The sequence below is a fragment of the Lissotriton helveticus genome, chromosome 8 (assembly GCF_964261635.1).
Source record: "Lissotriton helveticus chromosome 8, aLisHel1.1, whole genome shotgun sequence".
Taxonomy (NCBI): domain Eukaryota; kingdom Metazoa; phylum Chordata; class Amphibia; order Caudata; family Salamandridae; genus Lissotriton; species Lissotriton helveticus.
Window position 1 is genome coordinate 589,514,233 of NC_136069.1, and position 72,089 is coordinate 589,586,321.

A 72,089-nucleotide genomic window follows, 5' to 3' on the forward strand; every position below is an offset into this window, starting at 1 on the left:
GTGTCTTTGCTAGTTTGCATGGCAGCCAGCTAAATAGTACGTGTTTTTGGCCGAGTAAACAGTGCATTTCTTTTTTTTGTACAGCCACTAACGAAATAACCCATCATCTCTGCTATTCGGTCAGTTGCCATGAATATGTAGGTTAAATATTGTGTAACTCTCATCTTTGGACGTTAGGATGGAAAATTGTAAAGTGTCTTTGCCTGCCCCCCCCCCGACAATTATTGTATATTCTCTTCTAGTTACCCGATAGGAAAGTAAATAGAAAAGAAAAGTCACTATTTATCTGTTAGCCGGGTAAATAGCCTCCGCCACATTTAAAGCATGAGGCTGAGAACCTCTTACATCTGTATCCAAGCTCTCTGTGCAACAATTTACTCCTTGTCCAGAAACTCTTTGCTTAGCAAAAATTCAATTATTTTGTTATAGAAATCGAAAAAAAGCACTTACGATGGCTATAAAACTATGGTAGCATAATCCACTATTTTTCTTCGACAGATGGCTAACAGTGAAAATATTGTCATCTGTAACTCGCTTTGCCAGTCACATAAAAAATTGCACTTTTATAAGACCCTCTTCTCTCTTCCGCTGCAAACTGCACTTTACTCCAACAAATCGTTTTGGCTGCTGTGCAAGTCAGTCTACTTTGTATGCAACACACGAAAGTCCTGCTACAATAAAATGCTTGCTACAATGTACAAGCTCTCTTTTTATCCGTTCTATCATGCCCCAAATCTTCTATTCAATGACCATGAAGAAGCAGATAAACTGCTGAATCCTTAGTTGACACACAAATCTGATTTAGGCACCTTTATGAGAGAAAAATGACTTGAAAGGTTACTTTCAGAACATAACACATCTTGGAAAATATTGAAGGATTTAAAAGCTGTTGTTGTTTGGTAATCAATTAGGAAATTATTTTCTTATAAGGTAGATGGTTTGCAAATATGGGATGTGGATCGTTAGGAAAAAGTTTGAAGCCCATTTTGACAATTGTATTATGTGTACTGACCTTAGTTGTTGTCTTTAAGGTCTGGTTTGATTCGCCATCAAATGGGAAATTGATGAAGCAGATAAACTGCTGAATCCCTAGTTGATATACAAATCTGATGTTGACACCTTTTTGAGAGAAAAATGACAAAAGTGCACAATTTGTGCTCATTATGCATTGCGGAAGAATGAGAATTAGAACATGAAAAGACTTAGGGCCCGATGTAGGTAGCCCTTTACCGATCGGAATCGGCCGAAAATACCGATTTTCGGCCGTTTCCGATCGGTAAAGGGCCATGGAGATGTAGGGGCACATTTTCGGTAATTTTACCGATTCGTTATCATTACCGAATAGGTAAATTTACCGAGTCGGTAATATTTACCGATTCGGTAATGATAACGAATCGGTAAAATTACCGAAAATGTGATGTAGGTAGCCTATGTTCCGGCTGCACATGGCTTACAGAATCGGTATTTTACCATGGAATACAAATCCATGGTAAAAAACCGATTCCTGTGTACATGCACATCTGTGCATGTACACATGTGCCATGTGACAGACAGACGTGCCCTTAGGGCATGTCTGTGTGCCACATTGCACACATGGCCGTTTTGGGGGTGCTAGAGGGTGTCAAAGTGACACCCCCTGCACCCTTGTGAATTCCTTAAATACCGATTGGGTAAATACCGAATCGGTAATGCCTAATCATTCCTATGGGCTTCAAAGCCCATAGGAAAGAATGGGCATTACCGATTCGGTATTTACCCAATCGGTAATTAATGAATTGTTAAGGATTCGGTAACGAATCCAGATGTTGGGACCTACATCCCATTTACCGATTTTAAAATACCGATTCGGTAAGATTCGGTATTTCAAAATCGGTAAATGGGATTTACCTACATCGGGCCCTAAGATACTGAATCGTAAAAGCTTGCAGAAGAGTGTACAGTAGAAGAAATTACACGTTGACTAACAAGGGTTTATGGTTAATAAATGCCAATGGTGGTTTCTTTTAAAGTGAAATAGAAATGTGATTGTGATGACTTATGAGCTGTAGAGATTATGCTAACCATTTTCTCCTGTAAGCAATGATGAAAGTGATAAATTAATAAAAGTGATGTAATTTATATGAAATTGTGTATTTTAGTAGTCTCATATTTGAACCCCATATTTTGTAGACGTGAACATGTTCAGCAAGTGGTGAAGGAGAAGAGGGTGCTGCACGTTTAAAGTATTTCCAAATTCTTTGAAACTTCTACGGAATAATCTTCATACAAATACTAAAAGTTACTAGAAACGCTTTTGTTTCTTTAGATTTTAAATTCATTTTACATGTTGGTACCTTGGCGATGTAGTAATGTGTCATAGTTACACATGTTAATTGCAAAGACTCTAAGATGCTTCATGAGTGCAATGAATTAGAAAACAATATGTAAATGATCTAAAGACATGAAATGCATATTTCCAATATTTTGTATTGTGTATTTCCTGAAAAAAATTCAATTTAGGTCTGCATTTTCATTCTATTGCTAATTACGTTCACATTGAAAGATTTTGCTAATTTGAAATGTGAAGTAAAATTATGTGTTGCAGGAAGAGTTCCCATGATCATACTAGTCCTACTTGTTATTAAAGGCCAGATGTAGGTAGCCCAATACCGGTCGGTAACGGTGGAAATTACCGAATTTCGGCCGTTACCGACCGGTATTGGGCATTTGGGATGTAGGTGGCCTAAATTGCAAATTCGGTAATTTTGGTATTTGGGTTTTCACATGTAGGGGCCATTATTTTACAGAATCGGTAAATTTACCGAATCGGTAAATTTACAGATTCTGTAAAATACCGAATCGGTAATTTTACCGATTCGGTAAATCCAAATGTAGGTGACACTCCTGAGAGTGCCACAGGCCCTTAAGAGTCGGTATTTTACCACACAATCCTATTGTGTGGTAAAATACTGAATCCAGGTGTGCATGCACATCTGTGCATGCACACTGTGCAATGTGACACACAGACATGCCCTTAGGGCATGTATGTGTGCCACATGTCACACATGCCTTTACTTGGGGTGCTAGAGGGTGTCAAAGTGACACCCCCTGCACCCTTGCAACATTCGGTATTTACCGATTCGGTAAATACCGAATCGGTATTTCCCATTGTATCCTATGGGCTTCACAGCCCATAGGAATCAATGGGAAATACCGATTCGGTATTTACCGAATCGGTAAATACCAAATGTTACCGATTTGGTAAATCAAATTTAGAAAATACCTACATCTCCCTCCTTCATATTTACCGATTCATAAATACCGAATCGGTAAAATTCGGTATTTATGAGTCGGTAAATTGAAGTTACCTACATCTGGCCCTAGGTATTTTAAGGAATCGGTAAATTACCGATTCCTTAAAATACTGAATCGGTAAATTACCAAATTTGCAATGTAGGGAGCACTCAAATGAGTGTTTTTCCCATTTCAGGATTCGTTATTTACCACCAACTATAAGTTGGTGGTAAATAAGGAATACCTTTGAAAATGCAAATCAGTGCATTTTCAACTGTGCCATGTGGCAGACATACATGCCCTTAGGGCATGTATGTGTGCCACATCTGCACACAGGCACGATTCAGGGGCGCAACAGGGTGTCAAAGTGACACCCTGGCACCCTTAAATGTGTCCTCCATTTTACCGAATCAGTATTTACTGATTCAGTAATTGTCATTCATTCCTATGGGCCTCCAGGCCCATAGGAATGAATGGCAATTACCGAATCGGTAAATACCGATTCGATAAATACCAATTCGGTAAATACAGAATCTTACCGATTCTGTAATGTTAACCAAATTTTTTGCTACATAGCATTTACCGATTCTAAAATACCGAATCGGAAACATTCGGTATTTTAGAATCGGTAAATACTATTTACCTATATCTGGCCCAATATTTGTTACATTAGGAACACTTGCTGAGCGAAACTGTCCTCTTGAACTCACTCTTGAGCCGTTGTTAAAGGACTATTGTTTTATATATTTCATTTTTTTAATGGTTCCACAGCTTACATGATGATCACCACCTAAGTAATTATCATAAAATGTGTCTTCTTGCTGCATAATGATGATCCTATGTAAACTGACTAATGGACTGAGTGGTCTGACCAGATGAGGTGACCCAGGAGGTGTCACCCCGGAAGTTTAGAACTTGTTGAATTCGTTGGAGTGATGAGAACTGTGCCATTCTGCCATTTTGCCATTTTACTGCCACTCTCGCCATTTTGCTACCTCCAACTGAAGACTGTGGTTCTCTTAGGACTTGCAGACAATCTTGGTTGACACATAGGCTGTGTGGACTATTTCCGCACTTCTTTCCCTTTTGGGAGAGAGCCTTTCATCTAGGATGATTCATGCCCTTTCCTGATCACTTCAGCTAGATCCTTGGTAATTAATGGGCTGAAAGATATTAATTTGATTATTGTGCACTGCAATCCTAAATTTAAACATCTGAAATTGATGTATTTACTTCTCAATTTACTGATAACATTGAACCATCTTAAAAATTAGTTTCAGTCTCTCTATGATTTGTCTCCAATTATTGATTGTGCATACCAAATCTGAGCATTAATGAGGGGTGGGAATTCGATTAGAGAGATCTCTGGTCAGCAAATACTAATGTTAGTATTTTGCATAGCTTTAGCACAACTATTGGTTTGCATGATTCTAGTCTGACTTAATTTTTTCAGGAGATTTGGTCTAGCTGTGATAATTCTGTTTTTGTACCGCCTAGTCTTAAGAGCCATATACATGAATTAAATTACCAGTTTGTAGGTTAGGTACCCAATTCCTGGTCCTCATTGGATAGCTGGATTTGGATACCCTATATCCAACCTATCTCAGCATGGCTAAAAAATCCATTGGTGGAACAAGTAAATGTCTCTGAGGTGTAGTGTAAAGAGACTAAGGGCCCGATGTAGGTAAATCTAATTTACCACTTCTAAAATACCGAATCATACCGAATCGGTATTTAAGAAGTGGTAAATACAGAATCTGTAAGATCCGCTATTTACCGATTCTGTAAATACCGAATCGGTATCCCCCATTGATTCCTATGGGCCTTGAAGCCCATAGGAATCAATGTGGAATACCGAATCGGTATTTACCGATTCGGTAATTACCTATTCTTGCAAGGGTGCAGGGGTTGTCACTTTGACACCCTCTAGCACCCCAATTACAGGCTTGTGTGCCATGTGGCACACATACATGCCCTAAGGACATGTCTGTGTGTCACATGGCACAGGTGTGTATGCACAGATGTGCCTGCACACCTGGATTCGGTATTTTACCACCCAATTGGATTGGGTGGTAAAATACCGACTCTTGAAGGCCTGTGGCACTCTTCAAAGTGCCACCTACATCTCTATTTACCGATTCTGTACATTTACCGATTCGGTATTTTACCGAATCGGTAAATGTACAGAATCGATAAAATTACCGATTCTGTACCTATGTAGCCCCCTACATAAGAAAACCGTAATACCGGTCGGTAACGGCCGAATTCGTCCGTTTCCAACCGGTATTAGGGCTCCTATATCGGGCCCCTAAGTGAGTTAGGTAAATGGGCACAGTGGCGGTACAGCAGAGTGAGGTTTTTCCCATAAGAATGGGACTCAGTGCATAAAAGGATTCTTTATATATGTGTTATTAAGCACTTTAACAACTCTTTTAAATGTATTTTCCTTTTATTGTCTCCTTTTCCATAGGGTCTTCTGGGCAGTCCCTTCGAGAAGTCTTCCTGGCCACCATTGTCCCTAGGACAAAAGAAAGTCTCAGGTCAGTGTTTTGTTTTAATGACTTATTTCTTCTTAGTTTGAGCAAGTAAGGGAGTGAGGGATATAAAAAGAAGAAAGTTTATCACACCCAATTTCACTGTGTCAAGACGTGAAGAGAGAGAGAGAGAGAGAGAGAGAGAGAACCGAAATGAGTAAATAAAAAAGAAAATGACAAACAAAAGAACAAATCAACAAATTGCTCTTCCCGGATTTCTTTTTGTTAGTTGTGTTTTTTCCTACTCCAGCCTCCCTATCCCCCTCAATTACTTTCTGTCTACTTTCCCTTTAAATACCCCCATAATCCTCCACGCACATGGGAGGGCCAGGGTGCTTCTAGTATATTCTGTTGTACCGTGCCTCCGGTTACTTCAGATTTCTCTACCATGGCAGGAATCACTGTATTTCCCCTGTCGAGGTTGCTCAGATCCCTGGGCTTTGTCGGGTCTCCGGTTACTGGCGTTGACTCTTCCTTGGGTCCCTGATACCCCGAACGGTCTTCTAGCCACGCTGCTGCTTCTGCCGAAGTTTTTTTCCCACAATGCACCCTCTGGCATCCATAGACGACCCTCATATACCATTTGACCCCTGACGTCAGCGTTCTTGGTTCCACTTAGATTCAGCTTAAAGGGCCCACTTCTTAGTAAATCCTCCTCGGTCTCCAGCTGATGGGTGTCATGCCACGTAACGAATAGGGCTGTAAATAAAGGAGGGGAGATATGCATGAAGGGAATAGGTCATCCTTCTCATCCTCTTCTATTCCCTCGGTTGGTTCAGGTACTACCTTACAAGCAGTTATATCTGGTAGTGTTTCAGATAGTGTATTTGTCCAGTGAAGTTAGGATATAGGGGGGTCCCTGCTGAGATTCCATTCCAAAGATTGCCCACCTCCCTCAGCCCAGGTTCAAAGCTCATGTCTGGTTGAAGGAAATTGATTGCAGGTACCAATGGAGAAGTGCGCCAAAGACGGTTTGAAGCAGTGGTGTGAGTATCAATAGGGTTGCACATTTTAAATGCTTAAAGCTTAGATTGAGTTATCGCGAAATGATTGTGTGAGGTCAAGGGAAGTGGTTAGGGTTTATGCTTGATTGACGAACTTTGTGCAGAGGAGTTGAAGTTGTTATCGGTTCCATCATGGCATACGATCCCAAGATGCAGTCCTTTGGGTAGTCTCAGTGCAGCATACATTGAGTAAGTTGTCTGCTGTGTTTCGAAGGTGCTGTTCATTAGACGTCGTCAGCAGGACCACCAAGAGAAGAGAAATGTCTTTGTGTGAGTGAGGGTCTTGTTTTTTTTTAAGGTAAGGTAATACTTTATTGTGCAGTTAATTAAAAATAATTACAAACCATCATCAATTAAAACAGTTTCATGTTTCGAAGCAGCCATAACAAATTACGATAATACTATGGTAAACTGTGAGTAAAAAACTTCTATCAAAATAATAAAGCTAAGACTATTTAAATTTAGGTAGAGTATAAGATTGGCCTAAGTACTGACGTGTTTCTGTTCTGCCAATAAAAAAGTTGCGGGGGTGGCCCTCTACCTTGATTGGGCTAACTGGCGTTCCCATTCAATCCAATTCATTCTTAAAGCCCTTAATGTGGCTGTGGATCAAGAAATGATCCACCTCATAAACTTGTGCTTGCTTAATCCAGCCCAGGAGAGAATTACCACATGTACTACAAAGTGAGCGAACAGTAGAGTAGGAAGAAGAAGGGAAATCCCACTAATGCACTTGAAACAACATAAACAATTGATTGCTTGAAGAACAAAAAGTTTTAGATAGGCATCTAAGCCGTAATTACTCGGTTCTTGAACTCTGACCATTAATTAATCAACCAATCAATCAGAACATTTATAGAGCACGCTACTCACCCGCGAGGGTCTCAAGGCGCTGAAGGGGGGGGGGGCGCTGCTACTGCTCGAAAAGCCAGGTCTTGAGGTGTTTCCTGAAGGTGAGATGGTCCTGGGTCATTCGTAGGTGTGAGGGGAGGGAGTTCCATGTTTTGGCTGCCAGGAGGGAGAACGATCTTTCTCCGGTGGTGGTTCTGCGAATCCGTGGGATGGTGGCGAGGGCGAGGCTGGCGGAGCGGAGCTGGCGGGTGGGTGTGTAGAATGAGAGGCAGTTGTTGAGGTATTCGGGCCCATGTTGTGGAGCGCTTTATGTGAGTGGGTGAGGCGCCTGAACGTGATCCTCTTGTTGACGGGGAGCCAGTGCAGGTTTCTCAGGTGGGCGGATATGTGGCTGTGGCAAAGGATGTCGAGGATGAGTCGGGCGGAGGCGTTCTGTATGCGTTGAAATCGTTTCTGAAGTTTGGCGGTGGTTCCTGCGTATAGGGTGTTTCCGTAGCCCAGTCGGCTAGTGACGAGGGCCTGGGTGACGGTCTTTCTGGTTTCGGTGGGGATCAACCTGAAGATTTTCCGGAGCATGCGCAGGGTGTTGAAGCAAGAGGACGAGACGGCGTTGACTTGCTTGGTCATCATGAGGGAGGAGTCTAGGATGAATCCCAGGTTGCATGCGTGGTCCGAGGGTGTTGGCGCGGAGCCCAGTGCTGTGGTCCACCAGGAGTCGTTCCAGGCGGATGGGACTGTCCGAGGATGAGGACCTCCGTCTTGTCTGAATTCAGCTTCAGGCGACTGAGCTTCATCCATTCTGCGACGTCTTTCATTCCTTCCTGGAGGTTGGTTTTGGCGGTGGCTGGGTCTTTGGTGAGGGAGAGTATCAGTTGGGTATCATCCGCGTAGAAGATGATGTTGATGTCGTGCCTGCGTGCGATGGCGTTGAGGGGGCTCATGTAGATAATTAATACGGTTGGGCTAAGCGAGGAGCCTTGGGGTACGCCGCAGATGAGCTTGGTGGCCTCTGAGCAGAAGGGAGAGAGGCGGACTCTCTGGGTTCTGTTGGAGAGGAACGAGGTGATCCAGTCCAGGGCCCTTCCTTGGATACCAGTGTGGGAGAGGCGGGTTATTAGGGTGCGATGGCAGATGGTATCGAAAGCTGCCGAGAGGTCTAGGAGGATGAGGACGGTTGTTTCTCCGTTGTCCATCAGGGTCCTGATGTCATCGGTGACTGTGATGAGGGCAGTCTCGGTGCTGTGGTTGGCTTGAAATCCTGACTGGGACGGGTCTAGTGAGTTGTTTGTCTCGAGGAAAGCAGTCAGCTGTTTATTGACGGTCTTCTCGATGACTTTAGCCGGGAAGGGAAGAAGTGAGATGGGGCAGAAGTTTTTGAGGTCTTTGGGGTCCGCTGTGGGTTTTTTCAGAAGGGCGTTGATTTCCACGTGCTTCCAGCTCTCGGGGAAGGTGGCTGACGTGAACGAGATGTTTATGACGTTCCACAGATGGGGTGCGATGATGGTGTCGGCTTTGTTGAAGATATGATGGGGGCATGGGTCAGAGGGGGAGCCGGAGTGGATGCAGTTCATGACGTTGGTGGTGTCTTCAGTGCTGATGGGGGTCCAGGTGCTGAGGGTGGTGGTGGGGGTCGCTGGTTCGGTGACTGGAGGCGGAGTCTGGGGTCCGAAGCTGTCGTGTATATCTGCGATCTTTCGGTGGAAGAACGTGGCGAGGGAGTTGCAGAGTTCTTGTGATGGTGTGATGTCGTTGTTGCTGGCGCTGGGTTTGGAGAGCTCATCGACGATGTTGAAGAGTTCCTTGCTGTTGTGAGTGTTGTTGTCTAGTCGCTCATTAAATGATGTCCTTTTGGTTGTGCGGATCAGCTGGTGGTGTTCGCGGGTGGCGTTTTTGAGGGCTGTCATGTTCTCTGTAGTTCGTTTGTGGCGCCAGGTTTTTTTGAGGGTTCGACAGGATTTCTTTGATTCTTTGAGGGCGTCTGTGAACCATGAGGTTTTCCTGTTGCCGGTCGTGCCTGGGGGGCTCCTCAGTGGTGCGAGGTCATTGGCGCAGTTGGTGATCAACTGTGCGAGGCTTTGGGCTGCATCTTTGGTGTCGGCGGTGTTGGCTGGCGGGTTCTGGCTCAGCGATGAGAGGAGCTGGTCTGTGGTGATTTTGCTCCAGCATCTGCGGGGGATCTGTTGCGTGCGGTGGTGGGATGTATTCTTTTTGAAGGTGAAGTGGATGCATCTGTGGTCCGTCCAGTGTAGTCCGGTGGAGTGGCTGAAGGAGACGTGGCTGCTGGCGGAGAAGATGGGGTCGAGCGTGTGGCCAGTGAGGTGGGTGGGGGTGTTCACCAGTTGCTTGAGTCCGAGGTTGGCGAGATTGTCGAGCAGGGTGGTGGTGTTGTTGTCGCTGTTTTTCTCCAGGTGGAAGTTCAGGTCTCCTAGGAGGATGTATTCTGGGGAGGCTAGGGCGTGCGGGCTGATGAAGTCGGCGATGTTTTCACTGAATTGTGTGCGTGGGCCCAGGGGTCTGTAGATGAGCGCTCCTCTAAGGGTGGTCTTGGGGTCGGTGTGAATCTGGAAGTGTAGGTGTTCGGCGGCGGATGGTGTGTCTTCGGTGACGGTCGTGATGTTGATGGTGTTCCTGTAGACGATGGCGATTCCTCCTCCGGTTTGGTTGACACGGTCTTTCCGGGTGATCTTGTAGCCATCCGGGATGGCTATGGCGATATCGGGAGCCGAGGATGCATTCATCCAGGTTTCCGTGAGGAAGGCGACCTCTGGTGCTGTTGTGTTGAGGAGGTCCCACAATTCGACGGCGTGTTTGTGGAAGGAGCGGGTGTTGAGGAGGATGCACTTGAGGTGGCTGTTGTTGTTGCAAGGTTCGGGGGGTGGGGTGCAGATTTGGAGGCAGGTGAATTTGCAGGCTTGACAGGTAAAGGGTCCGTGGGTGCGCTTCGGGGTGGCTCGGTAGCAGGCGGGTGGTCGTCCGGTGTTGAGTGCATGGAGGGCGGCGGAGTTGTATCTCAGTCGACTCCCCTGGTTCCGGCGGGGGCTATGAGTTCTGGCACTGGGTGCGGTCCAGGCGCGGACGGGCGCAGACGGGCTTGCCTTAGGTGCGCCAGCGGCGCGCCAGCGGTGCACCCGCTACGCGCGTCCGCTGCGCTGCAGCTGCGCGGCCTCCATATGAGGGGCTGCGGGAGGGAGGAGCAGCTGGGAGGCGGGAGCGTGGTGGCGAATGGGACAGCGGGGGGCTGGGCTGCAGGGACGCAGCGGCGGGACAATGGCACGGAGGGAGAGCGGGAAAAGGGACACAGAAGGCAAAAACGGGGGAGGGGGGCACAGAGGGTGAGAAGTACGGCGGGATACAATGGAAATTAACAAACAGGCAACAGTGAAGGGGCACAGTCCAGAAACGGGGGAGGGGGCACAGAAAGCAAAAACGAGGGAAGGGGGGCACAAAAGGGCACAACAGTAAAGTGGAAATGGGCACAAGGGCACAAAGGGCACAACAGTAGTAGCGGACGTAAGCACAGGCTAAGAAAGGACTAGGAGGGCACAGAAGTAGTGACGGAAATGAGCACAGACAAGAGACTAGGAGAACTCACGTAGCACCAGTAAGCAGGAGCAGAATACAGCGGGGGCAGCTACACAGGGGGACCGTGTGGCGGCTGGGGGGCGATCTACCTGCAGGCAGGGTCAAAGGTCGCTCCCTTCAGCGCTGCGCGGCCTCCATATGAGGGGCTGTGGGAGGGAGGAGCAGCTGGGAGGCGGGAGCGGGGTGGCGAATGGGACAGCGGGGGGCGGGGCTGCAGGGACGCAGCGGCGGGACAATGGCACGAAGGGAGAGCGGGAAAAGGGACACAGAAGGCAAAAACGGGGGAGGGGGGCACCGAGGGTGAGAAGTACGGCGGGATACAATGGAAATTAAAAACAGGCAATAGTGAGGGGCACAGTCCAGAAACGGGGGAAAGGGCACAGAAAGCAAAAACGAGGGAGGGGGGCACAGGCTGATAAGTACGGCGGAAATACAATTGAAATTAACAAACAGGCAACAGTGAAGAAGCACAGTCCAGAAACAGGGGAGGGGGCACAGAAAGCAAAAACGAGGGAGGGGGGCACAACTGTTCAAGGTTTTAGAGTTCATAGCTGTAAGGTTAAATGAACACCAAGATACCAACAAGTCCCTTGTTGCCGTCCGGTTACTTTGGCTCTTAGGGTAAAAAGAATGTGCTGGGTTCCGTCACTGTCCTTCCTGCTTATCCGCTGATGCAAGGCAGAACCTTCTTCATGAGGATTTTAGCAATAGATTCTACTCTGCAACCAGACCAATTTGACATTTTCTGTTTACTTTTTTACTTTATTAATGTGCGCTTCTGCAGCTTCAAGATATTTTACCAACCGGCAGCTCAGTTGGACTTCATCCCCGGAGAAGCACGCCAGGACTGCTGGTCTGCATGACCTTATCCAGTTTTTTTTTAATAGTGGTTTCAAAAGGGTCCGGCATTCTTGTAGCAAATCCTTGCAGATGTTGATAAGGTGTACAATATTTTCTTCGCCGTTACCACTGAGGCGGCACTTTGCTGGTGTTGAGGGGCACAGCAAGGGAGCAAAATGACTTGGAGAGGGCAACAGTCCTAGGCGAAATTTAAAAAACTTCTCTTTTATCTTTTTAGTGAAGCTGGTCTGAAAATATGTGTGGGGCCTGAGTTTGGTGTAAGATTGTATAGTAAACCAGCTGTGTGCATGCTCCGTCAGAAAGGCTTTGTCCTGTAAGAGAGATTATTTTCTGATGACGTTGTTTACTGCTTTTTTAAAGTCTACTAAAGGCCCTGGGAGATCCCATACTTGACGCAGCCCCAACCATTTGATTGTGTCCTCTAGGTAAAGCCTTGTGGGGCAGTTTTCTTTAGCTTGCAGTTCCTCCCACAGGAGAGCGTTGAGTGTTTTTGCTTCTCCCCAGCTTATTTTGTGCCAGCTTTTTAAATATACTCCTTTGCGTGCCAGCTCTTCCTTCGCGAGCCCAAATTCAATCCTCATCTGCGCAGGTGATGTGACCCCCGGCAAGCCAAAAATCATGCACAGTACTCTTGCTACCATACCATCTAACGTTTCAGCGTCCCTTCCTCTCATCGCTTCACTGCCATAAGTGACAGATGGGATCAGTTTTTCCTGAATCACTTTTATTAGGGGAAGGAGGCTTGAGCCAGTCATCTTGTTTTTTAGGTTTCTTAGGGATACCGCGGTCATTATTCCTCTCTTTTTTATGTCCTCGCATTGTGGCCTAATACTGCCCTTGGAATCTAAAATGACCCCAAGGTATCTATATTCACTTACAACATCCAGCTTCCTTGAGTCCAATAGCCAATTGTTTGTTAACCTCATTTTGTGAGTGCTGATACACATGACTTTAGATTTGTCTTGGTTGATTCTGAGCTTGTTTGTTGTAGAGTATCACGATTTGAGGTCCAGCAGCTGCTGCAGGCCTATCGGGGTCGGGCTGATGAGCCCCAGATCGTCCGTATACAATACCTTGGACAGCTGAGTGCCCCCTAGCTAGGGTGCATGAGAATTACTTTCTTTCAACAAGATTGACAGATCAGCTATGAAAAGATGAAATAGTGTTGGTGCAAGCATGCCTCCTTGTTTTACCTCTGTGCTTGTAGGCATCTTCCTAGATAGAAATTCCCCTGCACCTAGTTAGACCTGGACACAGGTATCACTATGCAATAGAATTAATTGGTTCAACAGCAGTGGTGGCATTATCAGCTTTTTTAATTTTTGCCACAGCAGATTTCTATTGACGTGGTCGAAAGCAGAGCTGTAGTCAATATAGCACAAATATAATGGTTGTTTTGCTGTGAGTGCAGAGTCAATCAAAAGAGATAGGGCTAGTATGTTAGTGGTTGCCCCCATTTTTAGAACCAGTCGATTTGATTATGTGGAATTGCTGTTGTTTCTTCCACCCAAGATGTTAACTCCTGGAGTAAGAGGCCTGCATAGTATTTGGCCTTGTTGGGCTACGAGCCGATAACTTCTTGGGTCATTCCTATCTCCTTTTTTAAAGATTGGGGAGATGAGTGCTCCCCTCCAGGCTGGTGGGATTGTTGAGGATAGTTCTCAACATGTGTCACAATCTCCTTATATTGTATTGTAGCCATATGATTATGCAAATTAATTATTCAGCTATTAGTCATTGACTGGTTATGAATCTTTGAGTACTATAATGTGCCAGATTAACTGTTTCAGGAGATATAGCTAGAGGATTATCTAATGTCCTATCAGAGTATTAGATGATTATGTAATTGTGGTTCTAAATGTCATTGTTTGGGAATATGTATTTATTCATTTTGTATATGTTCATTTTTTATGTGGAAGCTTTTTCTGTATTTAAATAATAAAAAATACAAATTTTATATAAAAAAGAGAATAATAAAATATGAATATACTGATCAAAATGATTTGTTTGATGACATTTATAAAGAAGTAGTAGATATAGGTATTCAGAGTTCATCTGCCCTTACTAAAGTTTAACAGTACTGTGCCCGGTATTTTTCCTTTTCAAAATTGGGATTGTTGAGGATTGCAGAATGTTTTCAAACATTGGTCTGATAACGACAGGCCAGTATTCCGGCTCTTGTTTGAACAAAATTAGAGGAATACCATTTGGACCTAGTGCACCTTTGTGTCTCCCCTTTGAGATTCTTTAGCAAATCTGTGCATTCGTGATTGGAAATTCCTGGTTTTGTACTAGAGCTTCTTTGAGTTGCGGTGGCCAGGCTCTGAGAGCGTTTGTAGGATTATAAGACCCTATCCTAAATTCTACGGCTTCATTCAAATGTGTGCCCAGGTAGATTGTCCAGGACTCTTCAGTGGCATAGGATTCGATCCCCTGACTTCGCTCGCTAATCAAGCTGTTGATCTTTTGCCAAAACTGTGCACTGTTATTTGTTTTAGCGTTGTATAGAAGTTTTGCCCAAAAAGGCCTCATCTACATATTTTTTGAGTCACCAGATCAGCTTCCTGCGAGCGTCTTTTAACTGTCCCAACACTTGATACATGACGGGGTCTGTCCTCTCTTTTCAGAGAATTTGTTTAATTAAGGTCTTTAACTTTTTTAGCTGAGCGTTGTTTCTAAAATTTTGATGGTTCTTATACTTCGAGACATTGACCATTCGTTCAGTCCATACGTTTCCTTTTTATATTCTGGATTTAGCTCGTAGTGTTTTTGTTAACAGCTCCCAACTCTCAATTAAGTATGAAGTCACTGTTTGTGCTTCTCCTAAAGCCCGTTTAGCTTGGGATAGGAGACTTTGTGGGTCATTCGTTCTGCACTTTATCTGCCTTTCTTTAGTAGAGTATTCTGAGCCTAGTGTGTTGGCAGTGGGGGGACATAATATTGTGGGAGCATCAATCATGACTTCCTGGGGGAGGTGGTCACTGTGGGCCATTGAGCCAATATGGAAATCTCTTACCCATTAATACATACTGCGTGAGAGGAATGTAAAGTCAATTGTAGAGCTAGCCAATGTAAATGTAGCTGTTTGGGGGTGATCCCCCTGGAATCTACGATTGAGTGCTCTGAAGCCCAGCTCTTCTAATGTTGCCAGGTGTCTCCTAGCTGTTTTCGAGCTTCTACCTCCCGAGGTGTTATCTTCTTAGCCTGGCTCCCAAACGAAAGGGTCTTCCTCTTCAGTGATATCTGGGGCTAAATTGCTTAGCATATTTAGATTAATGTCCCTGCTAATGATCAAGCTGTTGGTTTTCTCAGTTTTCAGGAATTGTATAAGTTCTTCCTTCAGCTGCTGTGCTCCCTTAGTTTTTTCCCGGGGGTGTAGATAGAGGTTTATCAGGACTATATCTTCCTTTATATTCCGCTCACAAGTAGACACTCACAGGGCTTGCATTGCATTCTGAAGGGCTAACTTAGAAGCCAAGAGCGCTACTGAAACAATGCTATTTAACAAGCTGTATGTGGCAAGGCCTCCCTTCTTGTGGCTAAATGATGAGTTCTGAGTAGGAGGCTGAAAATTCAAGTTATAGCCCAACAATGCAGGTAGAGCATCAGACCATGTTTCTTGCAGTGTAATGATGTCAAACCTTTGCAAATAGATGTTTAATTCCGAGTCCATAAGCTTGTCACCTAGGCCATTGATGTTCCATTAGCACAGGTTAAAGACGTTGGGCATGTTCCCGGCTTTGGCTTTACTATGTCATTGATTTTTGGTTTTAGCGTTTATGGTCCCGGAGAGCCATTTCCAGTCTTGCAGTGTTGGGCTTTTCATGACAGGCGTTCTATTATTACTCTGCTCTCAATGGGGTAATTCCTCTAGGTTGTTGTTCCAAGACCCGCACAGTACTGAAAGAGAGAGAGGATTTGGATTGATCTATCCATTCTCTTTCCATTGCTGGCTATCAAGAGTCAGAGGATCTGGATATCTTGCTTTTAAGAATGGTTGAAGTTTTATTCCCCATGAGTTAAACTTTTCTTGCGAGAAACTAGCCTGTCAAAAAAGTAATAGAAGTTTATTCCAAAATGGGTAAGCCTTTCTTGGAAATGAAAATTCTTTTCTTTAGTCACGTTGCCCTTAGGTGACATGCTTCATCATTGGGGCTTCCCAAGCATCTACTGCTCGGGGCGTGCTGCAACTTGCAAAGGATACAGAGGAGCACTTTATGGTGAAACTATGTGTAGTGCAGTGTATGGTGGAGTTGTGATTTTGTGTGAGTTAAAAATCCCTAGCTAGTAAGCCAACACATTTATTCTTGCCTCTATTCAAGATACGGTTGCACCTGGGACGAGTAGGTTCTATCAGATAGAGGGTTGCCGAGCTAATAGTCTACAGGCCCCTCCATCCAGGCGCGCCATGGGGCATATTACTGCTAATACCTAAATACTACGGATTCAACTCTAACCGTATGTATACCTGATAGATACACACATTAGGTGTGTCTATCCATTTAATTGTTAACCTTATTCTAGGTTTACCACCGGAGTGGCATACATGGGGCTGGCCCCATGTTGTCCTGAAGAAAAGGTGTAGGGGACATTTTGAAATATGTCGACCAGATCGCTAGGATTTTGACAACATTATTGATCTAATTCCCATATCTAACCCCTTTTTACTATACCAAGTAGAGGCAAGAATAAATGTGTTGGCTTACTAGCTAGGGATTTTTAACTCACACATAATCACCACTCCACCATACACTGCACTACACACAGTTTCACCATAAAGTGCTCCTACATATCCTTCGCAAGTCGCAGCACGCCCCAAGCAGTAGATGCTTTGGATTTTTTCAATCATTGCTCTGCAACTTGCAGGGGCACTGAACAGAGAACATGCCAAGTCCTTGACAAAACCGTTGGCCCCGGCAATTACTGTGTGCAACGCGAAGGCTGTGAGTGCAGCACTTTACGGTGTAGAAATATGGGGGCTTGGGAACCTAAACAAGCTTACGGGCTCTGAAAATAGGTTCCTACGCAATCTTATTAACCTACCTCAGAGTACCCCCATGGGCCCCGTTTTTCAGGACCTGGGTATGAGACCAATCGAGATCATTGCAAACCTCCGCCCAGTATTATACTGGAGGCGCTTATGAGTAACGCCAGAATTAAAAAATATTTGCTACAGGACTCATGGACATAATTAAAAGTGATGTCTTCCATCAGGTAAAATGGGTCTCTGGAATTGGAGCGATTCTCAGAGAGTTGGGTCTGGTGGAGGCATGGCAGGACCCAACTAATGCTATATTTCCTTCAAAAAAGGTAATAAAGGGCTTGTATTGGGGACTGATATCCTCCAGAGTGTTCAGGACCACTGCTCCACTCTCACTAACTGGGGTTTTTATAGAGTTCAAGGATGAGGCTCTATTTGAGCCATTCTGGGACGACATAACAAAGCCTCTGGATAGAAAGCTTTATTTCCAATTGAGAATCAGCAGCATTCCTGTCAGAGCTTTCACATCCAGGTGGTCTAGTGGTGGAAACACCGCATGTCCATGTTGCCCGGATCCTAAAGAAACAATTAGCCATCTACTCTTTGGGTGCCCTGCCTACTCTGCCCCGCGCAGAGTTTGGTTGCGACCTATGGCTAAATTGTTGGGCACAAGGAGTGGAACAGTGGCTGTTAGAATCACTTGCACAAACCCAAGCCCATTAGTATACATAGCTGTGGCTAAATTTTTAGGAGGGTCCTGGGTCATCAGAAATAAAAGTGTAATGGGATGAGTCAACAAATGATTAATGTTCTGACTGATTGGTGTTTTTTAAACATGGCGACATTTTTGTTATTGTGATGAATTTTACCTCATTTTATATTCTTGTGTAATTTTATCCCTATTTAAATGAAAGAATTTTTTTACTGTTATGCTTTTATGACAATCATCGAATAAAGCTTGTTTGACTTGACTTGATGAAGCATGTCGCCTAAGGGCAACCTCTGGTGAGTGAGGGGACTATAGAAAACAATTTCTTTTCTAAGAAAGGCTTACCTAATTTGGAAAAACCTGCTATTACTTTTTTGACAGGCTAGTTTCACACAATCCCTTGACTATGGGTTATAGTGCTATACTTTAGGATTCAAGAGGCCAAACCTAGCCTTAGCCTCTTTCTTCCTCCTTTTGATCATTAAACTTTTCTTGTTCTCTCAGCAGTCGCTCAGCTGATTCTACTGTAGCCCATACTGTTTTTGTTACTTCTACCCCTGAGTACTCCGGCAGTTCTGTACATTCTACTGACTTTAGGTCACTAGAGGATATGTTTTTATGGCTGTTGATGGATTTCAGTAGGCATAGTATGAGTATGGTCCCCCCATTTAAAATATCCATTGTGCCCTTTGATATGTACTCCGGGTGAAACACTAATGTGGGGGTGCATGCTTGCCCCTTCTCTTGTGTTGGGCTATACTGTGCACTAGTAAGGTCTTCCCCTGAGCCATGGCATTGCTCAGTGACTTCTGCTTGTCTTTGAACGCTCATTTAATTCACCAACGTTGTTTCTGAGCCGATGGAGCTTGCTGCAGTTGTTGCCCCTTGAGAGCCGCCTCAAGGGCCTCCGTCTTCCATTTTTTTGGGTGGGGCTGGTGGCAGACTTTCTGTTTTGAGATATTTTTCTTTTGGGGTTTTTCCTCCCTTCCTGGTTTCCAGTTTCTCTTCGCTCATATTCCATATCTATATCATCGCTCATCTGGGCAGGCCTATCTTGTGTTGGGTCTGGTATCATGTTCCCACTAATATTACTCTTGCCCCAAGCTATTGCCTCGGTTTTTCTCTTTTGGTTACGTCCCTTACTTTTCTGCTTTCTCCCCTGTTTTCCAGATCGGAGATGTTCCTGCGCGTTTTCATTTTGCGAGTATTCGTCCAGTGGCATTATGTTTGTAATTAGTGGTGGGTGGATTCCTCCAGTTCGCTGGCTGATGTTGGGTTCCCCCTGTATTGTGTCCGCAGTTTCCCTGTACTGCTGTAGTTCTTGGGTCGGCTTTGAGTTCTCCTGAGTTAATAACTGGGTTCCTGCTAGCAGTGGCAGCCACATTTCACTTCTCTTACTGGTCGGACCATCTAATGGATTGTTTTTTATGGCCTCCCTAATATCAGAGAGGAAATTGTCCATTGACGATAAAAGTGGTGCCAACTTGTCCGAAATTGTTATGCAGGAGCAATTAGGTTGTATGAATTGAGTCTCTGCTTGCACCCTTCTAACCAAGTTGTTAAGATCTGCTAACTTGCCATTGATATTGGCAACACAACTTGACAGGGAGTTAAGGACGGAAAGTTGGAGATCCATCTTATCCGACTGATAGTGGATGGCGTTTACCAACAGTTGCATTGTCTGCAGAAGTGATGACCAAATATCTTCTTTAACTTTTAGTGTTTCTTTCCCGGAGTTTGCGGTAGTTGCAATGTTTCTCCCTCCTGATAGTTCCCCCTGAGGGGCCGCGGGGTAGGACGCTACCAGTTCTTCCCACTCCTCAGGGGTGAGGTACAAGGTTTCAAAATCTGTGACCTGGAATGGTATAGGTGGTGTATTAATTAGAGTGGCTAGGCACGTAGAGTCAGTTTCAATTTGGCTTGGAGCGCCGCCTAGCTCGACTTGCTCAAGTTGTTTCTCAAGATGATGATCATTTGTTTGAGGTGCAAGCCAATCCTGCACTGTGGCTTCCCTTATAGTTATTGTATTGAGTTGCCTCCCCTCTTTCATATCTGCCACCGTTGCAAGTTCCCTTGTTCACTTGTGTTCTTGCAGCACCGACCTGTCCTCTGGCATTGTAGGTGAGTATTCACAGAGCATCAGCTCTGTTTGAGCTGATAAATCACCATGCTGCATGTATTCACTGTTTTGCGCATCGCCCTTGCTCTGCGGGGTATGGTGACTGGGCCCCCAGGGTGCTGCTGCCTCTGACCCTTCTTGCCACTCGCAGTTTCCGGGTGGTCCTTTTCCACCTTTTAAAGATTCTAAGGATTCACCAGCTGTAAGATTGTCAAAGCTTGTAGGACTCCTTTTCCAATTTTTGGTTGAAAGAAAATTGGGACTTGTGATTGCCTCTTGGCCCTCTCTTTTGTTCTCCTTTATGCCTTCGCACCCATTGCCCTTTGAGTTTATCTTTAGATTAGGGTCTGCCTGCTCCTGTCTGCATTCCTGTTCCAGCGCATTTTGACTACATGGGCCTGTCTTTTCATGTCCCTAGTTTTTCTCTTCCTTGCTTGTGTGTGCAACCTCTTCCGCACAGTTCCCCCCTTCTCTGGGATCAGCTGGATCCCTCTCTGACCCTGCCAGTGGTTGTTGCTTCAAAGGAAAAGCCCTTATTGGTTGTAGTGGAGTTGGCAGATTTCTCGTAATGCGAATATTTAGACAAAGGGCTGAGCCGGCATCTTTAATTAATGAAAACTTCATATAGATTTTAGGCTGGGAGCCAGATTTATTCATGGGGAATGCACTTGCGGCCCCTCTCGCCTTAATATATGATGAAAGTTAGGGGCTTGTGAGCAGAGGGGAAATCAAAAGAAGATCTCCCTCCTGCTCCTCCTTTTTTCCCTCTTTTTTCCCCGTACCATCTTTGCTGACCCTCATTAGGTCCTTCTTTAGTTTTTTGTTTGCTCTCCTCATTATTTTTGGGGGTTAACAGATGCTGACTGGTCCCTTGACTTCCCCGACCTCATTGCTCTGCTTGTTGCTTTACTTTCTACTTTTATTCTGTTCTTCTCTCCTCTTCTTCTTCACTTCTTTTTTCCTGCCCGGCTCTCTGCACTGGTTCCAATCAGGCTAGTCTCACCAATTGCGAGACCGGTAGGTGGTAGTGGTGGAAAGATGGTGAAATGAAGTGAGGAGAGCAAATGTGGAAATGCGGAAGGCCTTGGCTGCCGAGGCTGATACTGGAGCAAGGAGGTCGGTGAGAGATAGTGAGTTAGAAAGAGGGAGGAAGCAGGGCTCGCTGGAAGCACCGCAAGGCTCACCTGACCTAGTCGGGCCGCCTACCAGGGCTCTTCACTCTGTCACCTCCACTAAAGGTGGTCACACTCTCCTCCTCACTCTCTTGTGGCTCTACACCCTACTGCACCGCACAGCACCTCTCAGCGCCTCTCAGCTCTCAGGGTACAGCGCTATACCTGCTCTGTGCCTGCTCTGTGCCGCTTGACTGCCGCTTGGCTCCAGGTGTGATAGCCTCGTATGTTGATTTGAGGTTGATAGAGACTGGATGAGGTGAGCAAAGATGTACAGTGATCAGTGATCACCCCTCCTCGTGCTCTAGTTCTCGTACAGGTGACCTGCTCAGTTTCACCTTTGGCTTCTCATTCACTGTTGGCCGGTTAGAAGTGTGTTAGCAGTAATATAGCAGATAGCAGCGAACCACCTCCTGTATTCAGCTGACTCAGCTTACTCAGCTTGCTCAGTTTCCTTGCACCACTTTGTCCCCCGTGAGGCTCACCTGCCTCACCGATGCCTCACCGCTGCTCCCGGGGGCTCCTGGGTGCTCCCTGTGCTGCTCGCACTGCCGTGCTGTGGCCGTGGCAGTGATATTGAAGTCTGTAGTTTGGGCCTGAAATCTCAGGCTGAAGTCTCAGGGTGCAAGGGGCGCTGCGCCAACTTACGCCAATGCAACATCAGCTCGGCCCCCACTGAGGGCCTCGCAGCCCGCACTGTTCCATGCGCACAGCTCTGCTCTACTCAGTCTGCTGTCTGCCCTAAATCCCAGGCACAGCACAGCGCCTCAAGCAGGGCTAGGAGCCAGGAGCTATAAGCTAGAAGCCACAGGAGGCTAGACAGCTTTCTGCGTCCTTCGGCATCCTTCCTCGCAGCCTCGCAGTCGCAGTCGGCGGTCAGCGCAAAAACCCGGAACAGTCCAGGAGGGTCATTATTGTTACAATTGTTTTCAATGCACAGGGAACAGATTGGTTGAGGGCTCATTTAAAGTGTATGAGACGATAGATTGGATCATTGTAATTGGTTGGATTTCTTGTAAGAAAGGATCTATTATTGCCTTATTGGAGCAGACACAGGTTTATGAAAAGCTTGCATTTCATGAATTTTGCTTAGAGACAACAGACTTGAAGTATTGTAAAGGAGGGGTAGCAGCTTCGAGTAGTGAGATTGGCATCATAGAGTGGCATATTGGTCTTAGTCAGTTGGTGTAATGCTGTGCTGTGGTAGGGTGACTACATCTCAATGTGCCGAGCTGTTATTGGTTGTATGGAGCTAAACAAGGAACTGTAAAAGGATTCAATCAAAGAGAATTATTTGTAAAGGACACGTTTTATTTCAGAGAAGAATGTTATGTGAATTTATTCGGTAAAACGCAGTGATTACCCGGAGGTGTGTTGGCGCAAGATCGTAACACATCTACTAGCCATGTCAGCATCAGCAGAAAACACCTTGTTGAAAATGAAAAAGCCAGGTCTTTAAGGCCTTCCAAAAAACAAGAGATTTGTATTTATTTTTAAATGAATAGGTAGGTAATTCCAGGAATGTGATGCACTGTAGATGAAGCTTCTTCCTCACCACGAGGTGTGCCTATATTTAGGAATGAGGGCAATGTATGCTGTGGAGGACCTCAGGGTTCTTGATGGCTTATACCCCTTGAATTTGTTCTTCAGGTATTCAGGGCCTGTTCCATGCAGTGCTTTAAATATGATGCAGACCAACTTGAATACCACTCTCTATCCTATTGCCAAAAAGTGAAGCTTTTCTAGAGCCCCTGCTAAGAATTTGAATTTGGTAATTGAAAACCTGCTCTAGAGTAGGCTCAATAAATTAAGTAAAGAGGTTGCAATCTCATGAAAAGGATCTGGGGAGACAGTTTAAGATGAAAACTTACAAAGGGAAAATTCATCATAGACCTCTTTAACTTTGTTTTGAAAGAAATTAGCCATGATTATGATCTCATTTGAGCAAGAATTTTCTAGTTTGTCAGGCAAGCTTTTGTGCCATGGTTGGATAATTACATTTTTGGAAAATGTCCTATCTTATGGTGCGGGATGTGGTAAATTGATGTCAAATGTTATTACTGAATGCTCTAACCAGAATGAAAATCTTGAAAATTTTAAAGAGTTTGATGCAAGGGGGTTAAACCTGTACCCACTCATAGAGGGGTGCCTTTACCACCTGCAGACACAAGATTGTATATGTCCCAAGAGAAATGATATCACAAGTGCATATGGCTTGAAAATTCGATTAAGTACACCGAACATGATGGACCCATAGCTTTCCCTCAATGTGGATCAATGACTATTAGTATTCTTGAAAATTTGAGGAGACAATTACACAAGATTAAACCGTCTCCTAGCCCATGCAATTTGAGGCACTTAGTGAATGGGAACATATAGCGCATAAAAAAAAAAGAAATGTCAGGGAAGGCATAAGAATACTTTCAACCGATATGTCGAGGCTAGATGGGATGCTCAACAGAGAGCTTGGAGAGCGGATATAGCAGAAGAAACTGGAATGCATCCTATAATAGTAGCAGAAAGAAAGATGGAGGGAAGCGTAAGGAGGAGAAAAAGCTCATCGGGGAGCCAAAACACTAGATCTTACTGGGGGAAGTGATCATGAATTTGATGATGAATTTCTGAATGAATTGCTATTGAATCATCAACTACCTTACAATGAAGACCAACCCCAGAGTTGAACAAGCTCTTGTTCGGGGATAGTTCCTGTTGCATCTGCTGTGCTCATAGATCTAGTTCCACACACAATTTTTACACCAGTGGCTGGTAATGCAGAGATACCAGATGTGAACAACCAGACAGTTTTAAGTGTCTCAGACGCTTTGACTGTTCCAGTGACTAAAGGTCCTATTGTTTGCCTCTTGTTCAGCAACGTACACACATTGGCTACCCCTTCTGGGATAAATGGATCATACTTTACTTTTGCAGATGTGAGACCAAAACAGCCTACTCAGAAACCCTTAATTCCAACCCCAGCTGATGTACCACAAAGTCAGCATTGGTTCGAGTAGACGTTCCACTTGATTAAACTCTTCCAGCGGAAGGACAGGCCCAAACTTATAATAAACCCGAAAATGGTATGGTAACACCACAAAGGGTAACACAGAATATTTCAGGGACCTTCTCCATACAGGAATTCCAGATTCTGATGTGTCCCTTCGCCACTCCACACATATTGCTAGAGCAGAAGGTCAGAATGAGGACTTGCTAGGGAATACTGCAGAAGGACCTACGTCATAAGAAATCGATGATTGGGTTAAAGGTATAGTTACTACTGTAAATGAACCTGGTGCAGGAGCTAAAGGAATAACTGCTCCAGGAACAAAAAAGGATAGCTCCCTTGCTGTTGCTAGGATAAAGGTGGAATTGGAAGAGATGATTATAGGAACGATAAGTACTGCTAGAATAGTCGCATATCAGGATGAAGAATCACTGATCGCCTGTACACATGAAAAGTTATCTAAATTGACAAAAAATAAGGGGTGGATTTGAAACAATCAAAAACATTTAAAAAATTGTACAGAATACATTTTAGCAGCAAGGACATTGAGCACATGAGAACTTCAGGAATGAGGTTACATGTGAAATAACTACTGGCTATTCTCATGAAATGGGGAGAGCTAGAAAAATGGGAAGAATGGTGTGCCAAAAAGAAGGAACCAAAGAGTGCCACTATGCAAAAGTTCCCAGTTATTGAGGATAATTGGAGCACCGGAGTGAGGATGCTTCCAATGAGAGAGGTGCCTGGGGGAGGATATGTACATGTCCCTTGGACCAGATCAGATGTATTGTTCTTCACGAATGATTTCCCAAAATTGAGAGAAAATTCTATTGAATGGTTTGTGAAGGATTGAAAGGTCTTGCTGAAAGATTTAGATACTAAGGGGCCAATTAGGATGGCGGTTTTTCCGCATCCTCCGGGCCGGCGGAACTGTCCGCCGGCCTGGAGGATGCGGAAAAACCGCGGCGGAGACTCCAAAGACCCACCGCCAAATTAGGATGGCTGGTGGGTCTGGAATTACGTCCGCCGCTTTTCCGCCGCGGTTGGCTTCCGACCGCGGCGGAAAAGCTATAACATGGCAGGCGGTGTCTATGAGACACCGTCCGCCATATTATGATGTTGGTGTAAATATGCTTTTCCACGGCGGCTTTTCCGCCATGGAAAAGCATACGGACATTCACTTTGGGGGCCCGTTGCGGGCCCCCTGGGTGAATGGGGGGTGGGGGGTGCACATGGGGGGTACCTATGGTACCCCCCTGCATTTGCGTACACAAAGCAGCAGGCACCGTGCGGTGCCTGCCGCTTTGTGCATGTAAATGCAACACATGCATTTTTAACATTGCGGCGGGTGCAGCTTGAAGCTGCACCCGCCGCAATGTTAAAAATAGAGGATGTGACCGCCACCCTGGCGGTCACATCCTAATTGCCATGGAGGGACCGCCGCTGCCCATGCGGACGGTCCCTCCTACTCAGGGGTGGCGGACGGACGCAAGTCAGTCCGCCATCCTAATCGGCCCCTTTGTTTGGCATTGTATCCAGAGTGATTTGTGTGCAGAAAGTAACATTTCTGTTGATTGGCCAGAAACAGAACTATCAAGGAATGCTCCCACAGCTGCACCATCTCCCGAGGTGAAGATATTTAACCAATCCATCACTTATTTGAAAGTGAACATTTCTCCTAAAGAGATTGATTGTGTGAAGATTGACAGGAGGATACAGGAGTTGAAGGAGACAACCAATGCTTACTATAAAATAATTTTTCAGGCATGAAAACAGTAAAGTAGGATGGAAAATATGTCTGAAAAGGATATGGGATATTTTGTTTATCCGTTTGTGTACGGTTTGAGACCTGAGATTAGTAGCATGATTCAGTAGTATTTATTCTGTTACTAAAGCAAAGCCATCAATGAAATACTTTGTTATGAAAAATATTGTGGAGATGAGATTGACTTGAAACACAAGACGGTAAAGTAGAAATTGACGATCGCTAACACGAAAGTGGTTCAAAAGGGTCAGGGCGGAACAGGTGATGATCCTATGTTCATTGTGCAGGGAGATTATCAGCTAGCCCCGAGGATGCAATGGGTGCGTGGAGGATAACAGAAGGGTATGTAGCCTCAAGGTAGAGTTTGTGATGTTCCAATTGATGTGTTGAAAAGGACAAGTCCATGCCATGTTGTGGCAAGTTGTGACATTGGATGCACTACTGTCGATTTAATCCAATTATTCAATGAAATATGGTTCAGACTGAGAATGTTGTTTATGTACAATCACAGGGAGACAGCATGACATGGATGAAGAACAGCCAACTGAAACTGAACTTGGACAAGACGGAGGTCCTTATTCTCGTCCCCCCCCCTCCGCCTGGGATGACTCCTGGTCGCAGACCACTCTGGGAGTGGCACCGACCCCCACCAACCACTCGCGCAACCTGAGTTCATCCTCGGCTCATCACTCTCCATGACCAAGCAAATCAACGCCGTCTCATCCTCCTGCTTCAACACTCTCTGCATGCTCCGCAATATCTACAGATGGATACCCACCGAAACCAGGACAGTCATCCAGGTCCTCGTCAGCAGCAATCAAACTCCTGAAACGACTACAACGAATACAGAATGCCTCTGCACACCTCAGCCTCGACATTCCCTGCCACAGCCACATCACACTCCACCTGAGAGACCTGCACTGGCTCCCCGTCAACAAGAGGATCACCTTCAATCTCCTCAACCATGCTCACATAGCACTCCACAATGCCGGACCAGCATACCTCAACAGACCTCTCACCTTTCACACCCCCAACCGCCGCTCTGCCGACCTCACCTTCGCCACCATCCCCCACATCGAAAGAGCAACCTCCGGCAGCAGATCGTTCTCCCACCTCACTGCCAAGACCTGGAACCGCCTCCCCATCCACCTGTGGCAGACCCAGGACCTGCTAACCTTCAGGCGACTTCTCAAGACCTGGCTGTTTGAGCAGTAGCAGTGTCCCTCGCCCCCCAGCGTCTTGAGACTCTCACGGGTGAGTAGTGCGCTTTACAAATGTTTGATTGATTTATTGATTGGCACAGACTCAACAGGTTCACAGACAAAGACAACACATTCAAAATACATCCCAAGCCCTGATGCCTCAAATGAGTGGTCCGTTTCAGAAATATATTTGAATAAACAATTTCATACAGATGCAGGATCTAATGCAAATCAGACTGTGTTCCAGCAATATTCTTTGATCAAGTTGGATGACACAGACTCAGACCTGTCACAATGATGGTGCCTTAGAGGGGATGAGGAATGCAAACTTGCTGCATCCTTAGAGGTAGACCAGAGTGTTCCCCACGTAGATGGCAAGGTGAATGTGACTCCCAAAAGGAATTTAGTTTCACATGAATGATGAAGATGTTGTCTTTAAATTGGCTAAACAGATAAAAGAAGGAGCAGAATGATATCCCCTACTAACCAGAGATGACTTGCCATTGGAAGTAAGAGACACTGTATTTCTAGAGGTCTGGGATTTTATAGGAAAAGACATTGATCTCATCTCATGTGTGGCTCCAGTAACAATTTCCGTGAAGCCCAATGCTCAATTTCCAAGACCCCCGCAGTACAATCTGATCCAAGAAACTATGATAGAAATTACTACTTTATTTGATTTAATGATTGAGCAAGGAATCCTGAAGGACATAATGATGAGTCCATTTAACTCTCATATCATGGGCTTGTCAACGGGAAATGCAGTATGGTTTAGGATTTGCGAAAGGTCAATCAGATTGCTGTCCAATGTTGTCCTGAGGTACCAAAACCTACAGTCATTTTATTTCAAATTCCATCGATTTGCATAAAGCATTCTTTTCTATTCAATTGCATGAGGTCAACCAGTGCTTATTTGCTTTCCGGTTCAGCAGTTGTGTTTTGGCATGGTGCCAAGTTCCGCAAGGGTATACTGAAAGCTCCTCCATATTCAATGAGATTTTGAAGAAAAATCTGGAATCTCTGGAGATGCCAAATCAGTCTGTCCTCATCCAGGACACTTATGACTTATTAGTAGCTTCCAGTACACAGGAGGCTTGCACACGCGATACCATTGCCTTACTGAAACACTTGGCTGTAAATGACCTTAAGGTGTCACCGTCTTAATGTCTATTTTGCAAAATAAATGTTTTGTATCTTGGTCACCATATTCAGAAAGGAGCAAGGAAAGTGTCCTGGGACAGGATTGCCGCAATTCTGAATATGAATCCTCCAAAATGTTTGTGGGAATGGTTGACTATTGTCGACAACAGATTCCCGATTTGTCTCTGACAGCCAAACCTCTTCAGAGGCTGACACAGACGGATGTGTCAGACCCGGTACCCTGGGACGATGATTGCATGTGCTCTTTTAATGAACTGCGAGAGAGTCTTTGTTGAGCACCGGTTTTGGGAATACCCAACAACGGCAAACGCTTTGCTCTGTTTTGTAGTGAGCATGAGGGATGTGCATTATCAGTAATAGCTCAGATGCATGGTACTGCTTTCAGACCTGTAGCATACTTTCCAGCAACTCTTGATCCTGTTGTCATCAAAGTGCCTGGGTGTCTGAAATCTGTTTCAGCAACGTGTGTGTTTAGAGCAGTTGAGGTCTTGCTTACTCATACTTGAATGCAACACCTCAAAAACAGCTGCCTCACCAGGTATGAGCAGGTTATACTAGGAGCTGAGAACATGACCCTGATGCAATGCACAAGTTTAAATCCTTCAACCTTAATGCCCCTTCCTGGAAATGAGTTGTGATTGATGAGGCTGATCCTGATTGCTTGGATGTAACTGAGTTGTATACTAAACCCGCCCTGATATCCTCAGTACACTTTTGCCCGAATCAGATCATGTGCTGTTTGTTGACGGATTCTATTTGCGTGATTCAGAAGGAAATTTGAAGGTCATATATGCTGAATGTACAATTGTGGATGTGATTGAAGCTTCTTGTTTGCAAGGTCTTTACTCTGCCTAAGTGTCCGAACTTGTTGCCTTGAGGAAAGCCTGTAATATTTCGAATAAATTACAAGTCACCATCTTCACCGACAGCCAGTATGGATATGGCATTGTTCATGACTTTGGGAAGTTGTGGTCAAAGCTAGGGTTTTTGCCTTTATGGCATTGTTCATGACTTTGGGAAGTTGTGGTCAAAGCTAGGGTTTTTTCCCTTGTCTGGGTCCCCAATCTGGAATGGGGAGTGTGTGAAAAACCTCTTGCTGTCCTTACAACTGCCTGCTCAAATTGCTGTGGTGAAGTGTGCAGCCTATCAGAAGGGTAATGTTTATGTCACAGTGCAAAACCTCTTTGTGGATGAGACTGTCCGCTATTGTGCTCTAAATTCTTATGCCTTCAATGAAGATCCTCTGAGAGAAAACACTGATGTCACAAATTGCAACTGCTATCCACTGTAGAGACATGGGACGATTAAAAGGAGTTACAGGATGAGATACCAGAGACTGAAAGACAAAGATGGGTCAGAGCTGGATGCACCAAAAGGCTGGAAGATGAAGTGTGGGTCTACATTGATAGGAGACCTGTACTGAAAGATAGTTTGCTGCCTCCTATGGCGTGATTCTTTCATGGTCCTGCACATGGTAAAAGGGATTCTATGATGCATCTCTTTTGTCAGACAAAATACAAATCAGTGGCGGAAAGCGTTGTGTCACCAATCTGTAGTATGTCAGTAGGAAAATGTGGAAATAGTACCCCTGTTAGTATGACTCATGTAGGAAGATCTGGGGGTCCTCTCAACTGAATGCACCTTGGATTTGTGGAAATGCCCTCTTCAATGGTTTGAAATACATTCTTCTAAATTGTTTGTGTGTGGGTGAAGGCTTACCCAAAAGACAAAATGACAGTCTATCTGTAGCCAAGCTTCTGTTGAGGGAGATAATACCATGATTTGGATTTTTGACTTCTTTGGAGTCAGACTGAGGGACACACTTTAACAATGAGGTTCTAAACATGCTTTGCGCAGCATTACAAATTGCCCAGAAGCTCAATTGTGCGTATTGTCCAGAAGCCTCTAGAATTGTTGAGCCAATAAATAGAATCCAGATTGTCAAAAGTGTGTGTTTTGACTATTTTTAGATGTTCTGACGCATTGTCTCTTGCGTTGATGAGTTTGAGAAATACCCTATACAGAACAACAGGAGTATCTCCTCACAGGATCAATATGGGGAGGGCTATGATACAGCCTGCAGGTCCAGCCAATGCATTGGTTAATATACCAGATGATTTGGTGCTAGATTACTATAAAGGACTGGCTGACGTGGTAGGTTTTGTGTCTCAGCAGTTCGGGGAAAGCTGTTACTTCTCTGCAACAGGAGAAGTGCCACAACCTTAGTCCAGAACACTGGGTCCTGGTGAAGAAACACATGCACAAGTTGTGTTTGGAACCTCATTGGCCTGGCCATTTCAGGTGATCCTGGCAACCATAACTGCTGTGAAGTTTGGTGGTCTTCCAAACTGGTTGTATGCCACCCATACTTGCCGAGTCCCGTGTCCTCTTGACGATACAGTGCCTGTTTCAGTTGTGCCGGTGGTTACAGAGAGACAACCATCTCATATTAGCCAAACTGGAGAGAGGGCTCCAGCTACTGGGACTTCATGCAGTGATCTGAGAGAGATCCAAGAGAGTCAGCTCATGTAGGTACAGAAGGGTCGCAAGAAGAGATAACTAGGCATAATTTTGATCTCACGAAGGGAACAGTGCACCTGAAATGTGAGTAGCACCTGGAGACTGTTGGCCCAGAAGACAAGACAGATTGAAACGCTTTCTAACAGAAAGGAGAGTGCCACTGACCATTGTGGAAGCCTCTAGTCAGTCAGAGCAAATCAACAGTGATGATGAAGGACCATCAGTAAGGAGGTTCAAAAGAGCTAGAGTACCAAGTCAAAAATATGCTACACCTGAATGGACGCATCTGGCACTGAAGGACTGGGAAAAAGCATTTCATACCTTTTGCTACAACAATCCGTGCTTGCATTAGATACAGGGACAACTTTGTATTCCAGTTAAAAGTATCTGAATTAATCTGCCAATAAAAGAACTGAGTTGAGTTTACTGAACGTTCAGGAACTGTGCAATTGCTAGAGAATTTGCATGCACAACTGAAAGAAAATCATAACTGTGTTGTGGATTACCATAGCTGAAGTTTGAAAAGGACCACTTTTCCTGAAACTTATTTTTGCTGCTAACATTATTAACATTTAATCTAAATTCATGAAAATGTTGAGAGGTCTGATTTCAAGGAAATAATGGATCCTAAGGCAGTATCATCAAAACGCAAATTTATATGTGCTGGCATACTTGCTATATTTTCTGTTTTATTTGTAGAATTACTTATAAATTTTAATTTACCCCATCATATTTACTTGAGCAAGTCTGAGCCTACCTCTGTGCCTTTAATTGATTTAGCAAGTCACAATGAGATAAGCTATTCAGATAATAGGATCTTACATGGAAATCAGTCTGCTGGTGATTTTTCAAAAAATATGTTTTCCAAATTGTTGTACAAGTATGTCAATTCCATGGGTGCTAGTGATTGTTATGTGTGTCTACAATTGTCTACATCAGTTTCTGAGCGGTGTCGTACCATCATCTACCTGTAACATATGGAATTTTTATAGTATGCTAACAAGTTATTACAGGGCAAGGGACAATTACAGTATTCTTATTCCAATTATGATTTAATCTTTTCCGAAGTGCCTGAGAGTAAGCATTAACATCCTGTGCCTGATACTAAAACAGCTGAAATGATGGAAGAATTCTTTAGGCCTACACAAAGTTTGGATACAACTTATGCACACCGACACAATCTAACATGCCTTGTGTATAATGCAGTAAAGGAATTTGTGGAATCTTTATAAGGTAGACAAGGGAGATCATGGCTAAAGCTGCAAATCATTCTAGGATACTACCTTGGAGAACGAGGTCTCAAAACAATGGGAAACCAAGCTTCTATTGCACTGGATTGTCAACGTAGAGGAAAGCTATATATATTAAAGCGTTCAACTGAAGCTGATGCCAATTGTGTTGGTTCCAGCGAATGTGACCACATATTTCAAGATTAGAAAAATTGGGGACTGTTTTTGGGAGGCGTTGATCCTGTATTCCCTGGGGGTTGTTACATCTGTGGAAAGAATGCCTATTGAAGGCTGCCTAAAACATGAAAAGGACCCTTTTACATGGGGATAGTCTTTCCCAAAATTGACCATGTTGGTCAATCTGATGGAACCAATGGAGGTTCTCATAGGAGACTTAAGAGACATGAAGTGCAGGAGAAATAGTGAGAGATATTTTTGTAGCCATGATACAATCTGTTGGGGTGAATTCTCATAAAATACGAAAACTGGAGTGTCTACTGAGGCAGAAAACTTGTCTAGTGATACTGCTGGAGGATTCTTAGCAATATATACAGAAATGAATGCCATGAGATCTATGGTTATTCAAATCGTCTTCCTTTAGACGTCTTTCCTGCAAAAGAAGGCACAGTCTGTTGAATGGTTTGTTGCATGTATATTCCAGACAAAAGTAAAGACTTGAAAGGTTACTTTCAGAACATCACACATCTTGAAAAATATATGAAGGATTTAAAAGCTGATGGTGCTTGGTAATCAATTAGGAAATTATTTTCTTCTATATGTAGATGGTTTGCAAATATGGGAAGTGGATCATTGGGAAAACGTTTGAAGCCCATTTTGACAATTGCATTATGTGTACTGGCCTTAGTTGTTGTCAAGGTCTGGCTTGATTTGCCATCAAATGGGGAATTGATGAAGCAGATAAACTGCTGAATCCCTAGTTGACATACAAATCTGCAGTTGACACCTTTTTGAGAGAAAAATGACAAAAGTCCACAATTTGTGCTCATTATGCATTGTAGAATAATGAGAATTAGAACATGAAAAGACTTAGATATTGCATTGTAAAAGCAACCAGAAGAGTGTAGAGTAGACAAAATTACACTTTCACTAGCATGGATTTATGTTTACTAAATTTCAATGGTGTATTCCTTTAACGTGAAATATTTTTTGAAACTGCTACAGAATAATTCTCATATTTGTACTAATGAAAGTTACTAGAAACAATGTGTTTCTTCGGATTTTCAAATAATGTTACTTGTTTGTACTTTGGTGATGTAGTAATGTGTGTTACAAATGTTAATTGCAAAGAATCTAAGATGCTTCATGAGTGCAATGAGTTAGGAAACAATATGTAATGAATTAAAGACCTGTCATGAAATGCATTTTTCCATTATTTTATATTGTGTATTTACTGAACAAAATTCAATTTAGGGCTGCATTTTCTTTCTATTGCTAAATTCCATTCTCATGGAAAGATTTTGCTGACTTGAAATGTGAGGTGAAATTTTGTGTCGCAGTAAGACTTCCCATGATCATGCTAGGCCTACATGTTATTAAAGTGTTACATTAGGAACTTCTGCCATGAGAAACTGTCCTCTTGAAACACTCATGAGCCATTGTTAAAGGACTATTGCTTGCATATTGCATTTTTTAATAATTCAACTGCTTACGTGATGATTGCCAACTAATTCCCGAGAAAATGTGTCTCCTTTATGCTGTATAATGAGCATCCTACAAAAACTGACCAATGGACTGATTGGTCTGACCAGAGGAGGTGACCCAGAGGATGTCATCAGGTACTTGAGAATCTATTTCACATCTTGTAGTGATGAGAACTATGCCATTATGCCATTTTGCCATTTTTCTGCCACTCTTGCCATTTTGCTACCCTCCAGGGTAGACTGTGGTTCTTTGACGACTTGTGGACACTCTTGGCCGACGCATAAGCTGTGTGGACTATTTCCAGACTTCTTTCCCTTTTGGTAGAGAGCCTTTGAGTTGGGATGATTCGTGCCCTTTCCTGATCACTTCCGCTGGAACTTTGGTAATTAATGGGCTGCAAGATGTTCATTTGATTATTCTGCACTCCTAAATTTGAATGTCTGCTATTGATTTATTTACTTCTCAATTTACTGATACAATCAAACCATCATTCAAAAATCGTTTTAGTCTCGGTATGATTTGTCTCCAATTATTGATTGTGCATACCAAATCTGAACATTAATCTTAGATGGGAATTCGAATGAAGAGATCTCTAGTCAGCAGATACTAATGTTACTATTTTGCATAGCTTTAACTGAATTATTGGTTTGCATGATTCTAGTCTGACTGAATTTCTTCAAGAGATTTGATCTAGCTGAGATAATTCTATATTTGTATATCCTAGTCTTGAGAGTCATATATGAATGTAATTACCAGTTTGTACGTGTTACCCTCCTGCTTTGCTAAATTTGTTAATTGTTGACTTGAAGACTCATAATGTTTTATATACTCAATCAGCACAAATTTTGGGACAATTTGTTTCATATTACGAAAATCTATATACCCCCTGAGAGTAGAGGCACTGAAGCTCAGCTACAATCTTATATTAGGAAGAACTTACCTGAAGCAATATACTTGGAACAGACATGTATTGACCAATTAGAACAAGAGGTCACATTAACAGAGCTCCGTCTTGCGGTTACCTCTCTTCCATCTAATAAGGCGGCTGGTGAGGATACACTTCCCATTGAGGTATACAAAATTGTGCAGATGAAATTCTACCACTGTTCTGTCTGGTCATTAATGCAATTGGTGCTACTGGGAAGGCACCAGACTCTTGGAAGACAGCTAAAATTATGTTCTTCTTTAAAAAAAAAATAAACCTCCTGTGGAGTGGGGGTCTTATAGACCTATATCTCTGATAAACACTGATGCTAAAGTTTATTCTAAACTTTTAGCTATACGACTAGCCCCTCTTATGCCCCAGTTGGTAAATGACCAGCAGCACGGTTTTGTTATTGGGAGGGACACCACCATGCATGTTAACATGGCTATTACCGCTTTTGATGTGGCTACAACTAATCTCACCCCACTCGGTATGATACTTTTAGACGCAGAGAAGGCGTTCGACCGAGTGGGGTGGGACTATTTGTGGGGAGTTCTAAGACAGTTTGGCTTTAGAGGGCGTTTTTTAAGAAGTATTTAGGCATTATATAAGGATCCTAACGCTAAAATCAGTTATGCTGGGGCACTCTCCTCTACTTTTCCAATTTGACGGGGGACTCGGCAGGGATGTCCGCTATCACCCCTGCTTTTTGCTCTCTCCATGGAGCCATTCATTAACGCTTTGGAAGCTCAAACTAAGATTGCCCCTATTTTGCATGAAGGTAAAACTCTAAAAATTACTACATATGCGGATGATTTAGCTATTTATACCACCAATGTAACGGATGCACTAATAGGGATAACGATAGAAGCTAATAATTTCGGGATCATTTCAGGTTATAAATTAAATATAAATAAAACACAGGTTATCATGAATTATCAGGCCAATTTACCGGTGCAGGGACTATGTCAATCTGCAGTATACCTAGGGGTAAAGATATCATCTAAAACTGATCATATAAATTCACTAAATTATGACCCTTTATTAAAAGAAGTTACAAATCTTTTGAAAAAATGGCACAAGATCCCATTAAACCTCATAGGCCGTATGAATTTGATTAAGATGAACATTCTGCCGAAGTTCTTATATTTATTTCGCTCCATACCTTGCCGCGTTAATAACTTATTCTTTAAAAAATTAGATGGCATTTTAAGTAGTTTCGTTTGGGGCTATAAGAAGGCTAGAAGGTCTATGACAATATTAAAACTCTCATCTGAAAAGGGAGGTTTGAACTTCCCAGATTTCAGAGCTTATTTTCTCGCTTCTTTTTTAGGCCGGCTGCGTAGCCTATTTGCCCCTAATAATCAATTTTTTTCACCAATTTATGCTTGGTGGTCATTCAAAACAATTCCTGGCAAAAGTACAAGACCCAAATTACTTTAAACGTGTAAAATTTAAGACTGCGAGAGATGCCGTATTCATATGGAACAGATGTTGACCAAGTGTAACACTTCTTTTTTTCATAATGAGCTGCCAATATGGGACAATCCTGGGCTTCCAGATATTTTTAGAGATAAAACTGGTCGAGAATGGGCTAACTTTGGTATTCAGACTTTAGGAGATCTGTATGGTATTGATGGTCTCTTACAATTTGAAACATTGCAACTTTGGTATAAACTGCCTGAAAAAATGTGATACAAATACATTCAAATCAGGGAATACCTAGTACGGAAAATGAATTTGATAGAAATTACAAGTTCAGATATATGGGCCTGTTTTATTCCGTGCATAGAAAACCATTAATTAGTCTTGGATACAAGTGTCTCAGTCAGAATAGCTTTGACAAAGCTCCTAGACTGGCATTAAAATGGACTGTCAGCCTAGGATATAATGTGACAACCCAGAATATCTCTGCTGCCTTAGTCAACATCACTAAAGCCGTCCAGTCTTCCAGCCTGAAACTCCAATCGTATAGAACGGTCAGCCAACTTTACTACACTCCACTAAAAGTCTCTAAATGGGCACAAAATAAATTTAATAATGATAGTACTAAATGTCCCAAATGTGGTCTGGTGGCAGCAGACCTCATACATATGATATACTCATGCCCAATACTAGCTAAATATTGGGTGGACATAGAAAATATTTTAACGCAAAATCAACTAATTAACTTCTCACTCAATGTAGCGGCGGTACTATTGTCCATATACCCGGTCAGCCCTATCTATAAAGAACTGCTAAATATTACACTGGCTTGTGCCAGACTCGTTATTGCTAGGGCTTGGATTTCTCAGAATCCTCCTCATATAACTGAATGGTGGACATTGGTTTTTGAAATTTACACTATGGAAGGTGCTATTGCTAGGAATAGAGGAATTAAAGCAAAAAAAAGTTTGTCAAGATATGGGGGAATTTTCTGCAATGCTAGCAATGTTTTGGATCATAGATATTCTTTTTGTTTATGGCTTATTAATTATTAATGATCTGTCCTGATTAGGATTTACTTTTTTTTAACTTTTGTTTGAGTTTTGTATAATATGAACCTGCACCGAATTGAATTCGATCTTACTTTTCTGATTCTGTATTTGGATATGTTAATCTCTTTGACTTGCTTGTCAAATAAAATTCTTTAAAAAAAAAAGACTTGAAAACTCTGTGCACTTTACAACTGCTATCCAGTGCTAAGCTGCTTCTGTTCTCTCCCTAAAACTTGGTACAAATGGCCTACACCTGATTGCCATCTTTAATTTACTTTTAAGTCTCAAGTATATGCTTCAACAAGTAGCCACTGCATGTATATTAGATGCTACTAGTTGGTCTGCAGCATTTATTGTGCCACCACTATATCAGCACTTTAAGACATGCCTTAGGCCTGCCATTGCAGCCAGTTGTAAGACAGTTCCATGATTTTACTTCACTACGCATATCTTTACATCACACATTTCACAACGCATACCACTACCACGCATTTACATTCATTTACATTACAAACACCTTCACCACGCATTCCACTAACAGGCATACTTTTACCATGCTTACTGCCTCTGAAAAATTCTATCACAGTGTAACACTGCCACCTACTGTTGAAAATGTATACATTAACTCAATACATTTTTTTATTCCATTTGTCATTACACATTTGTTAGTATTTGAACATGTTATATTTTCGGGAGGAGACCCCCCAACCCCTCCTTTTTTAGTTATCTTCAAATGTGTGGTTTTTTCTTGCGATTTAAATACTTGCATACCAACAGTCTTTACGATCTAAAAAAATGTGTGGAAAATGTACTAAAAAGTAAAAACTTCAGAGTAAATGGCTGTTTACCTTGCAGCCAGTAGTGCAGTTTTAAGCTAGCATTTCGACCCGGGCAAAAAAAACATTTTGCCAGGCCAAAACCTTTCTTTTAAATACTTACAAGTTACCCTCCCCACACCCCCCAAGGAAGGCCCTGAAGCTAAAGACTGATAGGGCAGGGCGCATGATATTTAAAAAGTAGGACATGTATGTTTTAATTATACTTTCCAGTAGTGAATTTCTCACTGTTACAAGGTCTTTCTCTCCCACTAACTAATACTGGGATACCTTATTACATTTAATAAGTACTAACTTTAGATTGGGAGCATATACAGATATGTTGTTAGACTCAAATTAATTGTAATTTAAAATCCCCTTTAGAGGAGGAGTCTGAAAATGCCACTATACGAAAGTTGGCCTTTTTTTATTATATTTGTGATTTTTGCCAGTTTTCTAAATCACATGGCTAGGAATAGATCTGCTCTTGGTTTTGTCAACAGCTACACAAAGGGGGCTCATGTCTGGACAGTGTGTTCTATCCTGGCAATATCACGGGGAGGGCCTGTACCCTGCCCAATTTACATTTAAAAAGTTGTGCCTCCTGCACTCACACAAAGTCACCTGACACCAGCCCTTTGTTAACTCAGACAGTTTGAAGCCTTGAAAAGGGAAAAACTTTCTAGAACTAGATGTGAGGTTTAGACAGGGTCTCCCCTTAACACAAAGGCTGGAACTAGGTATAAATATTGGACTCACAGAACCACTCTTCAGAACACGCCTGGACCCGTGAAAGTCACAGAAAAAGGACTGACTACTGTGCTGCCAGAGGACTGCTCTGCTGCTTAAAAAATGTCCTACAGCCTGAGGACTGCCATGCTGTATGAGAAGGAAGATTGGACCTGTTTACCTTCCTCCCAGGCTAACTCAGGTTGTCCCCCCCAAGGTTGAGTTGTCTGTCCTCATGTGTGAGCTACAGTGAAATAACAAGCTCCAGAGGCATTCCTGTTACAACCCAGCTTACCTGCTGCAACTAGACTTGTCTGGACCTGCAACTGGACATGCTCGAGCTCTGTTGCTGGTCTCTGCCTGGAGTAAGTTCTGATCCCCTAGATGTGCCCCCCATGCCCTGGACTCTTGACTGACATCAGAGTGTACTCCTCCCTGCCTAACCGTGTATTACATCAAATCTGATGCAGTAAGATGCAACCCAACACAGGACCTCGCATTGCAGCACCTCCCAGGCCCTGATCAATGATTTAATTGGAACTGAACCAGCACAATGCATCTCAATGCAGGAACTTGCATTGCAGCCTTGACTGATCTTGATTGGAACCGGATACAGTGCGAAGCAACTTCACTCATGATCGCTATAGGAAGGTAGGATCCTTCTGCATGTGTCTCGAAATCAGCACTATCTGCGCCAACTGTGGCGAAACACTCAACCCCTCTTGAAGCAAGCAAGTAACTGAAACTGCATTTACCACAATGGCAGGGGCAAACGTTGCTGGGAGGTGTAGCGGTGTGCTCCCACCCCTGTTTCTGCATGTGTACCCCCACTTTTTGCTTGGTGCTAAGCTGGTTTTTGAATATTCCGACTGGGATCCTGCTAATCAGGACCCCAGTCCATCTGCTTTCTCCCTAAACGGTTATGATTTTTTTTATTTTACTTTTTTTGTTGTTGTTGTGGTCCTCATTCTCCACCCAACTAGCTCCATTCTACCTTAGAGATATCGACACACTGCCTCAGCATACTGGATATGTAGGCGTCTAGAGATTTTACCTAAGTATGGGCGTAAAATCCGTTCCGATTGCGGAATTTGCAGATTTTTGGCAAATTTGCGTTCCGCGAATCGCGCAAATTTGCCCAAAAATCCACAATTCGCAAGCTGGCGTTTTTTTTTTTTGCTTGGTCGCGCTTGAAAAATACAATATCGCGCGAGCTGCGTTGACTTACCGTGAGTTCGGTGAGTTGTTGTTATCACGGTTTGCGTGTGCTGCGCCATTTTGGATCTTGCTGCGTGATCGCGCAAGAGTTTTTCGACCGCGAGTACGTCATCGCGGCCCGCCATCTTGCACAGCAAGAGTTTGACAACTCAAGTACGTCATAAGGGCCCGCGATCACGCATCGTGGGAGTCAACAATTGCGAACACGTAGATGCGGCGCGCAGCTGACTTCCAGCGGGAGATTTGAACAGCTCGCTTTCCTGAACTTGCAAAAATTGCAATTCTGCACAAGAAATCCACCGCAGGCAGCATAAACCTTCTGCAAATGATGATTTTGATCAGAATAACTCCTCAGATTGACATTTGGCTGCACTTTTTTGTGCAAGGAGTCCATTTTTGGGGGGGGGGGGTGGGAGGAAGGAAGTGCCCCAGAGTCTCCAACTTCCTGTTCCTGTCCAGCAGGCTCCTCCCAGTGCTTTGTCCATGTCCTGGTCACTTTTCATTTGGATCTGGAGCTGGAAGGATTACTTTTTGTGGCTGCTGCTGGATATTTGTATTTGAGGACTTTTTGGACTTTGGAGTTTGGATCACTTTTGGATTTGAGATTTTACAAGTAAGTTAGTGTTGTTTCTTTGGGTCATTGCAATTGCTGCAACTACAATTTTAAAACTTTTTCACAACTTTAAAACAAATATATTGTGGGTAGCCACAGTATCCAGTAGGCCCAGGGTTAGTCATGGGTGCATGATACAACTGTTTCTGTGAGTTTGGTTGAACTTAAATCGCATTTATGTCATGGAATTTTAGCTCACTATTATATGTGGAATTTTTTTTAATTTTGGGTTGTCTGTAAAGCCACACTCGCCAGTAGGCTCAGGGGTACTGAGTGGTCATGAACCAAGTCTTTCTGTGGGGTATCTTGAATTTAAACATCTTTGAGTGCATGGATGGTATTTGATTGTTTTGATTTCTGTGTGTTTTTTTACTTTTTGGTCGGTTGTTGGGGCCTGGCCATGTGGGTGGGGGGCATTTTGAGGCCTGGTACAGGCAGGGCCTGGCCATGTGGGTGGGGGTCAAGGGGCCATTTTGAAGGCAGGCAGTGTGCTCAGGCCTGCACCCAGTTTGCCTTGCTTTCATCCATTATGCCTAGGGGTACTCAGTGGTGCATGGCCCAAGTCTTTCTGTGGGGTGTTTTGAATTTAAACATCATTGAGGGCATGGATGGCATTGGATTTGGGTGATATTTGTGTGTTTTTCGACTTTTTTCAATTCGCAGACCGTCTACTTGGAAAGTTATGTAAATTACTAACTAAACCAACAACAAAATTGTTCTATTACGACTGCCAGCACTCAGCAGCATGCGACGTGACAGACACAGTCCGCCATCATGATTGCAGACCACTAAAAAATGTCGTACTACTAAATAACAAGTCATATTATACTCAACCTATCAATCCACCACTATCTCTTCTTAGTGGCAGCAGGAGTACAAAGGAAGGACTAGACTTGAGTCTCTAGTCTCTCTACCATTATGCAGTTCTGCTCAAATGAGCACAAAGTTGCAAACAGGTAAGCATTGGAGCAACGCCACTGAGCAGGCGAGCACCTGCAATCATAGAAGCTATTTAAACATTAATTAACCTGCAATGTAATCAAATCGGCAGCATTCTTGCTCTTCGGTAAAAACATATATTAGCAATATAACACAGAGCAGATGAAAACAAAGTAGTTATTAAATCGCTACTCACCAAGGCCCGGGATCTCCACGCCTAGCAGGTGGAGCAGGTCCGCCTGATCGTAGGTGCGCCGGACCCCCGACTCCCTACGCATGGCCCGGCACACCTTCTCCCAGAGCTGGCGACGCTCCCGGAGGCCATACCTTGAACCGGGCCTGCCCCCTGCTGCCACGGTCTTGGGAAGGTGGCGCTGGCTGTAGAAAATCCGTGCGGTCACCTCCACCGTGCTGAAGATCTCCAGAGCTACTACTTGCTCCCCCCTTAATCACCCGCAAGGGAGCCTGGTACGGGGTGCGGGACCCTTTCCCTTCTGGTTCTTCCCGGCTCCCTTTGCCATGGTCCTGGACAGGAAAGTTAAATAAAAAATAGGAAAGAATAGGGAAAAGGAAATAAAATAAAAGAGGTAAAAAAAGTAGTTTTTAAAGTAACGAAAAGTTGAAAAAAACACAAAATATAGATGTAGAAAAAGAGAGGGATAGATAATGAGTAAAAAAATCAAAAAAAAGTTCAAAGAAACAAAGGATTGCAAAGATTAGGGGAGGATTGTAAAGCATGCCCAGAACCATAGCAATGAATGGAAAATAAGATGGCCGCGCCCATAGAGGACCGTGTGGGTAAGTTTGCATGATATTTCCACCGCGAGCATGCAAAAACGCACGCGACCACGTAATCGCACCCCGCGCACAACGCGAGAATGCAATTAGTGCCTGGAAACGGAAAGACGCAACGCAAACAAGATGGCCGCGCCCATGTACGACCCCATGGGTAACTTCGTGGTCGGCGTGCTTAAAGAGGCCCGCGAACACGCAAAGCGCCCCGCAAACGTGCAAAAAAAATAATCCGCAAATTCGCACAAATTTGCGGATTATGCGGAACGCGAATTCGCTATCACAAATTCGCAAATTTCACCCGTATTTAATTTTAACCTTCGCCTACCAGTGTTATCAGATACTCAAAGGTTTTTAAGGAGACCTGTAGGGAGCTAACATACTGGGCGTAACCAAACCATCCACATCAGGGCACAACCTAATGTCTCCAGATGTATCTGCAAAATAGTAGGGCAGCATAATCATAGGACAGGGGGAAAAAAGAAAACTCCATCAGTCATCTCAATATTGCCCCCATTTCAGAAGATTCCAAAAAGCTCATTTATTTTGATTGCCTGATCTCATGATATCCAATCTAGAAACCTGCAATACTGATGCCTGCCAGTCCAGAAAAGAAGGTTATGAAGATTCCTTCCATTTTTTACAGATTTCTCTTCTGGACAGAGAAGTTGTTTAGCAGGGCCTGTTACACCTTCCGACAAACCAAATATAACCAACGAAGGATTAATTGTGATGGGGTAGCCAAGAGATGTTGTCAATAGTTTGCTTATGGAATCCCAAAAAGGAGGACAGGGCTGGACAGTCGAAAAACATATGAATATCGGAAGCAGCTATTGCCCCGCACCTCAAGCATTGTATTGGAGGACCCTTTGAGAATTTAGAAAGTCTCTGTGGTAATTAATATGCCCTATGTAGGGTGAAGAGTGATTCCTTCGGAGCCAGGCTGGTCTGACTACCTCCCACAGTGTCTTACAGGACTTTAACCACAGATGTTCATTGTCCTGGTCCGGAAGGGAGCTGCCCTAAAGCTTATTGGCCAGTTGAAATTCACCATCTACCTCCTCTAATATTGCACGGTACCAGAAAGAGAATTCCTTTTTTGCCGGGACTTTATTGACAAGCTGGAACTCTAGTTGGTTACCTCCACCAACTGGGTATTTACTCTGGGTGGCTAACTGCGACTTCGCCCAACTAGCCATCTGTAATTACTTAAACCTCGAGAGGCCAGAACCAACCCGATCCCTAAGAGATTACCACGAAATAAGGGCCCCCTCAACAAACAAATCTCCCCAGACCTCCACACCTGCTTCTCTTAAGGTTAAGACCAGTCTATCTTTAAGCCATCCCGGGCCCCCCGGGTGTGTCCCACAAAGGAGCCATACTAGAAAAGTACCCTAGCACTACCGAGCTTCTCAACTTAGCCCAAGTTCTAGCTAGGCCCTTTAAAACCTTTAACTTTATCATTTTAACCACATGCGCGCTAACGGTTTTCCCGCTGCGCGCTGCATTTTTGAAAACGCTGCGTTACATGACGAGCTGAGCTCGTCATGAGCGTGCGAGCGGCGCAACTCATGAGGGGCTCAGCTTGTCATGAGCGCGGAAGGGGTTAAAGAATTTGGAATCACCAAATTTAAACAAAAAGCCCTCATATGATAGCATAGCCCCACTAAGCATAGCCCGGAACATACACCCCGACCCTGTGTTGGTAGGCATTTTCAGTAGCTTGCGAGAATGGGAAACTTGAAATGCCCATGCATACAGCTGAAGATCCGGAGCAGCTAGACCTCCCTTTTCTCTTCTCCGCCTAAGTTTTTTCCAGGCAATCCTAGGAGTATGATAAGCCCAAAGAAATGAGTTAATATCACTCTGCAGCTTAAGTAAGGAAGCAGCCTCAAAATAAAGGGGGAAAGTATTAAACAGAAAATCAATTCTAGGTAAAATTGACATTTTTATTAAGTTTACCCTTCCCAAAACAGACAAGGGTAATGAAGACAATGCCCGCATAAGTTTCCGGCACTCCTTCCCTACCACAGAAAGATTGGTTTCAGCTATCTTGCTGACATCTTGAAGGATGCTAATACCAAGATACCTAATTTTTAGGCTACGCTGCACCACTGTCCGGGTCTCCCCCATATTCCAGGCCATAATCTCTGTTTTGGAGGCATTAATCTCATACCCAGAGATCACTCCAAAATCCTGGGTTAATTTAATAACCAAGGGAAGCGCTGTATGTAACTCAGAAGAAAAAATCAGGGGCCCGATGTAGGTAACCAAATACCGGTCGGTAATGCCCGAAAATACAGAATTTCGGCCGTTACTGACCGGTATTTGGTGTTTAAGATGTAGGGGGCCTTAAATTTACCGATTCGGTAAATTTACCGATTCGGTAATTTTACCGATTCGGTAAAATACCGAATCAGTAAATTTACCGAATTGGTAAATCTAGATGTAGGTGGCACTGAAAACAGTGCCACAGGCCCTTAAGAATTCGTTATTTACCATGACATACTATTTCATGGTAAATAACGAATTCCTGTATACATGCACATCTAAGGGCATGTTTGTGTGTCACATGGCACACAAGCCACAATCAGGGGTGCAACAGGGTGTCAAAGTGACACCCTGTCCCCCTTGACAATTCGGTAATTTTACCGAATCGGTATTTACCGATTCAGTAATTGACATTGATTCCTATGGGCCTTGAGGCCCATAGGAATCAATGGCAATTACCGAATCGGTAAATACCGATTCGGCAATTACTGAATCTTATACCGAATAATTACCTACATAGGTTTTACCGATTCTAAAATACCGAATCGGTAAAATTCGGTATTTTAGAATCGGTAAAACCTTTTTACCTACATCTAGCCCCAAGATGTCATACCCTACAGGGCCACCTTCCTCTCCCACTCCCCATACCTGAAGGGCTTGATGTTAAAATCTTCCCTCAGCCGTTGGGCAAAAGGTTCAATGTACAAATCAAACAGGAGAGGGGAGAGTGGGCAGGCTTGTCGCGTGGCTCTTGTGATCTTAAAAGGTCTGAGAGAGCTCCATTCAACAAAAGGCATACAGAGGTATTCTGATGTAAAAACCTCACAGCTCAACAAAAATGTTCCCCGATATTAAACTTACCTAAGACCCCGACAGGTATAACCAATGAACCCTGTCGAAGGCCTTAGTAGTGTCGAGTGGCAGAACAGCCAGAGGGAGGGATTCGGTGGACGCGATGTCAATAGCCCTAATCAAATCATAAGTCAAGTCAGAAAGCTGTCGGCCCTTAATAAAACCCCTCTGATCCTGATGCAAGATATCACATACAACCAGCCCCAGTCTTTTGGCCATAACAGAGGTAAAGATTTTATAATCAGCATTAAGGATAGATATTGGCTAATAGGACCCACAGTTAGATGCAGCTTTGCCGGGTTTTTAAATTAGGGTTATGGATGAATTATCCCACGAGGCTGGAGGGGATACCCCTTCCTGAAGTATCTGATTAAAAAGAGCAGTCAAGATGGGAACAATTACTTTTCCCATGACCGTATAAATCTCAGAGGGCTGGCCATCAGGGCCTGCTGCCTTCCCCTTTTTGCAGTTCATAATGGCTGCGTTAACCTCTTCCTGCGTGATCACTTGATCAAGGTGACACCGTTGTTCTGTGGTCAAAGAATGCAATGAAACCTCATTTAGCCAAGCCTCAATACAAGAAGGGTCAACACATTTGTCTTCTTTATAGATATCTTGGAAGTATAATTGAAAAGCCCTTCGAATATCATCATCCGATGTAAATGTTACGTTGTCTTGAGTGATTGACCCGATGTTGTTTCGTACTTGGTCGGTCTTAGCTTTCCAGGCGAGGAGCCTACCTGCATCTTCCCCATACTCAAAGTGAGCAATTTTGCTCCCTTCCCACATGCGAAGTAGACGTGTATTCAAAACTTTTTCCAACTGTCCCTTTAACCTTATCAGCTTGTTTTGTAGCTCCTATGAAGTTTCGACAGAGGTAGTAGAATGTTGATCTATTTCTACTTGCAACTTTCCAATTTCAGCCTCAATAGAGGAGACCTCCTCTCTATATATTTTCCTCCTATAAGTAACCATGCTGGTTAATTGGCCCCTTAAAAAGGCTTTATAGGTGTCCCATGCACACCCTATTGAGGCCAAACCTATGTTTGTTTCCATAAACCACTCTGTCTCCATAGTCAAAGCTGAAATCTCCTCGTCTTCCAGGAGTAATGAGCGGTCAAATGACCAAGATCTAGGGGAAATAGGGACTATGCCTTCCAATTCTAGCCACACGGCAGAATCATCAGACAAATCTGAAGGAAGATATAAGATGTTCTTGACTACATCCTTCAAAGCCTGACTAACCAAGATGAACTAAACTGTTATGTCTTGTACTAAGGTACACTCCAGATTAGATACAGGGGTACCCTTGTCAGTCCCCAGTATATGGTACCCATGTACTCAGAGCATAGGTACCCCAGAGGCCTTCCATGGGATGAAGCATGTATTATGCCACCCATGAATGAAAGGCCTTGCAAAATGGAACTACATGCCTGCCAATGCAGCCTGTGTAAGATGGTGCATGCACCTCTTACTTTAGATATAGGATTACTGTAACTAAGGGTCACTGCACTTAAAACCTATAAGTCACCCTTATAGCACGCCTTAACAATCCTGAAGGCAGGGTGCTTGTCTCTAAGTGAGAGGGTGCCCATGCATGAGCAGGACACTCCTGCAGCCTACGTAGTCCATTCTCCCAGTGTATCAGCCGTTTACGACATATATTAAGTGGCATGATGCAACAGCGTAATGACCAACTATAAAACGGCTGAAAGTAACCCTATTGTGTTTGATGTGAAACATTATGGATCATACCCCCACACCGGTAACCAGTGTGGGAGATATGATTCCACTCCTCAGAAACGAGCTTTGTGAGGTCCCTGGTGTTCCTGATACCAGCCTTCTAGTCCCCGGCAGCCCAAAATTGTTGCTGCCAACCAGAGACACATTTCTGCCCTCCTGCTGCTGAGCCAAGCTCGCACAGGGGAAGACAGAACAATAGGCATCCTGTCGCTGGTAGGTGTGACCACCTCCAAGACAGGATTTAGTGTATTAGGCCTGAGTGGGTGCACTTTCCAGTGACTGAAAGTCTGCATGAGGGGCACATTTGATGTCCTTGTGCATAGTCCAATTCAAACCAGTCTTAAGAGCTATTGTCTCCAGCTCTTGCGCGAAACTGGCCAAAAGACATCGGAGGAACCTACCCACTGTCCTGACCCTTCCCTGGGAGGGTCCCCTGAATCTGTCCAACCCTCGCCTGTGTATACAAAAGGGCTTACCTGGCTGTAGGACCCTAGATTCAACGTGGGCAAGATTATGAACCAGAAACCACTGAACTTCAACAGTCTGGACACTTTGGACTTCGCTGGACTTCATCAGGCTCTACATATCTGGTGTGTACATGTAATGCACTAACTACGCTGCATCAGCTTTGGAGTATAGTGAAGGCACATATGGGGTAATCAGGGACAGACTGTTCCTCACGGAGGCTCTGTATTGAGGCGATCTCTGCACGTGGCCTATAACCAGCTGCCTCATTGGGATCTGCTACCGGGCCTGCTCCCCAACCTGCTCTCCCACACAGAAGGAGTGCATCATTGTCACTGATACGCATTACTAAGTCTATTGCCTACCGGCTGAGGGCTATCTGGAACACCCCCTTCACTGTCATCCTGTCTGATTGCAGAGCTGGTCCTCCCTTCATTTTCATTCTCAGCTGAGTCACAAACTGCAATATTTATCCCTAAGTGCATGTGGGGTGATACACTGGGCTGCCGACAAACCTCGCGTAGAGAACATAGGGGTCACTGTTACAGCTGCTGGATTGTTGTCGGCAATCTGTGGGGATACTCAAGACTTGGGCGTGGACTATCAGCTCAGACGGATTCGTGGCTGGCTGCGATATTGGGCTTGCCATCATGGGTAAGACAGATCCTAAGCAGCCCAATATCCCATTCAGGAGCAAATGGCAAATGTGCACCACGGAGGTGACAATGGAACTGGACGCCACCCAGGGCTCTAAGGAGATGCGGACCAACCGGAAAAAGACATGAGCTCTATCTTACTCAATGTGCGCTCCAGCCTCAAAACTATAGACAATAAGATTGATGCAGTAACCTCAAGCCTTGATGTTGTCAAAAAGCAGGCGGATGCGCATGAAACTCACCTGGATGTCCTGAAAAACAGATTGTCGGACACCCAAGACTCTTAATCTGAGTCTCGAGCACACATCCTAAGCATGGAGAAAGTATTTGCGGTCATTAAGGCAAGGAATGAGGATTTGGAGGGGCGTCAACGACGGAACAACTTCGGAGTTCTTGGCCTTCCAGAATCAACTGCAATTCAAAAATGGAACCCTTCATTGATGACATATTATGTGAACTGTTTTGCCCAGTGCTGTCCCAGGTTATGAATGTGGAGCGGGTTCATAGATCCCTTGGCCCCTGGCTACTGCCAGGTGCACTGCCGCGCCCAATCATTGCACAACTCCTGAACTATGCGGACAGGGATGCAATCCTCAGGGAGGCTAGGGCAAAAAGCCCCATCACACATCAGGACAACCAACTGTACTTCTTCCCTGACTACACTCCTGCTGTACAAGCTGCACGCAGGGAGTTCACACCAGCGCAAAGACTTCTACCGAACGCTTCCATCCCATATGCCATTGTTGTATCTGGCAAAGCTGAAAATTATGCACGAAGGCCAGGCGCACTTCGTTACAGATGCCAAGTCGGCTTTGAAATACACTAAACACATCTGCCCACGGAAATCGCCCTCACGCTCTTCTCAGCATTACACTCCGAACCGAATTTGAGCCACAATGACTGACTGATTCCGACTCCAAGCTCACCAGACCTCTACAACATTTAGCTGGTTGTAATGTTATGGCTCATTGCGCATTTGGTATTTGGCCTGCTCCTTTCACATTGTTATACTTGTTGTGTTACTGGCCAACGAAGACCAATGTTAGTATTATGGTTCACTCTTTTTCCCTGGTGTAACTAAGCTGGGTCTGCTCGATTCAGGCACAAGCCTGGCCACCCTGCCAGTAGGCAGGTTTAAGCCAACATCCCAGGCCCCCACAGGAAGATCTCCCATATCTTTGAGTTGATGTTTTGTTATTGGGGTAATTCAAGGGTGGGTGGGGAGTTTCCAGTCTCAACCTAATAGGGAGGTTGTAGTGGGAGGGGTGTGGGAAATGGGGTTTCAAGCATTGACAGACAAAGGCTTATTCATTGCACTGCACTTGCATAATAGGTATATTATTTGTAATTCCAACACTGCAGGGACATCTTCATATTTATGTAAATCAACTCTGGCGACACAAATATATTACACCTCCTTTATTGCCCTAACACAACGGTTCTATCTCAGGCTTGACTCACATTCTCATTTTCCACTGTTTTATCATGACTGAAACTAGGTTCTTCATGTGGAATGTAGGAGGGCTAAATGACTTTTGGAAAGCAAGGCTGATACACACAGGAGACCCACTTGAAGCACACTGCCGAACCAAAGCTGAAACATGAATACTAGGGGGAGATACATTTGGCTCCATACTCCAGCCATGTCAGGGGAGTCTCAATATTGATTAGCAGATGTCTAGGTCCACAACGTTCACAAACATAGACCCAAAGGGGTGCTTTATCAGGATATCTCATGACAGCACAGCTCACCTTGGTGGCCGTCTATGGACAAAATGTGGATGACCCACAGTTTTTCCTTATTGTATGGGCTAAGATTATGGCCATGGCTGGGGTCACTGTAATTTGGGGAGACAATTTTAATGCCATTTTAGATAATGACCTAGACAGGGTAGGCACCCCATGTAATCCTCATCAAAAAGCGACACTGCAGTAAAACAACTTCATACTTGAACACAGCCTTATTGATATCTGGCTCAGTAGACACCCTGATGTCAGGGAGGGCAGATGCATCACTTCCTATCACAGTGGCTGGTCCAGACTGGACTCTTGGCTAGTTACGTGCGAAGTTGCAACCTGGACCGTAGATGTGCTACAGTTAACACGTACACTCTCAGACCATGCCCCGGTTGTGCTTCAGTGGAAGGTTCCTCACACTTTACCATGCGCATTCAGTTGGTGGCTTCCACCACATGCTCCAACGTCAGAAACTATCAATCAAATCCTCTACAATACTTACAGGATGGGCAAAAAAAGTTGCCTTCCTATCAGCGGCTACATACGGCTTGCTCATATTCAACAGAGAAGAAACATGGTTGCTCATCAGTGACTTGGTAAATGTTACTGTTTTTCTTAAAAGTATTGTATGTGTGTTATTTTGTGCCTGTTGGTAATCTATCAGCTTTCTAAAAGCTAGAAAACAACATCGAAAGTGTAGAGGTCTGTGGGGGAACTATAAACATGTTAATGTGCTGCTTTGGTTGAGCCTGATGACCTGTTAGAAATTGGGTTTCTGGTGGGCAGATGTATGCAAATAGTTGAAGCAGAACAACATTCATAGTCAGCATAAGTCAGATATACACCATTAATTAAATTGTGCTCACCCTCTGGCAGCTTGACACAGAGCAGGCTGGCTTAGCTTAAGAGGCAAAGGGGTTTTAAATGTTAAGTTGACATGGCACTGTAAACTGCACCAACAGGCCCTGTAGTGGCATTCCAGTGACATTTCTAAATGGCTACTTGGGTGGGTTGCACAATCAATACTGCAGGTCCACTAGTAGCATTTAATTTACAGGGCATGGGCATCTGTAGTGCATTTTAATAGGGATGTAAATGTAAATTAAATCTGCCAATTGGATATGAGCCAATGTTACCATGTTGAGAGGAGAGAGCACATGCACTTTGGCACTGGTTAACAGTGATAATGTGCCCAGAGTCCTAAAGCCAACAAAAACAAGTGCAGAGAAAGAGGAGGAGGAAGGCAAAAAGTTTGGGATGACTGTTTAGAGAGCACCATTATCCAACATGACCATCCTCCAGCCTAAAGCCAGGCATGACAAATAAATACCTTGAGGGACTTTCCTACTTTGGGTGATAGAACATGGACAATAGCCCACTACTGCAGGAGCACTAGTCAGTCATATGTCTCTCTGAACCCAGTTTCATCCCTCTGTCCATACTCTCTGGGCTCACTGAGCTGACCCATGGAGAACCCTTCTGCTCAACTGTGGACCTCATCTGTGCAGCACCAAAACTTAACTTGCTCATAGATGAATCCCAGTGGGCAGACAGTACCACCAAAAGAGTGATGTGACCCATTCCACTCCTTGGGCCTGACTTCTGTCCACAACCCAGGGAAAACTCAGTCCACAATGACAACGACCAACAGAGGCCACTGACAGCTGCCAGTGTCAAGAGTCAGACTCCAGGCCATCCAGAGGTCTTTGTGGTTTTTTAAAGTGGGAGGTAATATCCCCAGGTGCATTGCACTCTTCTTACACTTTATCTTCCGCCAATTTAGGGGTAGTATAATGAAACTGGTCCTTCAACTTAGGTCTGTATCCTTAGGCTGAACATGTGCCTTCCAAGGGAGTACCACTACCCCCTCAAGGGAGACACACTTGGTATGTGCCATGCAAGAGTCTGTATGGGTAGGTCCCCAGCCCTCTTTCCCTGTTACAGGGCATGGAGCTCCCTTGACCAGAAGTGACCTCACCAGGGCCAGTCTTGAGGTGCCCTATTCTCAGAGCTGGCAACCCCATACCCACTGGCACTCCCACTGTTTCCACCTCCTGCCTGTCCATCTGGGCCTCTGTACCTTCCTCTGTTGAGAAAACAGACCTGGTAGCGCACTTTTGGCGGCCGCATTTCCCAGCTCTTCTGATATTGTGGCGCTCCTATCAGTGGATGTCTCTCTCTCTCGATACAGACCAGGTTTTCATGCTTGTGCCCTCTTTGGGAACAATCCAAGCTCTGGAACTGAAAATAGGGCAACCTGGGCCGCTGCCCACACCCACCTCTCCTCCTACTCCTAGATGGAACATGGGACCATTTTACCCCCTTACCATCCTGAGACCTATCTATGCAACTGGGTACCTCCTTCTCACTCTGTTGAGGGGAACCTGAGTCAAGCTCCTTATGCTCACTCTCCACTGTCTTCTCAGAAACCCAGAAGTCTGTCTCCTTTGCAAGTTCCCTGGGGTCAGGAAACTTGCAATCATCTAGGTGTTGGTGTAGGTGTAGAACAACGGTGATTAAACGTGCTCTCTAGCCATTAAACTGTATAGCCTCTCATAGGTGTTTACCTCACTACCCTTCACACAACCATCCAGTGCCTTGCAAAAGCAACCCTTCTAGGACTGGTGAGACCGTTTGTGACTGCCCCTGGATCTCATCCTTTACTGTTCTGGGGTGAATCCATACTTCTTGACAAGGGGCTCCTTCATGGTGGGATACCTCAGTTTGTCCCCCTTCTCTAGGGCCAGTAGGGCACCCATCCATCTTTAAATATATTCCTCCAAATGCTGGCTCCCCAATACTCCTCAGGGATCCTGTGCACTTCTAGAGTAATCTCGCATGCCTCATAAACCTGCCTACGGCATCCACCTCCTTGAAGTCAGGCACCATGTCCATGGGTATGTGAATCTTTCTTCACCATTGGACACGGTAGTATTGCTGCCAGCATTTGTGCTAGACTCTACTAGCTGTTTGACCTTAACGTGCAGTTACTTAAGACGTAGTTTAAACATTTTCTCTTACAAGGCTCTCTCAGCCTCAGCTTTTCTCATCTCTGCATCCAACTGGGTCAGCTGCAGCCTTGGGTTCCTCTCATCCTGTCTGTCCTTTAACTCTTCAGGAGGCAGGGTTTGGGATACAGCAGGGGACTCCATCTCTGTGCGATCCCCCCTCTCTCTTCTGGTGACTTTACCCAATCATCTTTCTTCTCCTTCTCCTCATCCTTCTCAGGCCATCGCCCTCCCGGGGCTCTGATTCTGACATCAGGTATAAGCAGGGATCTGCATTCTCTAGAGTGGTGAAGTAGTCCTCTTCAGACTCTTCTTGCGGTGCAGATTGCATTCTGTGGCCCTCCTCCCTGGCTTTAAGGACTATCTGATACTGAAAATTTGGATACCCATTAGGGATTGTTAGACCTCTTTTCCTGCAAAAATTCCTCAGCACAGCACACAACCCTGTCAGTGTGCAGTATACACATTGGCAACTACCGGGGGTGACTATACTAGAGCACCGTATGCCGGGCCCCGCAGATTCCCGCTCACAGGACCCACAGCTCATGCAGTCCAGGTGTGGCATGCGGCCAACAGACACCTCAAATGGGAGGGCAATCTCACACTCGCACCCCGCTTTGGAACTTGGGGAGGTTGGGAAGTCTATGGAAGTCCAAGGGGTTTGATAAATGGGACATGATAGGGATCACGCGCATAAAAGATATATGGGGGGAGGGAACAATACACACATTTAATTCCCTTAAGCAGCAGTACCAATTGAATGATGGTGAATACTTCCGTTATCTCCAGGTCCGACATGAGCTGCTCACACTTATTCCCAGGGACACGACGCTCCCAGATGCTTCCCCCCTTGAGGACAGAGTTTTGGATGGCCATCTTCCCAAGAAAACAACCTCCCTGATATATGAGAAACTTATAAATAACATGGAGGATCCATTATTCATTGTACGACAGCACTGGAATGAGGATGGTTTGGAGCTGGATGATGAGGACTGTCAGGAGGCGAGTTCCTCCCTGCAGGTGGTAGCAATCCAGATGAGGCTGAGACTGCTGTAACTCAAGATACTACACAGGTCATATGTCACGGGGCCCTGTTTGGTCCGTATGGGCCACTTGAGGAGTGGAGAGTGCAGGAGGGGTTGTGGGGAACTAGGAAGTTTCATGCATGTGCTGTGGCACTGTCAAAGTGTACAAGCGTATTGGGGAGAGGTCCACCGCACACTGCGGGAGGTCCTGGAGATAGAACTGCAGCCAGTGGCACGCAGATGCATTCTGAATGTCTGGGAACCCACAGACCTAAACATATATAAAAAGCAATGGGCAACATTGGCGTTTATGATAGCACAGCGGAATATCGCTCAACTGCGGGTAGCCAGCCAGCCGTCCCGGATTGCGAAATGGATGGAGGATTTAGACTGGTGTATGTTTAGGGAGAGGTCAGTCGATTCTGCCAGGGGTGCCCAGGGTAATGGGGTAAGGTATGGGGGGCTTGAAATCACTACAGGGGAGATGTCTGTGCCGCACCGACAGGTCAGGAGGAAGCAGAGGCACACGAGTCCCCATAATCAACTAACTATCATGACTGTATAATATTTTGGATGTATGGAATGTCATTGAAAAACTTGGAACATCTATGAGTATGTCACCTGATGTGTTTCTTTGTCGATTTATTGTTTAATACAAAGAAATGTAAAAAAATCCTCAGCTCATGCTTAAGTTCTCAATGGAGTTGAATTACAACTCCATCTTTGACAGGCCCCTGGTAGATTCACTGCTTTGTTCCCCATCCCTGACATACTGTTTCCTATTCTAGGGGCAAGGGCTCCTTCTGCAGCTCAGGGTTCTGTTTCTCTGTTGTTGCTTGCAGCCTCTTGACTTCCTTATAGACTCAGAGGACTATCTGCAGGTACACCTTGGAAGCTTTCCTACCCTCATCCAGCCCACGCTTGCAGAACCTCTTCAGCACCCCCACAGTGTAGTATGTTAGGCAGTTGAGATCCATGGATATTCTGACAAGGTATCACTGGTGCAAAAACAAAAAGAGTCCCAAGTTGATAAAGGTGAAGTAGGAGTCAAATTTAGAAAACTGACCAGTTGAGGCAAAAATGAGAATTTAATACTCGTATTGGTCTTATATGTGGAATAGTAGAGTACACTAAATTATTGTATGGTACTGCACAAACAAAAGTCCTATCATCACCGCTAATCACAAATGGTAGAATTTTGGATTCTGATTGCCAGAGGTATGTAACCTATCCAAGAATGAGCCACAGTCCTAGTCACTGTAAGTAATATACACCCCACAAATTAACCTGTGCTCACCTACCGGTATCTTGGCACAGATCAGGCAAGCTTAACTTAAGAGGCAATGGGTAAAATGTTTGTTCAACTCGTCAAACATTAACACACTGAAAACACCACAAAACGACTTCACATCAGTTTGGAAGAATGCCCTATATTTTTTTGAACAAATCAAGACCAAAATGACAACAATGCAATATGTATATGTACTGCTTAAAATCTTAAAGGGCCAACCAGGAACATCAGGTCATGCTAGACCAGGGTAAATCCAAAAGTTCAGGCTAACTGTGATGAAGCACAGGTCAGATACAGGATTCAGCCTTGGATGCCTGAAAAGTACCTTGGGTGCTTCATGGACGGAGTTAAGATGTGAGAACCAACAAAGCGATGTGTCGATGTCAAACCACTGGATAGAAAGTGATGCATCAGTGTTGAACCACTGAATCGAAGGTGATTCTTTGACACCAAGCTGTGCTATGTTGGTAATATCTCAAAAACTAGACACAATGCCATGTGCAGTCAGTGACACGATGTCTGTGGTCCTTGCTGCAGCAGCAGTGTGTCAGCGTCGAGGGAGATGCACCAATTCTGATCAGTGCAACATCATTGATATGTGGATTTTAGGAGATGCAGCTCTTTATACCCATTTCCAAGTGCCCAAGACTGGATTGGCACCACTTGGCTGGGCAAGACTTGCAGCAAACAAAGCCCAGGTGCTGTAGCAGGTTGACAAGATGTCCCTGAGACTTAGAACATCGGGAAAGCAATGATGTTGTTGGAGTCACTCTGGTTTCAAGTGAGATGGGCCCAGTCCTTCCTCAGCAGGGCAGAGGAAAGCAGGCAACAGGGCAGCAAAAGCAGAAAAGAAGTTCTTCCAGAGCAGTAGTCCATCAGACTGACAGTCCTTGTAGCAGTTCAGCAGTCCTTCCCCATCGCAGAGTTCTTCACCTTTCCAAATAGTGTCTGATTTGATGGGGCCCGAGACCAACTACTTACATTTAGTTGTGCCTTTGAAGTGGGGAAGACTTCAGAGAAGGGCTTTGAAGTGCACAAAGGTCCTCCCTCCCCAGTTGTGGATCCAGGCACACTACAGAGGTACATGCAGCCCTTTGTGTTTCAGCTCCTCCCTCTCATCCTGCCCAAGATGACACATCAGGATGTGGATGGCCAATTAGTCACACCTAAGCTCCCTTTGGGTGTGCCTGTCTGAAGGGAATGCACAAAGTCTAGCTGTCACCCACCCGAGTTGAACATGGAAGACAGGCTGCAAGTACACAGGGCTAAAAGCAGAAAAATGTTGTTTTTCTAAAAGTGGCATCTTTAAAAGTTTAATACTAAATTAAACTTTACAAGTACAGAGAATGTATTATTACCCTTCCAGTGATATGAAACATCAAAGATCTACTCCTTCTCTTTTTTTAATTGAGTATTTCTTATTTTTCATTCAAGACAAGTAATGACAAAATATAAAGTTTTTAAGTATATTTGTTATATCAAACAGAAAATACACAAAAGTGCAACAAAACAGTATCATTGATACCCTTTCCAGGTAAATAAAATAATATAATACAAAAACAAGTCTGTTTCACTCCAGCCATCTAGCTACTGGTGCCCAGAGTTTCTTTCCCATGGCCTGCCCCCTGCGGCCCTTAAGCCTATATACCGCTGATTCCATACTATATATGGCCAGTAGCCTAGCCCTCCAATTAATAAACTTTGGTGGGTCCGAGCTAATCCATTGTGATGTGATACAGCCCCTGACAATTGCCATCGCAATAAATACCAATCAGATTTAGGATCTGGACCAATTCATGCTACTCTGAGTCCAATCTATCCCCAAAATCACAAAAACCCGGTGTTATTGAAATAGGTTTGCCAAAAATCTGCTCCAGGAAGTGCTATATATCGTGAAACAATTTCCTACGTTTAGGGCATTCAAAAAACATATGAACAGTGTCTGCAGCTAGTGTACCACACTGGCTGCAAGAACTCCCACGGGCTCTGAAAACAGACATAAAGGGCCCGATGTAGTTAGGCAAATACCGGTCGGAAACGGCCGAAAATACTGATTTCCGGGCGATTCCGACCGGTATTTGGATAGTGAGATGTAGGGGCATGTAAAATTACCGAATCGGTAATTTTACCGAATCTGTAATTTTACCGATTCGGTAAAATACCGAATTGGTAAAAATACCAATTCTGTAATTTTAGATGTAGGTAGCACTCTGTTTTCAGTGCTACAAGGGTTTAAGAATTCGTTATTTACCACCAACTAGAAGTTGGTAGTAAATAATGAGAACCCTTCAAAAAGCATTTCTTTTGCTCTACAAATGTGCCATGTTGCAGACATACATGCCCTAAGGACATGTATGTCTGCAACATGTGCACCCATGCACAATTGAGGGGTGCAACAGGGTGTCAAAGTGACACCCTGCCACCCTTCAATTTTTCCCCCAATTACCTAATCAGTATTTACCAATTCGGTAATTGACATTCATTCCTATGGGCCTACAGGCCCATAGGAATGAAAGGCAATTACCGAATCGGTAAATACCGATTCGGTAATTACTGATTCTTACCGATTCTGTAATGAATTTGGTAAAATTACCTAAATCCCGATTGCCAGTTCTTAAATACCGAATCGGTATGATTCGGTATTTAAGAATCAGTAATCTGGGATTACCTACATCGGGCCCAAAGTGTTTTGCTCTCAGACTACCCGTGATTAGTATCCAATTTGCCATTTCCAAGGATAGTTCCAAATCGGTGCCGACTTGTACTAGCTTCCTATCGCAGGCATCGTTCTGAGAGTCTAGATCATCAGGAAAGGTAGCTAGCAAAGTTTGGTACAATTTTCCAATCCTGGACCTAGTCAGTATACTCTCAACCACTGATACTGTACCGAAATTACCCCTGCCTTGTGCCCTACTTTTGTCTAGGAAACTCCTTATCTGCAAGTACTTAAAAAAATGTCTGGAGGGAAGCTCGTATTTTGCTGTTAGTCCTAATGCTTCCCACCCTATTGTTAGTGAGCAAACCATGAGCAGAAAGCGGGGTATAAGTATTAATATTCGAAATCCCGAGCTATTACCATATTTTTCTCCAAATTGAGAATGCTGTTTGTATAATCTTAAATGTTATTTTTTTGTAATATCTAGGTTGTATTACACTAGTTAAACAGTATCGTGCGTCCTCTCCTAATGAGATCTCATAGATGATAGGTCTTGCTGATTCGGGAACTATCGCTTTCCTTTCAGCCAGAAGTATTCCCATTTGCTATAGCAGTGCCACCCAATGGTAAAGCCTCAGGGACGGTAGACCCCATCTCCCCCTCAACTGTGGAAGAATTAACCATTTGGCTGCCCTCCTTGCTTTATGGTACCCCTCGAGGAATCTTAAACAGACAGCTTCTGCTTTAGAAATTGAGGAGACCGGGAACTCTAAAGGGATTGTTCTGAACAAGTATAAAAACTTCGGTAAAATAAGCATCTTAATTATATTGCTTCGCCCGTATAATGAGAAGTGGAAATGATCTAGTCTTGCAATCTTTTGATCCGCTGCTTTTATGATTGGGTTTATGTTCAACACAGGGATCTGTTCCACTGCAGCAGTGATCTTAATACCTAAATAAGTTGTGGTCACTACTGTCGTAATGTGGTGTGGTCTTGAAGTCTCTGAGTGAATAATCTGTGTTTTTTCTGCATTCAATTTACAACCAGAGACCACCCCACATAACTAGGCAATGTTAAATACTGCCGGAAGAGCGGATCTGATATTAGATGTACAAATAGCGACATCATCTGCATAGGCGAGTGTCTTGTAAACGGCTCCATTAATTTCTACAGCCGTAATCCGTGGGTCCAGATCAATCTTACTTAATAAAGGGTCTATATAAATAGAAAATAGAAGTGGGGAGCAGGGACACCCTTGACAATTACCTCTGCTAATGGACATGATTTAGATTCTTGCCCTGAAATTCGAACACAAGCCTCAGGCATAATATACAAAGCCTGTATTTCGGTAATAAATTCTGGGGGAAATCCCTTAATTTTTAACATTAGCCAGAGAAACTCCCAGGAGACCCTGTTGAATGCTTTTTCAGCATCCAACAGGATCATACCCAGGGGGGATTTAGAAGCCTGGGCCCAGTCAAATAATGCTATTGCCCTCCTAACATGGTCGGTTGTATCGCGCCCCGGAATAAAGCTGTGTTGGCGGATTGATACTAGAGGGGCAATCACCTATCCGAGTCTTAAAAGCTATTATATTAGAATAGTTTTAAGTTTATTTTATTTAGCGTAGTTACTTAAAACCGTTGCTACAAAGTATCTCATTGCAGATTAAAACCAGTTAAAAGACATTATAACCAAATGATATTTACAATACATTAAAAACAAGCAATTATTGTAGCAGCGTTTGTCCTTTTACCTATCTGCCGTGTGGTAATTCAGGCTTTGGCATTTTCTTCTCCACTTGTCTTAAACATTTTACAAAGCGACAGTTAAGCTGCGTGTCCTCGGGTGCAAAACATGCCAACACAGCTTATCTCCGTGTGCGAATGCCTCTCTGGTTAAAAAGTGGTTTTAAAAACCGTCTCCTTTCCTCAGTTAATTCTTTACATGCGCAGAGGAGATGCAGCATATCTTCTTGCATTGTCCCACATAAGCGGCAGTTGGAATCAGATTGGGTTTTCAGCCAATGTGGGAAGTGCTTTGTGCATGGCAACAAACCTAGTCTGTTTTTTAAAAATGAAATTTTTGTATGTGGCAAAACCCAAAGCTAGATACTTCTGAGCCCCCAGAGAGGAATAGGTGCTCAGAATCATCCAACCATGCGACCTCCTTGATAATGCTGCCTTATCTTCAATCCAAGATTCATTTTGCACCATTTTCTTTGTTAGTTTTTTAAGGAGGTTGTGACTTGTGGGTGTTGCCCAAAGTTTAGTAAGACCCAGCGTTGCCACGCATGTTGCTAAATATTTCACCGCTGGTGATGACTCCTTCTGTTGTAGCTCTGTCCATAAGTGCCAGTTTCGGGTGCCAGGTTCAGATTTCCTTACTTTGTCCCAGAAGATGATTGTCGCACCTTTCCTTGCAATGGTCTGTTTTTGCACACCAAACTCAAGCCTAATTTGCGCTGCAGAGACTTGTGTTGGTAAACCAAAAATTATTCCGTATACTTTTGCAAACACAGCATCCAAGAGCTTCAAGTCCCTCCCCCTCTGTACCTCGCTCCCATAGGTTATTGTGGGTAGAAGTTGTGCCCGTATAACTTCGACCAAAGGAGCGAGAGAGGGGCCCGTCGAATTGAGGTTTCTCATTGAGGCTGCTAAGGCTTTGCCTTTCCTTTTAATTGTTTCTCTCTGGGTTACAAAGTGCACGCCTTTATCAATGATCACCCCCAAGTATTTATACTCATTGGCTAAATCTATTTGCATCTTGTCCCAAAACCAGACAGGTTTTACACGTGATGTCAACAAGATGCTGTAGACCCACCTTCATTTGGCTGATCAATACTAGATCATCAGCGTAGAATAGGCAAGGTAATATTAGATTCCCAATTTTTGGCGAATGCGAGTTGGTTGCATTTAGTAACGGAATCAGAGCTGCTAAAAACAGATTAAATAGCGTTGGGGCCAGTACGCAGCCTTGCTTGAGGCCTTTTGTTGTTGGGATTTTTCTCGATAGAGTTAACCCGTCACCGAGATTTATTTGCACCCAGGTTTCAGTGTGCAAATTAATTAGCAGGTTCAATAGAGCCTGGGGAATGCACCAGCCTGCCAGTTTCAACCAAAGTTTGTGTCGGTTTACATGGTCAAAAGCTGCCCGATAATCGATGAAGCACAGGTGTAATGGTGTTCTTGTGTTCTCAGCCTTATCGATTAGCAAAGCCATTGTTGTTATATTTGTTGTGGTCCCAACAGATTTGGAAAAGCCGGTTTGGTTTAGGGGGATGATTGAGTTGTCTTCCGCCCAGAATTGCAGTTCGTCCAGCAGCGTCCCGGCAAAATATTTTGCCTTGTTGTCCAGAAGGGCAACTAGCCGATAGTTCTTAGGTTGAGTCTTGTCGCCTGAATTAAAAATTGGTGAAATTATCGAGGTCCGCCATGATGGAAGAAGCCGGCCTGTTGTTCTTATCTCTCGAAACAGAGGACTCAATGCCTTCGCCCAGTATTCTGTATCTTGTTTGTAATGCACGGGTGGGATTCCATTTGGCCCTGGTGCCCCTTCTTGCCTTCCCTTCTTAATGTATTTATTGATTGATGTTATATGATCGTTTAAGGGAGTAAGTCCCAGTGATTCTCCTTTGTGCAGTTCCTACGGAGTTGCATTTTCCTTATTCGGTTGATGGTTCCGAATCCTAGACTGCAGTTCGTAGTCTATGCTAGTTTCAGCTTACGATGCGTTGTTCCTTTGATGAAAATGATTTCCCAGGAAAGTGGCCCAGTCTTCCTCAGATATGTTTGAAGACAGACCCTCATGATGGGTAAATCTTTTTATCGTTTCCCAGAAGCTCGCACTGTTTTTTAGCTTAGAGTCTGCATGCAGTTTTGCCCATAAGGTATCCTCGTTGTTATGCCTAGCTTCCCAGATTGCTTGCTTTAGGTATAGTTTCTGCTGTCGCAGTTAAACTAGTTTTGTGTTGTCGGTTGGATACTGTCGTACTTGCCGTAAAGAGTCATTAATATTCTTTTTAATAGAATTTATCTTGCTCTTTTGCGGCATGGTGAAATTGGTAGGACCCTGCTTTGGTTTAGATTTGATTGGGGCAGAGAAAGATGTTACCAAGGCATGCGTGTAATTTGTCCATTTCTCAGTTTCAGTGTCCCCTGCCCGTGCTTCAAATAAAAGTTTCGCAGCTTCCTGAAAATTGTCTTGTGTTGCTAGCTTGAATTTTATTTTCCTAAAGTTGATTGTAGCAGTGGTGCCTGGTAAGCCTTCCCATTTCATTGATCTTAAGATGTTTGTGCGCAATATAAGTTCCTGGGGGCAATGATCGCTATCTACTTTGTCTCCCATACTGAATGAGAATATTTCTTAAAAAAGAGTTAGGGATACAAAAGTATAGTCCAGCGTTGAATTTTTTTTTAGAGTTTGATGGGTGAATGCAGGAGGTATATCACCTGTGGTTCTGCCATTTGCTGCACGGAGCATAAGATGTTCAAGATCCTCTATAAGAAGTTGACCAACTTTTGATGGAACTGCTGTTGAGTTGGTTCTCTGTTGCGGGATGTTCCATAGCTGGTTAATTAAAGAGATTTCCTCCGCTTTAGATGACCCAAGTAGATGTAAATTAAAGTCTCTTGTCAATATTGTGTCTGGCGTATTAACTTCACTCATACAACACTCTACGAAGCTGACTAATTGCTTTGCATCATTAGATTTCCTGTTAGGATGTATATATGTGTTTATTATTACTATCTCCTTGTGCCTATTCCCTAGGTGCCCCTTTATAGAGGAGATTTTGATAGCAATGGATTCCGGTGTAGTTAAGGACACTAGTTTGACAGAATTTGCGCAGATGTTACTTGCGTAGGTTACCAGGCCTCCCTGCAAATGGCCAAATTTTGATTTTTTGAAGGCTGGTGCATAGAACCGTATATATCCCTGTAGATATGGTGGATCCATCATCCAAGTCTCCAGGAAAGCGATAATGTGGAATGACATTAGATAATTAATGAAGGCACGGTCAGACGACTTGCTATTTAGCCCGTTAATGTTCCAGGAGCAAATACTAAATAAGTTTGTTTCACCTTCTGAGGTGTTGTCTCTGCTGTTCTGTCATCTACTTGTTCCTTGGTTGGAAATTACCCTCATGCCCCATCCTGAGTCTTCTTGACAGAGGCCTTGATAAAGATGAATCGGATATTGTCTGCCTTTGTCCTGTGACTGCCTCATGCTAACCGGCGAGGGTCCCCTTGCCCCTCTCAGTATTGACTTAGGGGTGTATCGTTCTGTTGGTCGACAATCCCTTTCGCTCTGTAATAATGGTGCTGGATAACCAGGTGAAATAATGGGCTTTATTTTTATGCCCCAGTTTTCAAATATCGAGGCTTCCGATAAAATTCTTTGTGCAATACATTCCGACCTCACTATTGTCCGTGTGGTCTCACCCTCCCTAGGATCCCCTCGGCTGATGACCAGGTCCATTGAGTTTACCTCCATTAATGAGGGTATATGTGTGAATAAACAGAGTATGTTCCCACGATTTAATATGTCATGAGCCCCACTGGATATATAGGCCGGTGCAAATTCTAGTTTTTTCACATTCCTATTTGGATCATTTCCTCGGTTATCTGCTTGTGGTCGGTAAGTGGGCTCGTGGGTGCTTGTGTTTACTTTAGATGACTTTGTAATTGTTCTGGTCTACTTTGGGCGTCTAGAGTTAAATTTGTAACTAGGCCAGTACAAAGCTGCCCCAAAGGTTGCTGGTCAGACTGGCTAACCGTTATGATTGTAGAGGATTTCATTTCTTTGACCACAGGTCCTACAGCTGTATATTTGGGGTAGTGATGCTGTATAATTGTTCCTTCTGGTTTTGTTCCGGATTGCAGTAACTGATGTTCTGTTTCTTCCCTGGGTAGATTGTAATCCTTTGGAGTTTGTGTTCCTCCTTCTTCCCCTGATAGGTTTTGTTGCAGGGAACCCCAGGGAGGTGGCTCTTGATTGGAGTTTGAAACCACCATTTGCCCTGTGCGCGGTGCACCTGATTGAATTTTGTCCTTTCCTTCGGGGGTAGTCTGATTAGATAGGCCAGGTTTTGCAGGTGTTAACTGCCGGAAGAGACGGGCGAAATCCTCCTTATTTGTGTTCGTTTTTTGGTTTCTGTCCTTTCTTCTTTGCGCTCGCCTTTGTTTGGCATTGGAGAATACTCCTGGTTCTGCCAGTTCTTGATCCGAGCCCTGAGATAGTCCAGTTAGTGATTTTTGTTTCTTAGAGCTCTCGTTTTTTTTTTCATGACCTGTGCAAATATGGTTTGAGATAGAATTTGTCAAACCTTGATCTCTCATGTTAGTTGTAATTAATTTGTCCTTGATCTCAGCAGAGTAGATAGCCTTTTGACTAGGCTCAATGTTTTTCCGTGCTGACTCTTTAGTTTGGGCGCACAAGTCCTCCAGAATCAAGGGGAGAGAGGTAAGTTTGTCCACTATTGGACCACAGCCACAATTTAACTCCCGGTCCTGTTGTCTCCCGTTTGAGCTCTGAAAGAGTAGATTCAGGGTGCCAAGTTTTTCATCGATTGCCACCACAAACACTGCCTTTGTATTTAATAAGGTTAACTGGGCATCCATTTTATCAGACTGATATTGGAGTGCTTCCACTTAGAGTTGGACTGTCTTGAGTAAACTGGCCCAGGCATTTTCAGAGTTTTGCTGTTGGTAAACTTTGTCTGAAGTTCCTAAATCAGTAGTCGGTAAAAGGGCCTCGCTGCCCTGGGTCCCTTTCAACTCAACGCTCTCTAATGAAATATTCTCAAATGGGGGGAGTTTAGGGAATTCAGCCTAAGTTACACCTGAATTTTTTGTGTGTGATTAATTAATAGGTTATTCCAATCTCCTTCGTCCAACTTATGTACTTCCTTTATATTATCCAACTCTTGTCTGAATACCAATTCAGTGGTGTGGGGCGTTGATGACAATAATTGATGCGACTTTGGCGATGGGGTCCAACTAATTCTTGATTTTTTTATAGCGACTGGTGGTGTGCCCATCTCTGTTATAGACAATTCCTTAATAGTAGTACAGTTATTCGCTATTCCCCTACTGCAGCTTCTCTCAATCTGATTGTCCTTGTTGTTTATTCCAATTTGTCCGACATGCCCAGGAGGCTCTACCAACTTATTTGTTGTTTCTAGATTGCTTAATAAAATAGCTTTTGATATTTCAACTGCTTGCTGATCCTGTGGCCCTTGTGGGAGTGATTTAGTTTTACATTGCGCAACTAAAGTTGAAGCAGAAGTACTATGTGATTGTAATAGGAGTTCATTTGGTTCAGAGATGCTTTTTATGCCGATTGTTATACTTTGCCGCAATCGAGCTTGATAAAAGGGCGTCCCCTGGGTTTTTTAAGAACTGGAACTTTGTATAGATCTTGGGCTCAGACCATTTGTAACACGTCTGTGTTGTACCTGTTTCCAGTTTGATGTCGCTTATAGTGGGGTCCATATCCGGGGAAGCAATGCCTGGGGATGAAGTGCCTTCTTTAAGTTTGGTTTCGGTGGGTGGTTCAGCCATGCTGTCCTTGAGAGTTGGAGGGTCTCTTTTACGCTTGCTTGTTTTTGTCTCCTTTTTTCGTTCTTGACGGACACCCCCTAACCCTACCAGATCTCATTTCCTTTTTGGGGGCTGAATCACTGATTATTGGCGGGCCTTATTCAATTCTATGTTCGGAGAGAATTCAGAGAGGGAGGGTGGGTGCCCGCAGCTGCTCGCCTAGCCTCTCCCCTCTCCTCCTCTTCTCAGGCTGTGGCGCCTTTTGATGCTCCACCACACTCTGTCTCCTCAATGACCGCAATGGGAGAGCTGTCAGGAACGGTGGAGTAGGTTATAGCGATAACAATTCACACCACGCAAGAAGAGGAGCAAGTGCGACATACAGCGTGGTCCATGCAACCCCTAATATGGCCAGAGTAGGGGATGAGATGACTATGGCCCAAACAGTCAAGGAGCCAACTGTGTGTATGTAGGGAGTTACAAACTGCAGACTGGCTGTTAATTCATTGATAGGGTCGCCCTCACCCCACCACGCCTCACCTCTAGGTCAGGGGGAGGAGATGCCACACAAGCCAGCCGAAACCGCAGCATCCACAGCGGTAACAGTGTTTGGCTCGACAGTCTAAAGCAGGCAGACAGGCAGGCAGTGGCAGCCCGAGGCTCCTCACAAACAAGCTTCGCCTCCAAGCAGCCTCCGAGCAGCTCCGCTGAAATTATGAAGACTGGGCTGCAGTAGAGACGGTGATTCGAGGCAGTAGGCTGCGGCGAGCTGAGAGAAGCCTTGTGAGCATCAGCACAATGCAGGCAGCAGTGAAGCGGGAAGCACGAACTCTCCAAAAACCTAAAGACCAGACTCTGCAAATCAAAGCTGAATTCTCGCTGCCTTAGGGAGAGGCTTTCGCGACTCCTTCCTCTGCAGAAAAATTGTTCGCAACTCCTACCGCTGCAGAAGGGCACTTGCGGCTTCTGTCACTTTTGAAGAGAAAATTAAATTATTTGGCTTGCGACTCCCTCTGGCGCGGGGTAAGACCCTTGTGCCTCTCACCGCTGCCGAGGGGTTTCCGCAGCTCCTGCCACCACCGAAGAGGCACTCGCGATCTCTGCCTCCTCTTGCAGCTTCCCGGGCTGACAAAAGGTTTTCGCGGCTCCTGCCGCCACCGGAGAGGCACTCACGATCTCTGCCTCCTCTTGCAGCTTCCTGGGCTGCCCAAATGTTTTCGCGGGTCCTGCTGCCACCGGAGAGGCACTCACGATCTCTGCCTCCTCTTGCAGCTTCCCGGGCTGCCGAAAGGTTTTCGCGGCTCCTGCCACCACCGGAGAGGCACTCACTATCTCTGCTCCTCTAGCAGCTTCCTGGGCTACCTAGAGGTTTTCGCGACTTCAGCCATCACCGGCGGGGGGCTCGTGGCTTCTGGGGCTCCTGCCACGGCTGGAGGGCTGAAGGGCTGAAGGGCTTCCTCGGCTCCAACCGCTACAGCCATCACCGGCGGGGGGCTCGCGGCTTCCGGGGCTCCTGCCGCGGCTGAAGGACTGAAGGGCCTCCTCGGCTCCAACCGCTACATAGCGGCACTCACAGTGAAGCAGTAAAGCACCGGCAGCTCCCTCATTCGGCCGAATGCAAAATTGTCCCGTCCATGGGTCTCCTTAGAATAGATTTTACTAATTAAGAAATAGGTGGTAAGAAGACGGCTTAAGTTCAAGCTTATCTCTTTTTTTTAATACTACAATAGTGGTTTTATGCCTTGAGGGGGGAGCCTGCCCCTTTTGTGCTCCCAAAAATAAGGACTCCAGCTCTCCTCTTAGAATATGTCCAAAAGTGTGAAAGAATTCTAGTGGGATCGCATCCGGGCCAGCTGCCTTGCCGGCTTCCAAGGAAGTTATGGCGGACTCAATTTCTTCCTGCGAGATTGGATTGGATAATAAATCCCTCTGTTCGGCGGTTATCTGAGATGTTACATAATCCGCAAGAAATTCCTCCCCGGATATCATTGCCACATCCTGTTCAGAAGAATACAACCCTTGATAATACTCCTGAAAAACTTCTAAAACCTTACTGGGAAGATCCTGGATCTGTCCCCTTTGATCTTCTATTCGGTGGATTCGAATCATAACCGCCTTCTGCTGCACCCTCTTTGCAAGCAATCCGCCTGTATCCTCCCCAAATTCATAAGTGTCTTCCCGATGTTGCTGGTATTTAATAGCCAGTATGTCTACAAAATGCTGATATATCTTGGGTCTAATTATAGCGATCTTCTTTTGGCTTTGCTCTCTTTTCTGTGAATCGCCCACCCGACAAATAGGCTCTTCCTCTGCGCCCCGAATTTGCTCCACCAATTATTAATCATATGTTTCACTTTATTTTGCTGGTGTAGTAAAAAACTAAGGGTTTCCCCCCTGTACTGCTGTTTGAAAGCGTCCCAGATAATTGTCTCTGATGCTGTGCCCTTGTTCCTCCCAAAGAACTTCCTGATCCACTTTGACATAAATGTGCAATATTCCAAATCAAGCAACAGTTTCCTATCAAATGACCAAGTTGCCTGAGTTTGAGGCAAGTTTCCGATTTGGAGTTCAACTGACAAAGGGCTATGATCCGAAATTATTCTAGGTGAAAGCTCGCAGTTGGTTACCTCAGTTATTAAATTGGACACAAAGAAGTAGTCCAGCCGTGCATGTCGTCTATGAGGTGCCTAGTTAAATGTAAATCCAGCATCACCCGCCCTCTGAATCTGCCAAGTGTCAGTTAAACCATGTTCCAAACATAGCCCCTGCAAGGACCTAAAAACATTAACCTTCCTACCAAGATAGGGGGTATTATTGAGCAGGCTGAAATTAGCATTTAAATGAATGTTGAAATCCCCACACAAGATTAACCCGGGGGCCACAGTGCAAGCTCAATATTTAAAAAATCAATACTAGCGGGATCGTCCAAGTTTGATCCATAAAAGGAGCAAATAGTGTATAGAACTCCACTAATAACTGCTTCTAGGATCACCCACGGTCCTAGCTTGTCTTCCTTGACACGGTTACACCTGATTAAGCTCTGTTTAGCCATGATTGCTACCCCCGAGTGTTAGTATCCTGACGAGTGCATGTCAAAATCTAACTCAAGATCTTTTAGCCATCCCTTATTATTCCAACAGATATGTGTCTCCTGCATTAATTGTACTTTCTGATTGAGAAGGAGATCTACTCCTTCTCAATCAAAAAGTACAGTTAATTAAGTGTAATAAGGAATCTTCAATGTTAACCTATGAGAGGGGTAGGCCTCACCTTAGTGAAAAACACATTTGGGTGTTTTTTATTATTAGGACATGCAACACTTAAAAGTACATGCCCTAACTTTTGATTTCAAAGCACCCTGCCCTATGGGCTACCAAGGGCCTATCTTAGGGGTGACATATGTAAAAGAAGGGGAGAGTAAAGCTTGGCAAGGGGTTTTAAATGTCAAGTCCACATGGCAAGGTAAACTGCTTCCACAGACCATGCAGTGGCAGGCCTGAGACATGTTTAAAGGGCTACTTGAGTGGGTGGCACAATCAGTGCTGCAGGCCCACTAGCAGCATTTAATTTACAGTCCCTGGGCACATGCAGTGCACTTCACTAGGGTCTTATAAGTAAAATTTAATGTGCCAGGTATGAGCTAATGTTACTATGTTTAGAGGAAAGAGTGCATGCACTTGAGCACTGGTTAGCAGGGGTAAAGTGCTCAGAGCCCGAAAATAAACAAAAACGAGGTCGGAAAAAAGGAGGAGGAAGGTAAATAGGTTTGGAGTGAACCTTCAGAGAGGGCCATTTTCCAACACATTACCAGACCAAAAAATACACTGATCAAGAGCAGGAAGTGTGTGCTACATTTCCTATTATGAAAATCTCTTTCAATTCTCATAGTTTGTCTAATATTCTTAATAGTTTTGGGCTCTTAATGTCTGCTCATATTGCTGGTGATGTGCTCGCCTTGAGCTCATGACACACATGTTAAGGAACTTTCATTTGTATGGACTAATGACATTGGCCTTGTAAGTAAAGTATTTTTAGTGAGCTTATTTCGGACTAATACAAAATATAGAACATTGCACATCTCTTTGGCACTTTTCATGCAAGTTGTCTCCAGTGGCAAACTGGTTCCAATAGAAATTATCTCACTGTATTTCCAAAACGTATTTGTGCCATGGCTAGTAAACATTTTGTGCTTTACAACGTTTCCCACAGTACCTCAGGTGACTCTAATATTCAAGGTTTGCGATTATGTTGAATTTCTTTATAAGTGAATCTCGCATATTTGTAATTATTGCAAAAATAAATGCATATTATGTGAGGGAACAAATTCCTAATTTTATCGGCCCTACCCCAAACATTTTACTTGTGTGTTCCCGCTGCTGTGTATGGCATTTCTGCCATTTAACTTTGTTTGGCTTCTTGTCCAGTAATCTGGCACCTTAAAACTAATAGTTTCAAACATACATTTATTTAACAACAGAAAGAAATGTGCATCTGCAGCTATTTACTATCACCCATTGTATATACAAAAGCGTTCCTCAAACTGCAAAATGCTTTTTAAATATTGCTCAAAATGTGATATTTTCATGGATTTTTTTCAGGGGCTGATTGCAAAAAAACTTTACTTTATACTGTATGCTTTACGTCTGCTCCAATATTAACAGCTTTTGATAAAGTACACTCAGACCACAAAGGCGCTTGTCTACAAATGTATTATGCATTTCTATTGATTTTGTTCAAAACACTGTATATTATCATAATTTTATTTCACATGAATGAACATAGCCTTATGAATATTTGCTGCGGAGAGTGATGGATGAGAACTCACAGGGTGGATAATTGTGCTTCTTTCTATTATTTGTGTATACTGCTATAGTACCAATTTATTTGCCTGGGTCTTGAATAAGGGCTTATAAAATAAAGAAAATCTTAATTTCCCAACAGTAACTCACATCTAAAAATAATTTTCGATTTCAGCAGTCTACATCCATTTCCTTTTTCCAAGAAAACCAAAACAGCACAGTGAAAGTATATTTGTAATCTATGACATTAATTTTCTAGTGTGTCAGTTTTTTAATATGATTCTGAAATGCATTATAAGATAATAGTCAGTATGTTACTGAATGATGGTTCTTGAATGAAGGAGCATGGCAAATTTTCACAAACTCCCCAAAAAGTTATAAACTTTTCACAGTTGAAAAATCACAAAACATAATTTCTTGGCTGTCCATGAGAATGGTGTTCTAACAATACTTAATCTGTACAAAAATACAAGCCAATGCGTTACATTAAATGGCTACTAGGTGGACATCAACTTGGGATAATGCAAATTAGGAAGTGTAACATCCTAAACAAGAACTAGCTGTGCATGCCTGGGAGAATTGTTTAAACAGCATGAATGGTTAAATGTACTCTACACCAGGCTTTTGCCTTTTCCGCTGCAGCGTAGCATGTATTCCAACCATGTCACAACCATGACCATTGACTGCAGTGCAAATTAGGTATGATCTGGCCGTTCCAATCAAGCTGGGAGGATATCCAAAGCCTTCCACCTGAAGATGTCCCTCCAGCGTTTATGAATATTCTAACCCTCTGTAGTAGTAATTTCCACAGAAGTGCATTTTCTGACTACTTCTTGTCAGATGGCCAATCAGAAACTGAGACCTATCTGCCTCTCATATGGTTTTGTGAGCCCAATGGCTATTTGTGTGGTGAGTGGTGTGGTGTGTTAGGTGCTTCCAGAGTGTCTTGCAGGTCTGGGAGTCGTTCACAATACATATTCTCAAGGACATATCGCTGAATTATCAGCACTTTATCGCAGCCAAAGTGGCGATAAATGTATCACCCTATTCACAAGCTGGTGCTCACAGCCCATATCACCAGTTTACCTGTGATAGCAGCCGCTAAAAACATCGCCACAGCAGACCCCGGCAACTATGAGATGTAGAGTAGCCCTTCCCCTGCAAAAGCCGCGACAACACTACTCTGCAACATTCTCAACAACCAGCCACATAAGGCGCATTAGCAGCAGGGATTTAACACCTGCTCCTATCTGGTACAAAGTCGGACGACAACCTGCACCATAAAAGGGAGCCCAGTCCAGAGCCACACCTGAAGAACAAAAGATGCCATGGAGCTACTGATCATGCAGCTCGGAGCCCCACCGCCACCATCCCCATGCCTGTCACCCCCCCCTCAGACCCCTGCCCGCCCCCCCGGACTACCACAGAGGCAGCACAGACAAAGACAGCAGACCTTCAGAAAATGCACCAACCTCACTGACCTAACACCAGAGGATGTCATTGCCCACTACAGACTCAAAAGGACAACCATCCTCCGCATCCTGAACATCATTGCTCACAGGCTGACGGCATCACCACAGCGAATAACTAACATCCCACCGCAGACAAAGCTGCTGGCTGTGCTGCATCTGTTTGCCTCTGGTACCTTACAACCAGTACCTATACTTCCCCCATGCTTCACAGGAACAGCTGGAGACCAAGCAAGGCTTCTACGCCATAGCTGGCTTCCCGCATGTGTTTTGGCGGGAATCGACTGCACACATGTCCTACTTGCGCAACCTGTCAAAATTGCACACAATTACCGCAACAGAAAGCACACGGGGACTCTTCACCAATGTCGCCTCAAACCACCCAGGCAGTGTGCATGATTCCTACATCTTGCGACAGTCCATCATCAACGGGTGCTTCC